This window comes from Triturus cristatus, chromosome 5_2 (assembly GCF_964204655.1).
Source record: "Triturus cristatus chromosome 5_2, aTriCri1.1, whole genome shotgun sequence".
Lineage (NCBI taxonomy): Eukaryota > Metazoa > Chordata > Amphibia > Caudata > Salamandridae > Triturus > Triturus cristatus.
The window spans coordinates 725,599,400-725,671,488 of NC_140588.1; the positions used below are offsets into that span (position 1 = coordinate 725,599,400).

The following is a 72,089-nucleotide window of genomic DNA, read 5'->3' on the forward strand; positions in this document are numbered from 1 at the left end:
CCAAGATTTTATAGTGGATAGAAAAGAGCAAATACATTGGGTGGAAAAGAGGTCAGTGCAGTTAAGGAAGATGAAGTTGGGGTAGATGAATTTATAATAAAAAAATTAAAAAGATTTACCTGCCGCTCTGCTCTTGCTGACTCTACTGGCCTCCTTGCTGCTCCTCTCGTTGGGCCCGGAAGAGGGTGGGCCCTCAAGGCACAAGCTCCACACCCAATCCAGACGCTGCTCTCATGCTATGAGAGCAGCACCAGGATTGGTCTGAGCAGTCTTGTTTGCCGCACAGACAGTGCATTGTAGTCTGAGGCATTGCTATGCAACACTGCAGGGTTGGAGAAACATACGTGCACATGTTTGTTTGGCTGGCCTAGGACGGCTGGCCAAACCGACATGAGCAGTTATAAGTGCACACTACTAGATAGATGGATAGATGGATAGATGGATAGATAGATAGATAGATAGATAGATAGATAGACAGACAGACAGACAGACAGACAGACAGACAGACAGACAGACAGACAGACAGACAGACAGACAGACAGACAGACAGACAGACAGACAGACAGACAGACAGACAGACAGACAGACAGACAGACAGACAGACAGACAGACAGACAGACAGACAGACAGACAGACAGACAGACAGACAGACAGACAGACAGACAGACAGACAGACAGACAGACAGACAGACAGACAGACAGACAGACAGACAGACAGACAGACAGACAGACAGATAGATAGATAGATAGATAGAATACCTAATAAACATAGATAGATGCCAGGGTTCAGAAAATACTGAGTAACAAAAAAATGTCTGAATGCATGAGTGGAGATCCAAAGGTTTATTCATTTGAGCAGAGAATTAGTTACGGGGTGGAGAAGAGCTGGCTGGTTTGAGTAAGTGGATTAAGTGATTGAGGGACATAGTCGAGAAGAATGGAAATTTTGAAGAAAGGGCGTCTCAGATTTTTAGACAGAACGCGATTGTATTTTTTTCATTCCTAGTATTTAAGCTGACAGTGCACTAGTGTGAACGAGTATAACTTGAGATTGCACAGGTTAAAATACAAAGTGGATTAGAATATAGCATTTATAACCTAAAAAGTGCAGATTCGAAGTGTATGATCAAAAATGTCTTGTGTGAGTCAACAAGCATCAACCACATTTCAGACTATGTATTATGCCTGCCACATATTTTCTCCAAATGTGTCCCATCTTTTATAGTCCATGTTCAAATCCATTTACATCCTTTCCTCCAACGCCTATCTGCGAGCATCATAGTACTGAATCTAGCTAGTACTTGCACTATGTGCCTAGGTACATGTAGAACATATGAATCACTTGACATGAAGCGGCAAAATATACTCCAGTACAATTTGCCGACATGTACAAGCCTCACGGTGCTAGACAGTGTTCAAGGGCACGCCCCTTGCCTACACAAAGATCATCGCTTCGGTGAGTCTAGGAAAAGGCTTCTAATTCAGACTACGTTCCTTCACTTAAAACGGTGTGTTCTGACTATATTATGACGTATGCAGATTGCCAAGAATGTTGCACACATAGAACATAACACGTAGCTTAGCAACCAGCATATGTTCCTGCATCCTACAAAGGGAAGTACAAAGCGGATTTCTCGTCCATCGCTGCACTTTGGTTCAGTTTCAGGTTGACTTAGTGTATTTTGCTGGACCTGGGCAGACTGAAGCGCAGCCCCCGGTAAAGCAGAAGTGTCGAAATAGAACTGTCATCTGCCATGTCTCCAAACAACCCCACGGCCATTAAGGTTTACTATACCAGCGTCTCTGGCTCCAGGGAGGTAGGTAAAGCCTACATAAAATCAATTCATTAGTAGTGTAACCTTTTGAAACAATGTATTACTCAAGTATGTCATGATTATATTGTTCCTATGGGAAATAGTATAAACAATTGTGTATATGTTCGCAAATTGAAATAATTATTCTTATGCAAAGTGGTTGTAAAACATCATCCAAACATTTTATGATGATGTGAAACTGGAGTTCTCCAGTCCTCTAAAAAGAGCTTCTTCAACACAGTCATTCAGAAATGTGTTTATGAAATTGAGGTTAGAGCAGCTATCTAACACAGAAAGGTCCATTGCCCAGCTTGGTCAGATCCATGTCGTGATATTCTGATGTCCACACAAAAGAAATGGGAAAAATACAAATCTAAATGGATCTCAGTTGCGTAGTCAGTGGCTGCCCTAAAAGTCCAGAATGGATCCGCCTCCAAGACTTATGCTGTGCATACCCGATGACACATGATGACTAACGCAAGGACTTTCTTTTGCTTGATTCACCAAGGTGAAGAAGAGACAGTTCGAAGTAACTCACCTTCTAGATGCTAATCAAGTAAAATATGAGCTAATAGATATATCGATCAGTGAAAACCTTCTTCAAGAGATGCGGCAGAAGAGCGGCAATCCAGGTGCAGTACCACCGCAGATATTCAATGGCGATGACTACTGTGGGGTAAGAGAAAATACCTAAATATGTTAAATGTTTCCCTTTTTGGCCATGGGGCTTTGCCTTTCACAGTGTATTAGCTAGTTGAGCAAGAACGTGCATGTCAATCAGTGACACATAAGTGATGCAGGAATTAGTCAAATCGTGCAGTACAAACCCGATCATAGCGAGCACTGTGTCCAAGTGGGGCAATATACAGTAACTGTACTGTACCTTGCTGGCAGCAGCACTCAGGTAGAAGAGGGGAACATTCAGTGGATGCAGATGTCTGGCTTTTCCACTTACCCTCCAAAAAAGAAGCGAGGTTCTAGGTAAGTAAATTCCTTCTTTAATTGTATATATTAACAGGACAAGAAGGGAGAAACCACCCGCAACCACTCCAGATCCAGCTGTTCCCTTCCACTGCCCCTTCACATTCTAAATTCCATTGCTTCACAGAACCTTCCCCATAGCCCTGTATTCCAACAGCAGCACTAACAAACTATAAATAATCAAAAGAAGAAGACCCAACACACCTCCCCCTTCTACACATTCCCAATAATAAAACAAAAGTATAACAAAATGCTAAATACCATGGATGACCATAACAATAAATGCCACTTAATGATATTTAACATTCATCACCAAACCTTTGAAATTTGGAAGGCAAATTGTTCTTCTCATGAGAGACTCACAGATCACTGACCTCTTTCGATAATTTTCTAAATTTCCCTCTCCCTCCATCCATACTTTGGGCCAGATCTATGTAGCTAGCATTTTGCGATTTCCTAATTGCAAATTGAAAGGATTCGCAATTAAGAAATCGCAAAATGCAATGTATGAAGGTGCATAGCACACCTTTTGTGATTCCTAAGGCAAATGACCTAACTCATGAATATTAATGAGGAAGGTCGCAATTTGCGACCCCCTAGGAATCGTAAAAATCACGGGGATGGTGGTCTGCTGAGATCAGCAGACCACCATGTCCGTGTTTGCTTTTCAATAAAGCAATCTTTTTTTTTTTGTTAAGCATCCCGTTTTCCTTAAAGTTTTCTTTTCATTTTTTAAGAGCAGGCAGTGGTCCGTGTGACTACTGCCTGCTCCTAAAAATTGTTTTACAAACATTCACAAAGGGGAAGAGGTCCCTTAGGGACCCCTTCCTATTTGCAAATGGGTTACCACCTACTTGAAGTTATTGGTAAAATGCGAATGTTTTGCGACCGCAATTACAGTCACAAAACCTTCATTCATACCGATGCGATTCGGTATTAGGAAGGGACGCCCTAAACACGCCCCTTCCTAATACCGAATCGCAAACCCATTTTGCGATTCGGTAACAGGTTTCTGAATCGCAAACTTAGGTTTGCTGCACCGGAAAAGCAATTTTTGTGTTCGCAAATGGTCAGATTCTGAGAATCTGCCCTTTTGCGAACTCAAAAATGCTTGATACATCTGCCCCTTTGCCCTTTGGCTCTATTCAATTGTTCCTTTGCTTTTTCTCCCACTCCATCGGTACTCTGTTCGCACCAGTAATCCCATGATCAAGAGAAATGTTATCTTTGTTGCACCATTTCCCATCATCCAATTTAACCATATTATTTCTCACCTCCATCATTCTTTTGAGAGAAAAAATTTGGACTCACCGTTAGGTAGAACTCATGATATTTTTACCCTCATGTAATCACCAACAGACACCTTAACACTTCTGCTTTTGCCAACATACTTGGCTTGAGCATGCAATCACTTATCACCCACATTTTATAGGTTACTTTTTGGAACAGAAAAGTCTCCTGTCCAAGCTCTAAACAATTTGGAAGAAAGAACCCTACCTCTAAGTGACGCAAAGGTAATACCTGGGAGTAGTCTTTATAGCCCTAAGAAGTTTTATTAACTCCAGAATACAACCTAACCCATTAGCCTTAGTAAGTTGCAGATTGTATTTGAGGACTCTAATAAACCTCTCAACCAGACCATTACTCATGGGATGGTATAACAAGGTTTTGGAATGTTTCAAGCCCAAGTGGTTCAAAAAATGTTTAAACTGCGAGGGCATGAACTGACTACCATTGTTAGTCAAAATTGCATCTGGAATTCCTTCTCCAGCAAAAATTGGCTTGCCTGTCTGCCTCGAGGAGAGTAGACCATCAAGGAGGAGGAGGACATCGTGCTCACAGGAGACTTTCCCCCATGATCATTGAGCCACATGCCGATTCTGAGAGGGAATGCGTGTCCTGCCTGTGGGGTCTGCCAGGAGACTGAAGATTGAGGTGGCGCATTGCTGGGTCTCGATGAGTGTCCCAGATCAAGTGGTATGCTGATTCCAGTCGAGCCCTTGGTGAAGAGCTGCATGACCCTACTGGTGTGTGGAAGGGACGAGCTTCAGTTGACGGGCGTCGGAGATGGTCGTGCCTGAGGGGAGACGCCTGCACTTGTGGCTCACCTTCTGAGGCTGTGTGCATCTCTGCCCCCCTGTGTGTGTGGGCGCGTTTTGCACCAACACTGCTTCCCTGGTGAGCAAGGGGGCTGGGACTGGTGCTGGGCTGGGGCCGTGGGAGGCACAATCTCAGGCCCCGGCTGCTGTTTGAGAGGCCTGCGGCATTAAGCGTTTTGAAGCTCTGCGCAGCGTCATCTTGCTGAGGTGTGGGGCCTATGGGCCTAGGGCAGTTACATTTTGCTGTCTTTGATCCTCCAAGAGGAACAGACAAGTCTTTGGGGTGATTAATGATACAGACCTTCGTCTGCTTATGTGTTGCTGTGAATTTTGTTTGTAACCAGGACTTTGGGAACAGCAGAGGAGTAAGGGGAAACATGGTTTGTACTACCCCCAGCCCCTTACATCTTTGGTACCTTTCCATTTGTCCCAATAATATAATGGGGGAGAAAAAGGTAGGAGTCCTTTGAATATACAACCCCCTTCTTCAACTTCAACATCAATTGATAGAATGGTACTGAGGTGGTAAAGGTTGTCAGCAATGAAATTGACCTCATGGTGAGAAGGCTCTCCCTTAGTTCAATCAACATGGCGTCACCGCTCAGCCACTCACCTGGAGTTCCAGCCCTGGATCCACTTGCTACAGGGCCATTAGATTCCATGGCCCAAACACTCCCTGTGGTTAAGAAGAAGACTGCCTTAAGTTCCACGTCAGTCCTCAAACAGTAAACACATTTGGCCAAAACTGGATAAAATGGAATTTCTACAAGACGGACGAGCCGCTGCCAATCCATGCACCAATTTTTTATTCTGACCACCCCTATTTCCCCGATGGGGAAGGAGGCTCAATGGACTTGTTGACTAAATTACCTGTGGGGTGATGTCATTGAAGGACAGCCTAATGAAGACCAAGTTCTTAATTCAGGTGGCATTTTGACCGGTTTTTGCAGGGTTGGATAACTGTTCTGCTCGATTTTCCCGGCCTTCTTGTGAGGCACAATGATTGAATGTGACTTCAGTCTCTTACCATTCAAGCCTAAGGGTTAGAGTAGTGAATGGAGCCTATTTACTAGGCACTTCGACATGATTCTGTGCTCTTCCCCATAGATCAGGGCTTGCACACATAGCCTAGGGGATAGATTCGTTAGTATTAGGGATAACCTGTCCTGTAGTGAGGGTATTTCATGGAGCTGTGCTGAATTCAGGCCTGGTAGGCCTCAAACGGGAGAGACTCCATCTTTCTTTCTGCTCCGGCAGCTTGGGATGCTTCTAGGTCAAAAGTAATGTTTTAGTTATGAGGTGTTATTCGCTTGGAGAGAACCGGTTCAGGCCGGCCCTTATCGAAGGATTGTATTTTTCTTCATGCCGAAGACACTACATCAGGCCGGCCGGCTGGGAACGTGTCCTTGGTACGGGGAGGTACAAGAATTTGGTGGGCGGCAGGTTACGGGCCGGAATTTTCCATGAGGAAATGCACCTCTATATTAGTGAAAGTCTGAGGCAGTTACATGTTCAGTCCGTAGGCGGCATCTAGCCGTTAGCAGTAAAGCTACTACTTATTCCAGGGAAGACAGACGCCATCTTGAAGGCGGAGAAGAACCGAGAGACAGATGCTTTCCTAACAGAATAGCCAGAGAGGAGAGAGTAGCCGATAAGGAAGAGGTCCCAGTGACTCGGAGAAGGGTGATTCCAGGCGAGCCGAGGCACAGACGAGAAGGGAGCCTAGATGACCACTGAGTGCAGGCTACATACTACTAAGGTGATGTCGACCCTTTCTTATTAGAGTGTACAACTTAATCTTTCACTTTTCTTTGCAGGTTATGTGTTATATCGTAATGTTATGTGATTGTGTATGTAATGAGTAATAAAGTATCCAGTTTGTAGTGAACCAACATGTGCTGCGTGTTCTTGTATAAGAGGGTAGCCTATTCTTCTAGTCAGCTGCGGCTACATGAACAGATGTTAACCCTGATCAGGTAAGTGGTAACTGAATAAGGGAAAGAGGAGCCCCTCGAACCTGAGAACAGGCTATGCCCGAACTGGCAATCCTTGTGTGATCTGATGAATAGTGAGACTGATTCCCTTTTTGTATGTTATGGTGATCATAGGATGAACTGTCGTATGAGACTGCCGTCTAGGTAGAGAGGTCTGGATTCGTAGGGGATCGCGAGGCCGCCGATTGTGCTGAGACTGCCGTCTGGGTAGAGAGGTCTGGGTTCGTATGGGACCGCGAGGCCGCCATTTGTGATACTGTCATATGGGCAGAGAGGTCTGGATTCGGATGGGATCGCGAGGCCGCCACTTATGATCTGAGACTGCCGTCTGGGTAGAGAGGTCTGGGTTCGCATGGGACCGCGAGGCCGCCACTTGTGATACTGTCGTATGGGCAGAGAGGTCTGGATTCGGATGGGATCGCGAGGCCGCCACTTGTGATTTGTGATACTGTCGTATGGGCAGAGAGGTCTGGATTCGGATGGGATCGCGAGGCCGCCACTTGTGATCCGTGATACTGTCGTATGGGCAGAGAGGTCTGGGTTCGTATGGGACCGCGAGGCCGCCACTTGTGATACTGTCGTAGGGGCAGAGAGGTCTGGATCCGTATGGGATCGCGAGGCCGCCGATTGTAAGAGGTCTTGGTATGCATAGTAGGAATCCCCTGTCCTTAGGTGATAGATATATATGTGGTTGCAGGATTGTAAATAGGTTCTAGGGAGGGGGTAACGTTCTGGCTGGGTTAGTGAGGCCCTGATGAGCGGGTTCTATCTGATCCGAAAACCCAAGCAGAACATTTGGCATCACGAACCGTTTACGAAACCTGTGTGCGTTGTGGTTGTATCGTGTTTGCTTTCGGTGCGTGCGTGGTTTCGTTTGTATATTATTTCTATATAATTGTGAGTGTAGTTTTCTTTTCTCTTTCTTCTTTTTCTTTTTCTCTTTTTCTTTCTTTTCAAACATGTTTTCTAGAAAGTCGAAATCTACTTTTAAGTTACCCGTTGATATTCCCGGCTGGGATTCAACGCCTTATGAAGCCTTAGCCCGTGAGTGGGCTGATTCTACTGGTTTGAGTGAGAATTGGAATTCTTTTTTGGAGCTGGCGGAGCCGTCTAATGTGATTACTTGCTTACAGAAGGCGCCGGTATCTAAGGGTGATGAGCTTCCCGTTTTGGGACGCAGAGGTTGGATTGTTCTGTCTGCATACAGAATTCTGCATGAGAGGTTGTTGAAGTTACAGAACTTGCATAAGGATTTGGAAGCGAACTTTGTTGAGATTCAGAATGCTCATACTTTGTTGCGGTGTCAAAATAAGTTGCTTGCTGATAAACTTGAGACGTACCAAACTATTGCCGAGAGGGCGGCTGTGCGAATTGCTCGTTATAAATACAAGAATCGGCGTGGTCGGGTTTCGACGCGAAAGGTGCGTCTGGTCGTGGCGAAAGCCGGACTGGATTGGAATCCTGATGAATGGGATGGTAATATCTGGAACTCGAGTGATTCTCCTTCCTCAGGTGAGGAGTCTGCCAAGCGCGAGTCCTCTCGCTCCGGCCGTGCTTGTAAATCTGCTTCTTGCGCCTCTGATGGTGCACCCCGTGATTGCGCTCGTCCTTCGAGCGGGGTCGATGCTTCTTCCACTGATTGTTCCTCTACGTGTACTGGTCGAGCTCCTTGTGATGCTCGTCCCGCGGTCTCGGTGCAGCTAGTTTTTCGGCGGAAGGTGCAGCAGGCTCCCGGTGCTCCGAATGGTATTGCTTTAGACTCTTTGGAGGATTTTACTCAACAAGAAATTAGTGATATTTTGCAGCGATTTCGGCAGCGAGTTGGTGAGCCCTTACTCACATGGATGGTGCGCCTTTATGAACTGGGCGCTGCTGGCATTATGTTGGATGCTGGCGATTGTTTGAAGTTTTGTTCCTTGAGTTCGGATTCTACTGTACAGGATCATTTTCGTAACTTTAATGGTGGTGGTCAAATTTCTTTGCTTCAATTGGCGACTGAGGGTTGTAATCAAAAATATCCTACTGAGTCTGACTGGCCTATGAATGACAAACCGTGGTATACTTTGCGCGATGCTGCGCAACGTCTCAAAGAGGAGGTGATGAAAACGGCAATTTTTCTAAATACTGCCGACAGGTTTCTTGATGGTTTCTTGACATCTTCTGTGCGGAATCGTATTATTCGTTCTTCCCCTGTTGCTTATAAGCAGGTCATGATGACTTTATTGATTAATCAGACTGGTAACATGTTATCTGTGGTGCTGGAATCGGTACGCCAACTCGGTGAGTTGGGTGAGTGGTTTAAACCTGAACGGCAGTCCCGGCCTGACACTCGTACTCCTGGTGACAATAAACTTACTAGACGTGATATGTTTTTTGGTCTTATGGCCGATGGTGTGCGGAAGGAGGACATTGATGGTGAGACTACTTCTCGTTTGTGGGAAATGTTTCGCAAACGTGGCTTGGATCGAAAGGAGGGTGCCCGGCGTGTTCGGACGACTGAGTGTGATCGTGGTTTTTCTGACGGTAGCGGTGATGACGACCGCCGTGGGCGCTCTGATCGTCGTGATGATCGACGTTATGTGCGTGATTTGTCCCCCCGTCGTGAGAGAGACAGGGAGAGAGAGGGGGAAAGAGAGAGGGGGAGAGATGATTATGTTAACAGCAGACGTAGAGATGATAGGGATCAATCCCCTGAGTTGAGAAGGAGAGAGGATCGACACATATTGGCCGATCGAAACCCGCAGTACAATGCAGGGAACAGTAATCCATTTCGTAATGGAGATGGATATGAACAGGAGGTATCGATACCTAGGAAACGTGAGAGTCTTTATCCTGATTTATCCTGGTACACAGAACACAGTAAAAAGGACTAGGAAATAGGTCAAGCTCCAGTACACAGATGGGCTCACAGAGATAATAGACCCTATGTAGATATTGATATTTATTGGAGACATCGTAATATCCAAAGGGCCCGAGCATTGGTAGATACAGGAGCGGAGGCCACTCTTATTCATGGAAAATCAAAGAAGTTTAAAGGTCAGCCTTTTACAATTACCGGATTAGGTGGAAAGGAAACTCCCGCAGTTCAAACCTTACTTGAAATGAGAATAGGTAGAATTCCTAGAAAAGAATACTCTGTATTAGTGGTGCCACTCTTAGAATTCATAATTGGAATTGATATTTTGAAAGGAATGACTTTGTACTTAGATGATGGATGTTACCAATTTGGAACTAAACATTATATATCGTCCAGGCCTGTACGGGTTGGTCGTTTAAGAATGCCCCCCATAAAAGTTCCCCAGGCGACAAAAGTGGTTCGTCAGAAGCAGTATCGTATTCCAGGTGGTCATGAAGAGATTAGTACCACTATTCAGGAGTTGGTGGATGCAGGAGTTATAACCCCAGTTACTTCTGCTTGGAATAATCCTGTTTGGCCTGTACGTAAGAGTGATAATTCTTGGCGCATGACTGTTGATTATCGAGAATTGAATAGACACACACCCTCTTTGACTGTTGCAGTACCGGATGTTATTACCCTAATTGAAAGAATCCAAAAACATCCAGGTACATGGTATGCGTCCATTGATATTGCTAATGCTTTCTTTTCGATTCCGATTGCCCCTGAGTGTCAGGAACAATTCAGTTTTACGTGGAACGGGCGTCAGATGACGTTTAGAAGTCTTCCTCAGGGCTATGTGCATAGTCCTACGATATGTCACCGGCTGGTGGCAGAGCATCTGGCTGAGGTACCGGTTCATCCACAAATTCAGATATGTCACTATATTGATGATATTTTGATCCAAGGCGAATCACAAGAGGAAGTTCAGACCCAATTGGATAGAGTCATTGAGTGCTTGCGTGAGAAAGGTTGGGAAATCAACCCGGATAAATTACAAGGTCCGTCCCAGGCTGTGAAATTTTTGGGTATTAATTGGCATGAAGGGCACCGAGAAGTGATCCCTCAGGTTAAACAGAAAATTCTTGATTTTGCAGTTCCGAGAAATAGGAAAGAAGCCCAAAGCTTCATTGGTTTGTTTGGATTTTGGCGCCAGCATATTCCTCATTTGAGTCAAATATTGGCCCCTTTGTACCAGGTCACTCGTAAAAAGAATGCATTTGAATGGGGTAAACCACAGCAAGATGCGTTCAGTCTGGCAAAAGAAGCAATTAAGCATGCTCTGGATTTATGGCCTGTATGTGATGGTGAGGTGGATTTGAATGTGTCTGTACAAGGCCTTTATGCGAATTGGAGTTTGTGGCAGAAACAAGGCAGGAGTAGAGTACCGTTAGGTTTCTGGACCAAAAAGTTACCTGATGCTGGTGAGCGTTATACACCTTTTGAGAAACAGTTACTTGCATGTTATTGGGCTCTGGTGGATACCGAGCAATTGACTTTGGGACATGATATAGTTTTGCGACCTGAGATTCCTATCATGCAGTGGGTTATGAGTTCGCCGAAAACTCACCGAATTGGACACGCTCAAGAGGCGAGTGTGATTAAATGGAAATGGTATATACAAGACAGGGCACGTGTGGGACAAAAAGGAGTTGCGTCTTTGCATGAGCAGGTGGCACGGGCGCCATCAACTGAGACTGAGAGTGAATGTTCCGTACCTTTAGTACAGGAGTCTCCTGTTAAGTGGGGTAAACCTTTTGATGATTTGTCCGCAGAGGACAGAAACCATGTCTGGTTTACGGATGGTTCAGCAAGGTTCATAGGGACAAAACGACATTGGAAGGCAGTGTCCTATAATCCGATCACACAAAAATTGCTGAGTACAACTGGTGAGGGTAAGAGCAGTCAATTTGCTGAACTCTATGCTGTTTATCAAGTTCTGAAACAAGAGTTACCTGGCACATGTCATATTTTTACCGATTCTTGGTCTACTGCCAATGGACTGGCAGTTTGGTTACCGACTTGGCATTCCCATAGTTGGAAAATCCATTCAAAAGAACTGTGGGGAAAAGAATTATGGCAGGAGATTTGGGAAATGCTCCCACAGAGTACTGTTACAATCTTCCATGTGGATGCTCATACCCCGATAGACTCTCTTGACAAATTCTTTCATAACATTGCAGATGAGAAATCTAAAATTGCTGAGGCAGTGGTGGACACGCAAGATTCTGATATTGCGGGATTGGCAAAATGGGCCCACCAGAAAGCAGGACACTTTGGAGAGAAAGCCACTAGCAGGTGGGCTGCTGATCGAGGAATTTATATTCCCCTAGATTTAATCAAAAATGTTATTCTACATTGTCCCATTTGTCAGCATATCAGGCAGCGCAAAGTGCCCCAAATTGTTAAAGGTCATTTACATCGCGGGAAATTGCCCGCTCGAATTTGGCAGATTGATTACATTGGTCCACTCCCTATGAGTAGGAATTGTCAATATGTTTGCACCATTGTTGATACATACAGTGGCCTGTTGGTGGCCCTTCCCTGTAAGCAAGCTACCCAATTGAATACTATTAAAACATTGGAATTGATTATGATGTATTATGGTGTGCCATTCCAAATTCAATCTGATAATGCATCCCATTTTCGTGGAAGATTGGTACAGGAATTCTGTGTGGAAAACAATATTGAATGGGTGTTTCATATACCATATTATCCACAGGCCTCGGGTCTTGTGGAGAGGTTGAATGGCCTGCTGAAAGACCAATTGCGCAAATTAACGGATGACAAGTATAAGAATTGGCGAGATTTTTTGCCTCAAGCGCTATTGATTTTGAATAACCGTCCTTTTCTAAATGCTGAATCCCCACTTATGCGTTTGTTTCCTCCGAATGTTGATGCTAAGCCCAATGAGATCAGAGAGACTGTGATGTACTGGGAGATTACTCCCGGAGCTTTGGCTCCATGTAGAGCGACCCCAGGGTCGGCAGGTTTAGACTTGCATGCCATGGATGACACCATTATAAAAAGTAAAGATCGAGTCATCATTGAAACCGGTGTTGGTGTTCATATACCACCTGGAAATTTCGGATTAATTGCCCCTAGATCGGGGCTGGCTGTAAAAGGCATTCAGGTGCTTGGAGGAATCATTGATAGTGATTATCAGGGAGAGATTAAGGTGCTCCTGCTGAATAGCAGTGAGGTTGACTTACTGATACATAAAACTGACCGAGTGGCTCAATTGCTAATAATGCCTGTCTTCAGTGGTGAGATGACAAAAGGCACCGCCCCAACGTTGCTAACTGTACGAGGCCAGAAAGGTTTTGGCTCCACAGATAATCCTGGGGCCAGAGTTTGGGTGCAGTCGCCTAAGAATCCCCCTGAACAAGCAGAAGTGATTGCAACCGGTCAAGACAACACCATTTTAGTTATGAGACCAGGGAAAGATAGCTGGGAAGCAGTCCCGGCTGACAAATGTTACTTACGAGAATGAATAATGCCTGTATTTGATTCTTTTTTCAGATCATTCTTTGGACTGTTGCTGCAGGATGTGTCGGCGTTGGACTCCTTTTGGGCTGGTACGACGAGAGAGGAGGGATCCCATCAACCCGGGCTGAGTTGAGAACCCGAGTGTCGCGTTCCTTCGCTGCGTGGGATTCGTCGCCGAACTTTTGGGTTACATTGGCCAAGCAAGTGACTAAGGCCCCTCATTTCTGCTTGACACCGATGAGATCGGTGACGGATATACTGGCAACTTGTTTGGTTGCTGTCCCTGCTTCATTGGAGACTTTGACTCATATTTTTAATATTTCAAATGCTCGCCCCAATGTTCTTCTGGGCGATTTTGCTGCCCATGAGTATTGCCCCTTGTGTACTGTACTGTCAGACCCGATACCGCCCGTCCAGTCCCAAATAGTTACCTATAATATCACACAAGGTGATTTATATTTTTTTCCTTACTTGTGATCCTAGTGCGATTTCTGAATGTATGCGTTTAAAATTGAAAGGTGCCACTTCATTCACCGCTCATGAACGAACTTTGTGCCTTCAAAGGACACCGAAAACATGTACTTCTGTTCAGAATAACATGACTTGCAAGAGTATGGTAGTTACCCCCAGTCACTATCGCACGATGTTACTACCTGCCGGATGGCTTTTCTCATGTGGTAATACTTCCTGGCCATATATCCCCGCAAATATTTCTGGAGGCCCTTGTGCCATTACTAGACTGAGCTTATTAATGTTCTCATCACATCCGAATGTCAACTCTCGTGTGATTCGAGATACAGTGAGGTTACAGGAGGATTGTGACTCATCTTTGCATTTATATTCCAAGTCTGAATACCTTAGCCTGGCTGTTTCAATTGTTGGTGTTCCTGCTTTGGCAGTTTATAATGCCAAATCTATTGGGAAAATGGCCTGCTGGATGGTAAAATCCATCAATCATACTTCTACAATCCTGTCTGACATGCTATTAGACGCCCAGGGTGAACGAAGGGCTATCTTGCAAAATCGAGCGGCCATTGATTATCTTTTGCTTAAACATGGACACGATTGTTCTGATTTTGAGGGTCTTTGTTGTTTTAACTTGTCGGATCATACAAAATCCATTCAGGTTCACATTGATAAATTACATGACTTGACAGAAGAAGTTAGAAAACACATTGACCAGGGCTGGTTTGACTGGCTCTTTAATTGGTTACCTGATTTGCATTTGTTACGTCAAATATTAGGAGGTATTCTGATTGCTATCGGCATTTTGATTTCTATCTGTTGCTTTATTCAGTGTATTCCTTCACTACTTCAATTCTGCACACCTGGTACTAGACATAGATCAGTTAGTCTTGTTTCATATTATTCTTCCACAGATATTAGTTCTGTTTAATGAATGTATAATAGACTGAAGTCAAGGGTGAAATCTTCTGCTCGATTTTCCCGGCCTTCTTGTGAGGCACAATGATTGAATGTGACTTCAGTCTCTTACCATTCAAGCCTAAGGGTTAGAGTAGTGAATGGAGCCTATTTACTAGGCACTTCAACATGATTCTGTGCTCTTCCCCATAGATCAGGGCTTGCACACATAGCCTAGGGAATAGATTCGTTAGTATTAGGGATAACCTGTCCTATAGTGAGGGTATTTCATGGAGCTGTGCTGAATTCAGGCCTGGTAGGCCTCAAACGGGAGAGACTCCATCTTTCTTTCTGCTCCGGCAGCTTGGGATGCTTCTAGGTCAAAAGTAATGTTTTAGTTATGAGGTGTTATTCGCTTGGAGAGAACCGGTTCAGGCCGGCCCTTATCGAAGGATTGTATTTTTCTTCATGCCGAAGACACTACATCAGGCCGGCCGGCTGGGAACGTGTCCTTGGTACGGGGAGGTACAAGAATTTGGTGGGCGGCAGGTTACGGGCCGGAATTTTCCATGAGGAAATGCACCTCTATATTAGTGAAAGTCTGAGGCAGTTACATGTTCAGTCCGTAGGCGGCATCTAGCCGTTAGCAGTAAAGCTACTACTTATTCCAGGGAAGACAGACGCCATCTTGAAGGCGGAAAAGAACCGAGAGACAGATGCTTTCCTAACAGAATAGCCAGAGAGGAGAGAGTAGCCGATAAGGAAGAGGTCCCAGTGACTCGGAGAAGGGTGATTCCAGGCGAGCCGAGGCACAGACGAGAAGGGAGCCTAGATGACCACTGAGTGCAGGCTACATACTACTAAGGTGATGTCGACCCTTTCTTATTAGAGTGTACAACTTAATCTTTCACTTTTCTTTGCAGGTTATGTGTTATATCGTAATGTTATGTGATTGTGTATGTAATGAGTAATAAAGTATCCAGTTTGTAGTGAACCAACATGTGCTGCGTGTTCTTGTATAAGAGGGTAGCCTATTCTTCTAGTCAGCTGCGGCTACATGAACAGATGTTAACCCTGATCAGGTAAGTGGTAACTGAATAAGGGAAAGAGGAGCCCCTCGAACCTGAGAACAGGCTATGCCCGAACTGGCAATCCTTGTGTGATCTAATGAATAGTGAGACTGATTCCCTTTTTGTATGTTATGGTGATCATAGGATGAACTGTCGTATGAGACTGCCGTCTAGGTAGAGAGGTCTGGATTCGTAGGGGATCGCGAGGCCGCCGATTGTGCTGAGACTGCCGTCTGGGTAGAGAGGTCTGGGTTCGTATGGGACCGCGAGGCCGCCATTTGTGATACTGTCGTATGGGCAGAGAGGTCTGGATTCGGATGGGATCGCGAGGCCGCCACTTATGATCTGAGACTGCCGTCTGGGTAGAGAGGTCTGGGTTCGCATGGGACCGCGAGGCCGCCACTTGTGATACTGTCGTATGGGCAGAGAGGTCTGGATTCGGATGGGATCGCGAGGCCGCCACTTGTGATTTGTGATACTGTCGTATGGGCAGAGAGGTCTGGATTCGGATGGGATCGCGAGGCCGCCACTTGTGATCCGTGATACTGTCGTATGGGCAGAGAGGTCTGGGTTCGTATGGGACCGCGAGGCCGCCACTTGTGATACTGTCGTAGGGGCAGAGAGGTCTGGATCCATATGGGATCGCGAGGCCGCCGATTGTAAGAGGTCTTGGTATGCATAGTAGGAATCCCCTGTCCTTAGGTGATAGATATATATGTGGTTGCAGGATTGTAAATAGGTTCTAGGGAGGGGGTAACGTTCTGGCTGGGTTAGTGAGGCCCTGATGAGCGGGTTCTATCTGATCCGAAAACCCAAGCAGAACAATAACATAGAACGTATTTTTTTGGCACCCAATCATCTAGAGGTGCTCGATAATTTGAACTCTACTGTAGTACTGGCTCTTAAACCCATCAAGGCAGTGTGCACAAGTATGGTTGATAATACCCACTGTTCATTTGCACCGGCACCAGTTTGTTTAACTGCCAAGGCCTCATATCTTACCAATAACTCTGTGGACTCACTAGTAATGAGTGACTGTTGTACTTATATCCTAAGTAGACAATGTCAAAAGCAGCCGTTTCAGATCCACCACAAGGCCCTATGAAGAGCCCAGCCCAAACAATCGAGCAGCTGTGATTAATCTTACTCCACATGCCTGCTCATATGGGGTAGTGTTATCGGGAGTTTCTCGATTACGAAGAGAGCAGCGGGAAACTCATGGGTATTTACTCAACAAGACTTTGCACAGGTTGACCCGGTATAGAAACTTCCACCTTAACTTGAAAAGTAATATTCTATTGACAAGAAGAGTGGGCTTGATTGGTTCCGGGCCTGCGGATCGGCAAGGTGACTGTATACTTGTAAATTTCAAGTCCCCCCGTGTGGTTAAGTATATCATTTTTGGGCAAGTAGGAAGATGTTCGGTTGCCAGCAATATTCTTCCACTTTCTCTGGGCTATTATTATAAACTAACTTGGTCCACACCTGGGTTTGTACGTGATCCTGCTGCTGTCTTTAACCCTCCACCTCTTACACCTTTTGGCATTCCAGTACATAATTGCTATGATGTGCTAGCGGATATAGACTGACATGAAGATACAGGGAAGGAGAACTTAAGATCTGCAGCTGTCCAGGATTCTGCGAATTGGACTTTCATCCCCTCTGCCACTTTCCTTAAACTGATCTCTTAGAACATTGCTGGTCATCAGTCCAAACTTTCCAATACAGAGTGGTGTAATTTCATTGACTCTAATGATAAATGTCTGTTCCCAGAGAAATGGTCCACCACTCCGCGTTATCGTCTAGGGTTCGCATGTTATAGCGAGGTGGGTATATCTTCAGGAAGAGACAGGCCCTTGGAGGTGTCACAATATGGGTTAAAAAACACTCTCCATGCTACTAATAAAGAAGTTAAGTTGGGTTCACCAGATATAATGGGCATCAACTTAGTATCTTTAGATCGCATATCCTGTCATGTTTATAATATCTATTGTAGACTGAAGAGTGGTAAAACGGAGTCAGTGTGGTTAGTTTGTTAGCTGCACACATAGCTGCAGTTCCCTCTCAATTTGTGAAAACAGTAAATGGAGACTTTAATTGTCAATTTGAACCGTTGGATGCACATCTCAATCTCTATTCTTTTGAAGAGGACCAACCATGGTCCATACCCCAACTGACAATCACTACAACAGTTAGATGGTACCCACTGGCAGTCTAGCTAAATGCTTTCAACTTAAATTTATACCTTAGGTCCTGTAATGGTCGGACCGCTTTAGATAGGGAGGGATGCCAAACATTTAACCGGGTCCAGGTTAGTCTTTTGGACTAATTCCTTCTGGATGTCTGGCTCTGGCCGGCCCTTATAGACATGACAGTGTTATCTTGCACTGATAAAGACCATAATCCGTAATCGCTAGAGCTGAAATTGACAATGCCGATAGTTCTACCCGACCATGACAATTACTTCAATAGAAGATTGGCCCTATCTACTAACAGGTGTGGGGTTAAAAGGAGTGCTTTTTCTTGGTCTGAAGAGTTAATTGATAGTATATATAACTGTGTTGTCGGAGGAATAGATGACATTTTTCTATTGTTAGAGCAGTCCCAGCATGTGCTGTGTGACTGGGCTACACTTGTTAATGTCCATTAGCAGCTGTTATCCAATCAGGAGTTCTTTTATGTAGAATATTGTCGCTTGGGCAAGAGGCAGAAACCCCCTACTTGGTATAATCAGCTGTGCAGAACAGCTAGGTTAGCGTTGTCATATGCCATCAAGCAGCAAAAACAATTGAAGATTCAGGAGGCTCAAAAGGTATACAAATCTAGTATCTGAGAGGCATGGAGAGACTGGGAAACTAAAAAGTGGGAATCCCTGCTGGTATCTGTAAAAAGACGTGACTCTTGTTAGTTTTGGAATATAGTTGCTACTGGTAGCTCGGTGGGTCAGCCCCGATTGAAAACCATATACAGATGGATGATTGGGCTGTGCATTTTTCCAATTTGTATTCCCCTTATGAACCCAGTGTATCCCCTGGCATTCATTCTTCCATACTTGATAGCAGTGCCACTATAGAGACTATCACTGAGGCATATCCACATATTATTCTGAGTGAGCCTCCTGATTACCAAGTTATCACTACCAAGGAAGTTTTACCGGCAATCAGCAAGATTGTTCCTCATAAGGCCCTAGGATTGGACAAGGTCCCAGGAGATCTTTTTTTAGAAGGTCTGAGGTGTGGGGTCCCTACTTTTCCCTCGTCTTTAGTGCTATAATGAGGGGTGCTCCTATTCCTCCTATGTGGGCTGAGATTATTCCTATTGATAAGAAGGGAGTTCGGGACCTTCCAGCCAATTACAGACCTATAAGTTTAATTGATTGTACCTAAAAATTGATTGCAAGAGTCGTCCTGGATCGGCTTCAAGAGTGGATGTCATCTACACAGATTCTCCCTGTGCTGCAGGCTGGGTTAAGAGACTGGAGAAGTACTATAGACCAAGTCTTTCAGTTTCAGCTTCTTTACTGGAAATATGTCTTATTGGGGTGGGGACGGTTATATGTGGTGTTCGTTGATCTCAGATCAGCTTTTGATTTGATTTACCACTCTAAGTTATGGCAGGTTTTTGATGACCTTGGGATGCCGCACTACGTAATGAATATAGTTAAGCGACTGCACAAAGGTAACTTCACCCAAGTAAGATGTGGCCAGATGAGAGAATGAACAGAGTCCTTCCCTGTCAATAGAGGGGTTAGACAAGGGTGTGCCCTTGTGCCAACCCTTTTCTCACTCTTCAATAATGATTTTGCAACTTTTGTAGATCATCGTGGACCTGATGCTCCGACTCTTGCAAACATCATGACTTTGAACCGATATTTGCAGCTGTCACACTCCTTATCTCAAAATCCCCCATGGGGCTCCAAAGTATCCTTGATAGATTTGACACCTTTTGTAGCCTTAGTGGGTTGGATATTAATGTTGCTAAAACCAAATATATGCTAAGCATATTTTATCTAAACTAAAAGACTGGATAGAGGGAAACAATATCTTATCACAGTACCAGGCTGTGTTTAGAGCCAGAACCAGTACAATAGATCAGGCCTTCAGACTCCTTTACATGGGATGGAAATATACGATTTTAAAGAAAGGCCACTTGTATATAGCTTTTATAGATTTGAAGGCCGCTTTCGACCTTATCCCTAGAGATTTGCTTTAAAGTTCCCTAAAAAACCAAGATGTACCTGAGGATCTCATACAGATAATGAGATTACACGAAGACAATTACGCGATAGATAGATGGAGACCCAGTGGAGAACTTACCGAGGCAATCCCCATAAGGAGGGGTGTAAGACAGGGCTGCGTACTGGCACCCACCCTTTCACTATACGTAAATGATGCCCCAAAACATCTTTTGGGGTGTAGACATGATTCACCGAAGTTAGGTGGGGTGTGAGTACCAACTCTTTTATTTGCGGATGACACTATTTTATTATCTCAAACCCCAAAGGGACTCCTAAAATCTATTAGACTCATTCAGTGATTATTGCGACTCAAAGGGCCTTGAAATAAATTCTAGTAAAACAAAATACATGGCAGTTAATCCACACAAATTCTTTAAGAAGAACATTACTGTCCAAAAGCAGAAGCTAGAATATGTGTCTAATTTTAACTATTCAGGTATCACACTTGATACTAAATTGACTTGGTACCCGCATCTGCAAAAAAGTAAGACCATTCTGTTGCAAAATTCCTCACAAATACTAAAAGAACATCAGAATAGTATTACTAAGGCAGTGTCCCCTGCACTAGAAGTGTACAAATACAGGGCACAATCAGCAACCCTTTATGGTGCAGAACTTTGGGTCTACTTGTAGGAACATGTTTGCGGGGGAAGAAAATACAGGATGCTGCTACATCTTCCTGAACGCACACCCGTAATCCCCACTGTCATAGATTTGAATATAAAATGCATTGACCATCAGGCTACACTGAGACCGCTGTTGTTTTGGGTGCCAATGTGGCCACTGCAGAACTTGCAAGTTACAAAACTGGCTTGAAGAGATTTTAAGGTTTGATCAGTGTGCTAGCCTTTAGTGGGTTAAACATGTGCATACATGGTTCTGTAAACTTGGGTTGAGTCATTATTGGGAAGCGCCCACTTTATTGACATGGTTTTCAACAAAAATGATGAAAAACTACATTTTGGGCATATATGCAAAATAGCATCTCCCATAGTTCAGATATTGGTAGATTGTCGTCTCAGTTTCTTCTCATAAAACCTCTTCTGTCCTTTGAGCAATATCTGGACGAAGTCCAACCACAGTTGGCAAAATCTTTGTACATGAAGTTTCGCTATGGTGTTTAGCAAGTCAATTCTAATACAGCGAAATGGTGATAATAATGATGACTACTGTTTCTTATGTCAACTTGACGTACAAGAAAACGATTTCCATATATTATTTTTCTGTCCAGCATGCGCCATCCCAAGGCGGAAATGGATTAAACCCATTTGTCGGAACTTGGGAATTAGGTCTTGCTCTGATGCAAACAAGAATACTAAAAATAGATACTTCACAGAGAATTGTTTTTAGTGTTAGCACATACTTGTTTGCGGTCAATCTATTAAGGAAAAAAAAGACTTGAAATTTTAATGTTACAAATCTCTATGTGCTGCTTTAAATACTCATATGCACTTTTCAGCACTTGCAGTTTATATTTGCCTATAAATCACGCAGAAAGCCCCAGATACCTATATGCACCTTTTTGCACATGCTACGTGCTGCCTCAAGTACCTATATGCACTTTTATAGCATTTGCACTTTATTGTTGTCTAGAATCTATGAAGAAAGTGTTTACACTTCCCCCTATGTTTTAAATGTACTGAATAGTAAGCTTAGCATTGTTATCGCATTTTATTTGATTTATCGATTAGCCAGTATTTTATAGTAAATATAAAATTGTATTAATTGTAATTGTCCAAAGATGTAATAAGGGAACGATTCCTATCTAAATTGTGCTCATCAACATGCATGAACTGTTTTTATTTTGTATCTTTTATGGGTTTTTTTAAATGGAATAAAGATTAATGAATGAATGAACACTTTAATTAAAAACCCCATTGTAAAATCATCCAAATTGGATAAACTGGTACAGGTTGAGAAGAAAGTATTGTAAGTTTATTGTTGAGGAAATAAGATCCCATCCATCAAGTTCAATCTGTCAGGTGCAACTGACCAAACTCAACACCACAGTATTCCATCACTATGGAACTGCTTCAATAAGCAACAACCTTTCCAATACCTAATTCTTAAAGGAGAGCTACTACTATGTACAAGATAAATATATAAATAACATGCACATTACTACTCATTTTCCTCCCACATAAAGGAAGAACAAGATTGGGAGAAAAGACGCAAGATATTACAAAGATTATTCTCTAACATAGTCATTGAATTTTGCTGGAGGTTTTGTAATCCTTTTACTTCTCTCTCTCACCGAACTTGAAATACACTCGTTACCAGACTTGACAGTGGTTTCATGCAATTCACTGTTTGGCAATGATTTATTAACAACAACAACCCTATTAAGATTCCAAATCCTAGAATCTTTAGTTTTGATTGCATTAGTAAAAACCTTTTTGACTTTATGAATCATTTTGAATAACTCTGAAGACTTCCGTCCTGGTGGAGCCCTAATCATAACTAAATCTCCTACATTAACAAGTGTTTTCTTTACAGCTTTCCTTTTGTCAAATCTCAGTTTGCGATCAACAACTTTGTCTGCCTCTCTTTTCCTCCATGACCCAAGGAAAGATTTATCACTATTTTTCTTGACCACTTTTTGATTAACCAAGGAAGGCGTGATAAAAGTATTGGGATGTCAGTTTTTGAGAAGAAGAAATGGTGTGCAACCAGTGGTTGCATGGGGCGTAACTCTATACATTTCTACGGTTTTATTAACCCCCTCCTTCCAATTCCACGTTATTTTGTTTGGAAAGTGAAATTGATTCTTTAAGAACTCTGACAAACCTTTCTACCATTTCATTACTTTCCAGGTGGTATAAAGAACAACGTTTATGCTTAATAGAGCATCTTTCTAAAAACTCCTCCATTTCTTTAGAAACAAATTGCACTCCATTATCCGTAAGCAGATAGCCAGGGAGACCTTCTCTAGTGAAAACATCCATGAGAAATGAAATAACATGTTTAGAGTCAATACATTTTGTGATCTTAATTTCGGGCCACCTTAAATACAAATCTATAAGAACAAACAAAAAAAACCTCACCATCTTTACATTTAACAGGGCCCAAAATATCAAGAGCTAATTCCTCCCAAGGTGTATTCGGTCTGTCTCTAATGACCATTGGTTGGACTCTTGGTTTAAAACATTTCTCACTTAGCGTGCAAGGAATACGCTCACGCACCAATCTTTCCATGTCTAAATCCATCCCAGCCCATCAATAGTTAAGTCTAACGCTTTCTTTGGTTTTAGAAATACCTTGATGTGCTAAGGTGATCGACTCTTCACGAAGACACCTAGGGGGAATTAATCTGGTACCACGAAACATCAAACCATCAGACATGGATAACTCACCCCTCACATTCCAATATTTCTCAGAAACACCTTCCCTTTTTCTAACCCATCCATTTTTGACAAGAGAAGATAACTCTACAAGTTCCTCATCAGTTATACACTCTTCTCTCCATCTCTCCTCCTTAATACCACCACACTCAATAGCGCACACCCATTCAAACTCCTCCTCTTCTTCTTGGTCAAAGCAACCATCATCTTGTGTGACCAATCTGGACAAAGTATCAGCTGTATAATTACGTACACCAGGTAAGTATTCCACATTGAAATTGTATCATTGTAGGTCAACAACCCATCTTGAAATTCTGCTCGAGATGGCATCAGTACCTTTCCTATTAAAAACTTCAACTAATGGTTTGTGATCAGTTCGAACCACAAATTTGGTACCCCACAATAATTTTTTTAACTTCTTCGTATCCCAATGGACGGCTAAACCCTCCTTTTCTATCACTGAGCAATGAGATTCAGCTCCCCTAAGACTCCTAGACAGGAAAAGAATGACATCTGTTTTTCCTTTACTCTCCTGTTGTAATACAGCACCCAATCCTTTCATACTCGCACCAGTAACTAAAACCGACTTAGCAGCAGGGTCAAAACTCCCTAATCTAGGTGTCTCTTTTAGATACTCTTTAATCTTGATAAATTCTGCCTGACATTCCTTGCTCCATATAAACTCTACACCTTTTCAAAGAAGGGTACGCATGTGAACACATTTTTCAGCAAAACCTTTAACAAACTTGCTGTAATATTCAGCCATTCCCAAAAATTTCATGAGGTCTTCTTTGCTGTTAGGAGACGCCAAATTTTCTATTGATTTAACTAAGTCACCTTTTGGTTCAATTCCCTTACCAGATATTGTGTGTCCTAAGTAATCAATAGAAGATTTCCTAAACTTGCATTTATGAATCCTGACCGTGAGATTGTGTAAACTGCACCTCTCCAAAACTTCCTTAACTCTTAAATCATACTCAGACTCATCTTTTCCATAAATCAAGACATCATCCTGGTAAATCTTTACGCCCTTCTGACCTTTTAAAACACTCTCAAGAGCCCTCTATAAAACCGAAGCTGCAGAAACAAGCCCAAATGGTAGACGCTTAAATCTAAATGTACCAAAAGGAGTAATGAACGCGGTGTAATCCTTAGATCCCTCTTCTAATTTGATCTGGTGGTAAGCTGATTTGAGGTCAACCGTGGAAAATACTTTTGCTCCTTTAAGAAGCATGAGCATGTCTGAAATTTTTGGGAGGGGATATTTGTCAACTACAACCTGTTTGTTAAGTTCTCTGAGATCAATGCATAGACGGACACTTCCGTCCGCTTTTCGGGCAGCTACAACCGGAGCCAACCATTGGTTTCCTTCTACTTCCTCTATTATTCCTTCTAATTTGAGTTTCTCCAATTGATCTTTCATCTCCTTTCTAACAGACAAAGGGACTCCCCATACTTTGCTGGAAAAAGGAACAGCTCCAGATTTAGGTTTTATCTTATGAACATAATCGTTCAGGCAGCCTAATTCATCTTTAAAAACATTTGGAAAGGAATTCTTCAACTTCAAGGTGTATTCATCACCACAGGACTGTAATTCAATTTTATTTATGTTGAAATTCTCTTTTAACAAAATGGGTGGGTCACTATTGGGGTCTAACATCACCCCTAGATCTTTTTGATGTAACCAGCTTAATAAACTATCTCCTTTATAGGAAACATAAACCTTGCTGGAGGTGTACCTAACTTTATACTCAATTAGACCTTGAAAATAACCCATTAACTTTATCGGCTCCCCACCATAAGAATAAGGATTTATATCTGCCTTCAATAAATTGATTTTGTCCATTAAATATTGCTCATAGAACTTCTTTGAAACGATAGAAATCTTTGCACCAGAGTCAAAAAGAACACTTGTTCCGCAATGCTCCACCATCACTTCATCTATGGGGCCTTTCTTTTTTTCATTAGAGACTTGAGAGACAATCTGTCCACAATCGATGTCAGAGTTGGACGCACTGTCACTCTCATCGTTCTTGCATATCATGTTGACCTTGGAATTAACCTTTTTAAAGCTACAAGAGGAGGAGTAATGCCCAATTGTTTTGCAATTATTGCATTTTGCTTTGAGTGCAGGACATTTCCTATCATTGGCTAGGTGACTGGAGCCCCCACACCTGTAGCATTTGAAATTGGAACTCTGGTCTTTAGATGCAAACGAAGGCTTCTTTTAAGACCCGAAATTCTTAGACTTATTTTCATTTTTATCTTTGATGCTAACATTTTCTTTTCCGTGCACCTTTACCACTTGAACATTTTCACTTTTACTCTCATTCTTGGTAATCACTTCTACACACTTAACCCCTTCGCTGCTAGGCCTTTTCCCCTCCTGTGCTAAGCCTTTTTTGGGCTATTTGGGGTAGTGCGCGCTTAGGCCCCTGTAACTTTTTGACCACATTAGGTATCCACGCCAAATTTGCGTCCTTCTCTTCCAACATCATGGGGATTCTAAAGGTATCCAGGGTTTGTGGATTCTCCTAGAGGGTTCCCAGAAATTAGTCAAAATACAGCAAAATTTTGTTTTTTTTGTGAAAAATGGGAAAAACGGGCTGTAAATGAAAGATTCTGGGTTTTTCTCTGCAAATAGTATCAAAAAAGGGTTTGTGGGGCTGAAATCACCATTTCTCCAGCTTTTAGGGTATGACAGAATTTTGTCAGAAAACCAACATTTTTTACACAGTTTTGGCATTTTTCTGGGACATACCCTCTTTTTGCTATTTTTTGTGCTTTCAACCTCCTTCCAGTTAATGGTAGAAATGGGTACAGAAACAATAATGGACCCTGGAAAGCTATACATTTTTGAAAAGTAGACAAAATTCTGAATTCAGCAAGGGGTCATTTGTGTAGATCCATCAAGGTTTCTTTATAGAAACTAACAGTTAAATATAGGAAAAATTAAAAATTAGTTGAAAAAAGCAGCCTTTTGAGTCAACGTTTTCACCTGTAACTTCTTCTAATTATCACATCTCTTAGAAAGCAATGTACCGTTACATCCACTGGACCTTCCTGGTTGTGGGGATATATAGGACTTGTAGGTTCACCAAGAGGCCAACGAACCCAGAGTAAAAAACTGAGCAGCATTTTGTAATGGTTTTTTTTTTTGTTCCGGGTCTATAGCAATTATTGTGGGAAAATGTATACATGGAAAAATCGGTATGAAAGACATCTATGTATTTCTGAAATGGGAACAAACTACAGAGTTTAGAAACAGGGCATATTTGCACATTTTCGAAATTGGGAATACTCATACTTGCATGACAATTATTGGTCATTTTTCAAAATGACTTTTTTTTCACACAATGTCTTTCATTTGGAAGGGAGAAATGCATCCAAAATCAATAGGTAATAACAGTTGCTTTACAAATCTGAACTACCCTAAGTCTCCCGATAAAAATGGTACCTCACTTGTGTGGGTAGGCATAGTGCCCACGACAGGACAGGAAGTGGCTCAAAACCTAAGCTGAACACACCACATTTTCACACTGAAATTTTACACTTTTTTTGCGAAGAGTCTAGCTGTAGTTTTTGAACCCTAGCCCTGCCGGCACCTAGGGAAACCTAGCAAACCTATACATTTTTGAAAACTAGACACCCAGGGGAATCCAGGATGGGGTGACTTGACTGCCTCCCACCATGGTCTGTTACCCAGAATCCCTTGTAAACGTAAAAAAAGGACAAAAAAAACACATTTTCCCCACATTTCTGGGATGGAAAGTTCTGGAATCTGTGTGGATCCACAAATTTCCACCCACCCCGCGTTCCCCAAAGTCCTACGAGAAAAATGGTACCTCACTTGTGCAGGTCGGCCTAGTGCCCGCGACAGGAAACGGCGCAAAACGCAACATCGTCACACCTCAATTTTGCAGTGAAAAATGACCCCTTTTTTGCGAAGAGTCTAGCTGTAGTTTTTTAACCCTAGCCCTGCCGGCACCTAGGGAAACCTAGCAAACCTATACATTTTTGAAAACTAGACACCCAGGGGAATCCAGGATGGGGTGACTTGACTGCCTCCCACCATGGTCTGTTACCCAGAATCCCTTGCAAACGTAAAAAAATGACAAAAAAAACCACATTTTCCCCACATTTCTGGGATGGAAAGTTCTGGAATCTGCGTGGATCCACAAATTTCCACCCACCCCGCGTTCCCCAAAGTCCTACGAGAAAAATGGTACCACACTTGTGCGGGTCGGCCTAGTGCCCGCGACAGGAAATGGCGCAAAACGCAACATGGTCACACCTCAATTTTGCAGTGAAAAATGACCCTTTTTTGGCAAAGTGACTAGCTGTAGTTTTTGAACCCTAGCCCTGCCGGCACCTAGGGAAACCTTGCAAACCTATACATTTTTGAAAACTAGACACCCAGGGGAATCCAGGATGGGGTGACTTGACTGCATACCACCATGGTCTGTTACCCAGAATCCCTTGCAAACGTAAAAAAATGACAAAAAAAACACATTTTCCCCACATTTCTGGGATGGAAAGTTCTGGAATCTGCGTGGATCCACAAATTTTCACCCACCCCGCGTTCCCCAAAGTCCTACGAGAAAAATGGTACCTCACTTGTGCGGGTCGGCCTAGTGCCCGCGACAGGAAACGGCGCAAAACGCAACGTGGTCACACCTCAATTTTGCAGTGAAAAATGACCCTTTTTTGGCAAAGTGACTAGCTGTAGTTTTTGAACCCTAGCCCTGCCGGCACCTAGGGAAACCTACCAAACCTATACATTTTTGAAAACTAGACACCCAGGGGAATCCAGGATGGGGTGACTTGACTGCCTCCCACCATGGTCTGTTACCCAGAATCCCTTGCAAACCTAAAAAAATGACAAAAAAAACACATTTTCCCCACATTTCTGGGATGGAAAGTTCTGGAATCTGCGTGGATCCACAAATTTCCACCCACCCCGCGTTCCCCAAAGTCCTACAAGAAAAATGGTACCTCACTTGTGCGGGTCGGCCTAGTGCCCGCGACAGGAAACGGCACAAAACACAACGTGGTCACACCTCAATTTTGCAGTGAAAAATGACCCTTTTTTGGCAAAGTGACTAGCTGTAGTTTTTTACCCTAGCCCTGCCGGCACTTAGGGAAACCTAGCAAACCTATACATTTTTGAAAACTAGACACCCAGGGGAATCCAGGATGGGATGACTTGACTGCCTCCCACCATGGTCTGTTACCCAGAATCCCTTGCAAACGTAAAAAAATGACAAAAAAACACATTTTCCCCACATTTCTGGGATGGAAAGTTCTGGAATCTGCGTGGATCCACAAATTTCCACCCACCCCGCATTCCCCAAAGTCCTACGAGAAAAATGGTACCTCACTTGTGCGGGTCGGCCTAGTGCCCGCGACAGGAAATGGCGCAAAACGCAACGTGGTCACACCTCAATTTTGCAGTGAAAAATGACCCTTTTTTGGCAAAGTGACTAGCTGTAGTTTTTGAACCCTAGCCCTGCCGGCACCTAGGGAAACCGAGCAAACCTATACATTTTTAAAAACTAGACACCCAGGGGAATCCAGGATGGGGTGACTTGACTGCCTCCCACCATGGTCTGTTACCCAGAATCCATTGCAAACCTAAACAAATGAAAAAAAAACACATTTTCCCCACATTTCTGGGATGGAAAGTTCTGGAATCTGCGTGGACCCACAAATTTCCACCCACCCCGCGTTCCCCAAAGTCCTACGAGAAAAATGGTACCTCACTTGTGCAGGTCGGCCTAGTGCCCGCGACAGGAAACGGCGCAAAACGCAACGTGGTCACACCTCAATTTTGCAGTGAAAAATGACCCTTTTTTGGCAAAGTGACTAGCTGTAGTTTTTGAACCCTAGCCCTGCCACACCTAAGGAAACCTAGCAAACCTATACATTTTTGAAAACTAGACACCCGGGGGAATCCAGGATGGGGTGACTTGACTGCCTCCCACCATGGTCTGTTACCCAGAATCCCTTGCAAACGTAAAAAAATGACCAAAAAAAACACATTTTCCCCACATTTCTGGGATGGAAAGATCTGGAATCTGCGTGGATCCACAAATTTCCACCCACCCCGCGTTCCCCAAAGTCCTACGAGAAAAATGGTACCTCACTTGTGTGGGTCGGCCTAATGCCCGCGACAGGAAACGGCGCAAAACGCAACGTGGTCACACCTCAATTTTGCAGTGAAAAATGACCCTTTTTTGGCAAAGTGACTAGCTGTAGTTTTTGAACCCTAGCCCTGCCGGCACCTAGGGAAACCTACCAAACCCAGACATTTCTGAAAACTAGACACCCGGCAGCTTCCAAGGAAGTATGGCTTGCGTGGATCCCCCAACGTTTCCTTACCCAGAATCCCCTGCAAACCTCAATTTTTGCTGAAAAAATCACTTTTTTCACACATTTTGGGGTGGGAAAGTAGTGGCATCACCGGGCTCACACAAATTTACCACCACCCAGCGTTCCCCCAGGTCTCCCGGTAAAAATGGTGCCTCACTTGTGTGGGAGGCCCAAGTACCCGCGGCAGGCAAGGGCCCAAAACGTAGTGAGGCGACATCAAAATGGCCTACGGCAAAACCACCTGGTTTTGCAAGGGGGGTCACTTTGGTTTTTGGCCCGGTGCTCGGCGGCCATCTAGGGAAACCTACCAAACCCACACATTTCTGAAAACTAGACACCCGGCGGCTTCCAGGGAGGTATGGCTTGCGTGGATCCCCCAACGTTTCCTTACCCAGAATCCCCTGCAAACCTCAATTTTTGCTGAAAAAATCACTTTTTTCACACATTTTGGGGTGGGAAAGTAGTGGCATCACCGGGCTCACACAAATTTACCACCACCCAGCGTTCCCCCAGGTCTCCCGGTAAAAATGGTGTCTCACTTGTGTGGGAGGCCCAAGTACCCGCGGCAGGCAAGGGCCCAAAACGTAGTGAGGCGACATCAAAATGGCCTATGGCAAAACCACCTGGTTTTGCAAGGGGGGTCACTTTGGTTTTTGGCCCGGTGCTCGGCGGCCATCTAGGGAAACCTACCAAACCCATGCATTTCTGAAAACTAGACACCCGGCGGCTTCCAGGGAGGTATGGCTTGCGTGGATCCCCCAACGTTTCCTTACCCAGAATCCCCTGCAAACCTCAATTTTAGCTGAAAAAATTACTTTTTTCACACATTTTGGGGTGGGAAAGTAGTGGCATCACCGGGCTCACACAAATTTACCACCACCCAGCGTTCCCCCAGGTCTCCCGGTAAAAATGGTGCCTCACTTGTGTGGGAGGCCCAAGTACCCGCGGCAGGCAAGGGCCCAAAACGTAGTGAGGCGACATCAAAATGGCCTATTGCAAAACCACCTGGTTTTGCAAGGGGGGTCACTTTGGTTTTTGGCCCGGTGCTCGGCGGCCATCTAGGGAAACCTACCAAACCCATGCATTTCTGAAAACTAGACACCCGGCGGCTTCCAGGGAGGTATGGCTTGCGTGGATCCCCCAATGTTTCCTTACCCAGAATCCCCTGCAAACCTCAATTTGTGCTGAAAAAATCACTTTTTTCACACATTTTGGGGTGGGAAAGTAGTGGCATCACCGGGCTCACACAAATTTACCATCACCCAGCGTTCCCCCAGGTCTCCCAGTAAAAATGGTGCCTCACTTGTGAGGGAGGCCCAAGTACCCGCGCCAGGCAAGGGCCCAAAACGTAGTGAGGCGACATCAAAATGGCCTATCGCAAAACCACGTGGTTTTGCAAGGGGGGTCACTTTGGTTTTTGGCCCGGTGCTCGGCGGCCATCTAGGGAAACCTACCAAACCCATGCATTTCTGAAAACTAGACACCCAGCGGCTTCCAGGGAGGTATGGCTTGCGCGGGTCCCCCAACGTTTTCTTACCCAGAATCCCCTGCAAACCTCAATTTTAGCTGAAAAAATCACTATTTTCACACATTTTCGGGTGGGAAAGTAGTGGCATCACCGGGCTCACACAAATTTACCATCACCCAGCGTTCCCCCAGGTCTCCCGGTTAAAATGGTGCCTCACTTGTGTGGGAGGCCCAAGTACCCGCGGCAGGCAAGGGCCCAAAATGTAGTGATGGGACATTTGGGATAGGCAATGTTGATGTCGCCTCACTACGTTTTGGGCCCTTGCCTGCCGCGAGTACTTGGGCCTCCCACACAAGTGAGGCACCATTTTTACCGGGAGACCTGGGGGAATGCTGGGTGGTGGTAAATTTGTGTGAGCCCGGTGATGCCACTACTTTCCCACCCCAAAATGTGCGAAAAAAGTGATTTTTTCAGCAAAAATTGAGGTTTGCAGGGGATTCTGGGTAAGGAAACATTAGGGGATCCACGCAAGCCATACCTCCCTGGAAGCCGCCGGGTGTCTAGTTTTCAGAAATGCATGGGTTTGGTAGGTTTCCCTAGATGGCCGCCAAGCACCGGGCCAAAAACCAAAGTGACCCCCCTTGCAAAACCAGGTGGTTTTGCGATAGGCCATTTTGATGTCGCCTCACTACGTTTTGGGCCCTTGCCTGCCGCGGGTACTTGGGCCTCCCACACAAGTGAGGCACCATTTTTACCGGGAGACCTGGGGGAACGCTGGGTGGTGGTAAATTTGTGTGAGCCCGGTGATGCCACTACTTTCCCACCCCAAAATGTGTGAAAAAAGTGATTTTTTCAGCAAAAATTGAGGTTTGCAGGGGATTCTGGGTAAGGAAACGTTGGGGGATCCACGCAAGCCATACCTCCCTGGAAGCCGCCGGGTGTCTAGTTTTCAGAAATGCGTGGGTTTGGTAGGTTTCCCTTGATGGCCGCGGAGCACCGGGCCAAAAACCAAAGTGACCCCCCTTGCAAAACCAAGTGGTTTTGCCATAGGCCATTTTGATGTCGCCTCACTACGTTTTGGGCCCTTGCCTGCCGCGGGTACTTGGGCCTCCCACACAAGTGAGGCACCATTTTTACCGGGAGACCTGGGGGAACGCTGGGTGGTGGTAAATTTGTGTGAGCCCGGTGATGCCACTACTTTCCCACCCCAAACTGTGTGAAAAAGGTGATTTTTTCAGCAAAAATTGAGGTTTGCAGGGGATTCTGGGTAAGGAAACGTTGGGGGATCCACGCAAGCCATACCTCCCTGGAAGCCGCCGGGTGTCTAGTTTTCAGAAATGCATGGGTTTGGTAGGTTTCCCTAGATGGCCGCCGAGCACCGGGCCAAAAACCAAATTGACTCCCCTTGCTAAACCAGGTAGTTTTGCTATAGGCCATTTTGATGTCGCCTCACTACGTTTTGGGCCCTTGCCTGCCGCGGGTACTTGGGCCTCCCACACAAGTGAGGCACCATTTTTACAGGGAGACCTGGGGGAACGCTGGGTGGTGGTAAATTTGTGTGAGCCCGGTGATGCCACTACTTTCCCACCCCAAAATGTGTGAAAATAGTGATTTTTTCAGCTAAAATTGTGGTTTGCAGGGGATTCTGGGTAAGGAAACGTTGGGGGATCCACGCAAGCCATACCTCCCTGGAAGCCGCCGGGTGTCTAGTTTTCAGAAATGTGTGGGTTTGGTAGGTTTCCATAGATGGCCGCCGAGCACCGGGCCAAAAACCAAAGTGACCCCCCTTTCAAAACCAGGTGGTTTTGCCATAGGCCATTTTGATGTCGCCTCACTACGTTTTGGGCCCTTGCCTGCCGCGGGTACTTGGGCCTCCCACACAAGTGAGGCACCATTTTTACCGGGAGACCTGGGGGAACGCTGGGTGGTGGTAAATTTGTGTGAGCCCGGTGATGCCACTACTTTCCCACCCCAAAATGTGTGAAAAAAGTTATTTTTTCAGCAAAAAATGAGGTTTGCAGGGGATTCTGGGGAAGGAAACGTTGGGGGATCCACGCAAGCCATACCTCCCTGGAAGCCGCCGGGTGTCTAGTTTTCAGAAATGCGTGGGTTTGGTAGGTTTCCCTTGATGGCCGCCGAGCACCGGGCCAAAAACCAAAGTGACCCCCCTTCCAAAACCAGGTGGTTTTGCCATAGGCCATTTTGATGTCGCCTCACTACGTTTTGGGCCCTTGCCTGCCGCGGGTACTTGGGCCTCCCACACAAGTGAGGCACCATTTTTACCGGGAGACCTGGGGGAATGCTGGGTGGTGGTAAATTTGTGTGAGCCCGGTGATGCCTCTACTTTCCCACCCCAAAATGTGTGAAAAAAGTGATTTTTTCAGCAAAAATGGAGGTTTGCAGGGGATTCTGGGTAAGGAAACGTTGGGGGATCCACGCAAGCCATACCTCCCTGGAAGCCGCCGGGTGTCTAGTTTTCAGAAATGTGTGGGTTTGGTAGGTTTCCCTAGATGGCCGCCGAGCACCGGGCCAAAAACCAAAGTGACCCCCCTTGCAAAACCAGGTGGTTTTGCCATAGGCCATTTTGATGTCGCCTCACTACGTTTTGGGCCCTTGCCTGCCGCGGGTACTTGGGCCTCCCACACAAGTGAGGCACCATTTTTACCGGGAGACCTGGGGGAATGCTGGGTGGTGGTAAATTTGTGTGAGCCCGGTGATGCCACTACTTTCCACCCCAAAATGTGTGAAAAAAGTGATTTTTTGAGCAAAAATTGAGGTTTGCAGGGGATTCTGGGTAAGGAAACGTTGGGGGATCCACGCAAGCCATACCTCCCTGGAAGCCGCCGGGTGTCTAGTTTTCAGAAATGCATGGGTTTGGTAGGTTTCCCTAGATGGCCGCCGAGCACCGCGCCAAAAACCAAAGTGACCCCCCTTGCAAAACCAGGTGGTTTTGCGATAGGCCATTTTGATGTCGCCTCACTACGTTTTGGGCCCTTGCCTGCCGCGGGTACTTGGGCCTCCCACACAAGTGAGGCACCATTTTTACCGGGAGACCTGGGGGAACGCTGGGTGGTGGTAAATTTGTGTGAGCCCGGTGATGCCTCTACTTTCCCACCCCAAAATGTGTGAAAAAAGTGATTTTTTCAGCAAAAATTGAGGTTTGCAGGGGATTCTGGGTAAGGAAACGTTAGGGGATCCACGCAAGCCATACTTCCTTGGAAGCCGCCAGGTGTCTAGTTTTCAGAAATGTGTGGGTTTGGTAGGTTTCCCTAGATGGCCGCTGAGCACCGGGCCAAAAACCAAAGTGACCCCCCTTGCAAAACCAGATTATCTATTGTTCCTACAGCGTGAGAATTTTGAAATAATATTGCAAAGAAAATGTGGCAGACATTTTGAGGTTTGCAGGACATTGGGGATAAAATTTTTTTGGTAATTCACAATAGAGACATCACCATGAACTCCCTTGGGTTTCCGACAATATCTACAGTTGGTAGGTTATTCTTGCATGGAAAGTGTAACTTGGCAGAGAAACTAAAGACAAAGATTCCTGCACAACCATCTATTCCTCAAACACACACACATACTGGTTGGATTTGGCACGAGGGCGAGTCATGGTTCAGTGTATTACATTTTATTAACAAGAGATTTCACAAAAATGAAATGCACTGTCAATAATTAAATTCACAAAAAACCAAACCAATGACTCGCAGCTCGTGAGCTGTAAAGCCACGTCAAGGCACCAACCACTTTACTGGCCATTCACACACCTTTCATACGTGATACAAACAAGACCATTCGCACCACCAGGCACAAAAGCAACACATTGCAAAATTCACCAAAAAGGGACAAGGTACACCCTGCTTCAGAAAGACAAATATTACTGCACAGCCATCTAATCCGCAAGCACACACACATACTGGTTGGATTTGGCACGAGGGTGAGTGATGGTTCAGTAGATACAATTGTATTAGCAAGTGATTTCACAGAAATGAAATGCACTGGTAATAATTGAAAGGGCGAGAAACTGAACCATTGACTCACAGCTCGTGAGCTGTAAAGCCACGACAAGGCACCAACCTCTTTACAGGCCATTCATACACCTTTCATACGTGTGAGACATACAAAACCATTCACACCGCCAGCCGCGGGCCCATCACATAACAAAACTCACACCAGCACACAGCGCCATTCGAGGGCCCATCACTTTCACACGCCCACAATCCAGACACAGCAACTACACAGGCTGATGGATTGCGTGGAGTGGCACTCAGCTAGCAGTGTGTGTAGTGACCAGCAGAAATTCACTACTCACACACAGCCAGCAGAGCACCAGTCCACACACACCGCTAGCCAAACACCAGTCCACGCACACCGCTAGCCAAGCGCCAGTCCACGGACACCACCAGCCAAGCACCAGTCCGCACACACCACCAGTCCACGCACACCGCCAGCCAAGTACCAGTCCACGCACACCGCCTGCCAAGCACCATTCCACGCACACTGCCAGCCAAGCTCCAGTCCACGCACACCACCAGCCACGCACCAGTCCACGCACACCGCCAGTCCATGCACACCGCCAGCCAAGCACCATTCCACGCACACCACCAACCAACTGCCAGTCCACACACACCAACAGCCAAGCGCAAGCCTACACACACCGCCATCACATTTAGGATTTTTTTTAGAAAAAAATAAAAACACAAACAAATTGCAAATAGATACAAATCTTCTAACAGAAAATCAGCAACTAAATACATTGCACTAACACCAACCTTGAAACAGAATCAAATTATCCAAAGAATACAGACCAGGCAGTTCACTTTACCACTCAAGAATCCTCCCAAAAATTCTTTCATGTGTGGTACGCTCTAAAACAAGCAGAGAGACACAGTGCAGGATGAGAAGGACAGTCGGGGCAGTACATACGACTCTCCTTCCGCAAACCTTTTCGCCAACAGACTCTACATCTCCTACTGGGAAAATCTTTTGCGGGTGTGGGAGGAATGTGATCTGGAAAGTGGCGTTCTTTCAATCTAGCAACATCCTCCACCAGTCCAACTCTAGGAACACTTGCCTGTTCCACTACAACAAGGCTGCCTATTACAGACTCCTGAAACTTAGCAAAAGTCATCTTTGACTCAGGGCAAGAATCCTGTAACACAACAAAAGCATTAAACATTGCCATGTGGAAAAGATGTATAGCCAACTTCTTGTACCAAATGTAAGCCTTACGAAGAGCAGTGTAAGGTTCCAACCTCTGATCTACTCTGTCAACACCACCCATGTGCCTATTATAGTCTAAAATGCACACAGGTTTGCGCGCTTCAGCGACCTGACCCCAAACAGTCACAGGTGCAGTGCTTTCATCATGGATGGTAGTCAGCATGTAGACATTTCTCCTGTCTGTAAACTTCACAGCAAGAAGCTCCTGGCAACGCAACGCACTGCACTGTCCCCGCACAAGCTTTTGACAAACAAGTTCTTTCGGGAAACCTTTACGGTTAGAGCGGATTGTGCCACAAGCAAGAGTGTCCACTTTGGCCAATTCCCTGAACAACCGCACACCAGTGTAGAAGTTATCTACATATAAATGGTGGCCTTTGTTAAAAAATCCTCTTCCAATTCCCAAACAATTTTATCAGTCACTCCAAAAGTGGACGGACAACCAGGGAGGTTAAACCTAGATTCCTTACCGGTGTACACCCTGAAATTAGAGACATATCCAGTCCTACTGTCACACAGCATATACAGCTTTATTCCATAGCGTGCCCTCTTACTAGGAATGTATTGCCTAAAAACCAAGCGGCCCTTGAACAACACCAAAGACTCATCCACTGCAATTTGTTTCCCAGGAGCATAGATCTCAGGAAATCGATCAACAAAGTGATCAAGGACAGGCCTAATCTTAAAAAGATGGTCACAGTCAGGGTGATCTTGTGGCAACGCTAAACCATTATCAACAAAATGCATCATCCGAAGCAGTAGCAAATACCTGTCACGACTCATGACTGCCGGAAAAATAGACATTGCCATCAAGGGACTGCTAGACCAATATGAAGACATTGATGGCTTCCGTAGCAAGCCCGTCAAAAAAGTTAAACCCAAGAACTTCTTCATCTCTTCAACATTTGTGGGAGTCCACCGGGTAGCTCTAGAGTGTGGCTTAAGACTGGCACTGTTGTCCCTCAAAAACTGTTCGGCATACAAATTAGTCTGCTCAACAATCTCTGCAAAAAACACATCGTCCATAAACAACTGAAAAAAATTGACCGGCAAAAAGTTTTCAGTATTCACTCTAGACCCTGGAACACCAGTAAACTCTGGCAATGCCGGCTGCACCATGCCAGGGGCAACCCAGAGGTCATCACTTTCAAAGGGAAGCCTTGCAGCCCCAGCCTGCAGCCCAGAAGCCTCTTGCCGCACTACACCAACGGGAAGCCTTGCAGCCCCAGCCTGCAACCCAGATGCCTCTTGCCGCACTATCGGCACATCAGTCTCCTCCTCTAACACAGGCACTTCGTCCGCACTAAGAGTATCTTCATCATCCGATGACTCCATACGGAGAGACAACTCACTGCCAGAATCGTCCCCTGCCTCCTCTCCCTCAGATGCAGAGTCAGTCTCTGAACCAGTATCAGAGGAAGACTCAAACAGCAAACCAACAACCTGCTGAGCAGTCATCCTGCGGCTAGCCATTATACTTACTAAGATAGAAGACTGCACAAACAAGTCAACAACAACCAACAATGTGCAAACCAAGTAAGTAAAGAAATGTGTACCTTTATCACAAAGATCAATGTACTCAAAAACTATACAATCCAATTACAAGAGACAGCTGCACTCACCAGAAACCAACTCTGCAGTGACACAGCAAAAACCAACGATATCAAACTAGAAAGAAGAAAAAAAAACAAATTACTCACAAGACAACAAAATACACATCGAGCACCAATGCAAAAAGTTTTTGACACTCAAAAAACAAACATACTGCTATTATTACACCATTTGCAAAAAAAATTCATGCAGAGAAATCAAACACATTTACATTGTACAAAAAAGAGTCTCTTACCAAACTACACAAACAGCAGAACTGCCAGAAACAACACGGCAGACTGAAAAGAGCAAAAGCCTTCACCTAGAACAAAAAAGTAAAAAAAAAAAAAACATTACTATTGCGACTTACAAAAAATAAAACAATAAACATTACAACATGCTACATTACTACCCAAATGGTCAATCGGGTTATGTTCCAGGTGGGGCAGAAAACAGCAGGGAAAAAACAGAAGGGAAAAAAAAGGCTACTCTGTCCCGGGGCGGGTGGGCCAAATACATATTATAAAAATTGCCCCCTGGAAGCGACACAAAGGGGTTTTCTGCCCCCCCCTGGGGCCAGAAAAGTCTGTGGAGTAATTATCCCCCAGGGAAGCGACCCTTGCCCAAGGGGTCGCTTCCCATAACAATATTACAAAATTCCCTGGTGTCTAGTGGGCTTTTCTGCCCCCCCCTGGGGGCAGAAACGGACCGAAAGTGGACCGATCTGCCCCCAGGGGGGGCAGAAAAGTCTGTGCACAAATTCTCCCCAGGGAAGCGACCCTTGCCCAAGGGGTCGCTTCCCATAACAAAATGACGAAATTCCCTGGTGTCTAGTGGGCTATTCTGCCCCCCCAGGGGGCAGAAACGGACCTAAAGTGGACCGATCTGCCCCCAGGGGGGACAGAAAAGTCTGTGCTCAAATTCTCCCCCAGGGAAGCGACCCTTGCCCAAGGGGTCGCTTCCCATAACGATATTACAAAATTCCTGGTGTCTAGTGGGCTTTTCTGCCCCCCCTGGGGGCAGAAACGGACCGAAAGTGGACCGATCTGCCCCCAGGGGGGGCAGAAAAGTCTGTGCTGAAATTCTCCCCCAGGGAAGCGACCCTTGCCCAAGGGGTCACTTCCCATAATGATATAACAAAATTCCCTGGTGTCTAGTGGGCTTTTCTGCCCCCCCTGGGGGCAGAAACGGACCGAAAGTGGGGGGCAGAAAAGTCTGCCACAAAATCACCCCCAGGGAAGCGACCCTTGCCCAAGGGGTCGCTTCCAAAATTGCCAAAAACAACATCCCTGGGGTCTAGTGGGGGCATTCCTGTCCCACGATCGCGACGCTGTGCACGATCGTGGGACAGGAATGCCCAGCATTGAGACATCAGGGGAGAGGGAATACTCTTTCCTCTCCCCCGATGCCTCAAGGCCCTGGAATTCCGCCCCCCCCCCCCGAAACACAGCACCAAAACACTTACCCTTCCCGTTGGACGCGCTGGAAGAAATGAATTCCAGCGCGTCCAACGCTTCCTGATGACGCCGGCGCGCGCTGTGCGCGCTGATGTCATCAGGAAGCGCGGGGGGGCTCGGGGGTGGCAGCGGAAACTCTTCCGCTGCCATCCCCCTCTGTGGGGGCACGATCGATGCCCCAGGGGGGGAGCGCCAGCGCTTCCCCCAGGGGCTGTGCTCATGATGGAGCGGTTCCGTCATGAGCACAGCTCAACCGATGCTCATGACGGAACCGTTCCGTCATGAGCATCGAAGGGGTTAAGTGAATGTTCAATTTGTTTTGCAATAACTAGGACTTCTTCAAGAGTAGGGTCATCTTTCTGCCATATGTCATCTCTGACTTTTTGTACACTACACCCTAGCATAAATTCATCTCTTATTCTTTCTTCTAATAGACCTCCGAATTTGCAAGAGGAACCAAGTTTTCTGAGAGCCTTGACGTAATTCTCCACAGATTCTCCTACATTTTGAGTAAGGGTGGGCGTAGTGGGCATAGTGGGGCTACGTGAAGCAGCACGTAGTGTGCCCAAATCTACACACACTACGTGCTCCGTGTAGCCCCACTACGCGCCACCCACCTCCGCCCGCCCTCCTTTTAAAACATACCCTAATTGTAAATTAAATAATTTTAAAGACACTTACCTGAAGCGCGGCGTCTCCGGGGCTCCCTCTTCCTGGTTTCCAACTTCTTCTGACAAATGCGCATGCGCGGACGCCTGCGCATTTCTTGCAAGTGCCGTAACCTGTCTGGCTACAGCGTTGCCTTGCATCGGAGCTGAGTCGTCATCGGAAGCGCCCAGGAGGACGTCCGATGAGTGGGGAGAGAGAGAGAGCGAGGCAGCGCATCCCCCAGGTTAGACTTGGCCTCCGGTTGGGAGCCACAAGCGTGTGTGGCCTGGGGAGGTGTGCAGGAGGAGTACTGGAGTGCTGCCATCTTTCTCCCGCTCATCGAGCGCCCCGGACCTGCCCAGCAGTCCCGGTCCACACTCGGAAGTTCAGGACTGTTATCTGTGGTTGGGGCCCAGTGGTGCCCGCGCTAATCACATCGATCGGCCTGGTATTATTCTTGCATTACGAACTCCCTTGTTACTTGCACTAGGGATTGTATTATTCCTGCATTACGAACTGCCTGATTACGTGCATTGAGGATTGAATTATTCTCGCATTACGACCTGCCTTATTACTTACATTAAGGAGTGCGTTATACGGGCATTGAGGATTGCATTATTCTTGCATTACGAACTGCCTGATTGCGTACATTGAGGATTGCATTATTTTTTCACTACAAACTGCCTCATCACTTGCATTAAGGAGTGCGTTATACTTGCATGACGAACTGTCTGACTACGTGCATTGAGGATTGCATTATTCTTGCATTACGAACTGCCTGATTATGTGCATTGAAGATTGCTTTATTCTTGCATTACGAACTGCCTGATTACTTGCATTGAGAATTGCATTATTCTTGCATTACGAACTGCATTAGTCTGACAATACGAACTGCATAACATTGCATTAGGACTGCATTTGAACATCGTGAACTGCTCATTAATACAGCAAGAACCTACAGTGTTTTTAGGCCTAATAACCGGCAAAGTGAAATATTACGAATAGGCATATGTTGGATTCTTATTGTGTGGTCTTACCGTATTTTCCTTCTTGATAAAAATACCGCTATTTTCATACATCAGTGTGGTGTCCATTTGTGATGTTATCACTGTGTCACTGGGAGCGTGGGTTGCACATGCTTTACACATTGCCGTGGAGATAAGCCTGGCAAATCGTGCCAATCTACCAGAGGGTGAGCAGGAGTTGTCAAAAAGTGTGTCCCTCCTTTCCCTGACTAGAAGCAAGGGTCCCTATTTGGACTAAGGCAACTGCCTCAGCCAACCAGAGACCCCCAATTCTAACAGATATATGTATGTCTTAATGAGTTTGTTGTTGTGTCTTGACACAAAAAATACAAATATTTTAGACTACTAGCTGTTTTTACAACTTAACTTCTGGCCATCAACTGAAAAAAATCCATGACTATAATACCATTCTCTTAAATATTTCCACATTCATTTATTCATAGCACACATCCCTATGTGCCACTTGTGAGCCAAAGACAAAACTTAGTTTTTTATCCAAAGAGGAACAAAAAACACACATCTGAAGGAAAAAGGAGATTATTAATAATGGACATTTCTTCAAACATATGCTTGTACTTGTTATCTGACCCCTCACACAGCGTCCAGCGAGGCCTTCTTGAAGAATATCATCCCTAACCTCCACCAAATCCTTATCCTGATTAAATGCAGTCAACTATTCATCCTGTGACATGGCACCCTCCATTGTTCACACAGACACTAAGTAATCTAAAGTATGATCTTCCCAAGCCTGTTGGGTTCGGTCCCCAGGAAGATAAAAAAGACAATCAGCCATCAACTATATGGCTCCAGGAATATATTCCACTCTACAATTTTACTCAAGTAATCTATATTGCCACCTGGCAATCCTCAGAGTGGCCCTTCTTCCTTCTTAGTGGTGAAAAGATTTATAAGGGGTTTACAATCTATCGAAACAGTGAAACGTGTGCCCCATAAGTACAGCTTAAAGTGGGAGATGCCAAACCAACAAGCCAGAACTTCCTGTTCCACTACTGAATAAGATGACTCAGCTTCTATCAGACTCCTAGAAGCAAGAGCAAGAACTGCTCTCTTCCATTACGCTTCTGAAACAACACTACCCCTCTGACTGGCATCCGTCATGACAATTCTCTCATCATGAGTATCCAAAGGTTTTTTCACCAAGTCAAATTCTAGACTACAGGTGTCACTCCATAAAAATCTATCAATTTTTCAGAAGTCTTCTCATATTAAAAGTCTTTTTTCTGTACAACTAAAACAAAATCTGCTAAAAAAAAATCTGCAGAAGAGAAAAATCTTCAATGGCCTTAACAAGACTACATTTGGGCTTGCCACCAATGGCTGACAATTTACATCCCAGACAATCGATACTTGTAGTACAAATCTTGCATTTTTCAACACTTAGCATGACTTCCTTTGTCCTCAAAATATATCGCATAGGATGCACAGTGCTTAAAAGGATCCTTTTTAAAATTCTCTTATTCACTTTCAGAGTCTATAGATCGATTGGGCCAAATATATAATTTCCAGATTCATCCACTACACTACCAAATAGACTCTGAGCTCTTCTCATGCCAATCTTCTGAAGCCACCTACTTTCAGACTCAAAACTTGAACAGGTAAATCATTTGCTGCTCTGGGCACTAAGACTTCGAATCAACTCAGTCACTTGAGATTCATTGAATCGGAAACCACTTTTAGATAGCAGTTGAAGACTTGGCTTTTTGCTTTCCATGATTCTCAGTGTTACTCTGTCATTCTCTGATTTAGTTCCTTTCTTGTCTCTTCTGTGTTATGAAGTTATTCTTGTTGCCACTCAGCATCAGGTTGTTCACTTGGGCATGGCAGTGCACCTTATAAACACAATATTAATTTATTCATCACGCTGTTGTTAATTACACCCATGAATCAACACATCATCCTTGAAGGCAGTAACCCCTTCAATATGTTTGAACATACTCTCACCAACCCTCTGAAACACAGATGAGGCTTAAGCTAAGCCAAAAGGCATACACTTAAAACAATAAGCCCTATCAGGTGTGGTCAAAGATGTTAGATATCTTAATTCATTATGTAGATTCATTTGGTGATAAGCCGAGGTCATGTCCAATAGAACGAAAATCTTTCCCTCTTTCAAAGTGGTCAAAATTTCCTTAATATGGAAAGGGAATGTCTGCCCATCCAAATTTGGGAATTTAAATCACGCAAATCCACACACATATACAAAGAGACATTGGCTTTTCAGGCTAAAACAATTTGGCCAAACCAACCAGATCTCTCTATTTGTTTTATAACATCCTGCTCACACAATTTGTCTCGTTCATTTGTGAGCTCAGTTCTGAAAGCTATTAGCACGCTGCGAAGTTTGTACTCAACTGGTTGAGCATTGTCCATCAAATGATTCTTGTGCACAAAGCTTTTAAAAATACACAGTTTCTCTTTAAGCATTTCAGGATATGCAGGTCGGATCCTTCTAGCATGGTCACTGCACTTAAAACCTATAAGTCACCCCTCCGGCAGGCGATTTTCCAGGCTTTATAAGTGCGGTCAGCTATTTTAATATGTATAGTGGACATCAGTCATTATGAGATGTCTAACTATATAGTGGCATAAGTAACGTCTCACTTATGGTTTCAGAGGCATTTTCTGTTTAGCTATTATCTAATTGATTCCAACCTCTGTATACCTGAACTGAATCACTCCCCCACTTTTGTACTCCTAACTATATAGTGGCTGCACCGAACTCGGTCATGATGTATAGTATCAAACATGTTGGAATCATACTCCAACACCGATTCTAGTGTTGGGGGCTCCCTTTGGATACCCCCTGTCCTCCTAGTTACAGCCTTTTAGGGTCTGACAGCAAGCAGTGCTGCTGCCGGCCACAGAAAAGTCTGACCTCTTGCTGCTGAGACAAGCTTGAGCAGGGGGAGGTAGAACAATAGGTTTCCTGTCGCAGGGAGGTGTGACCACCTCCCAGACAGCACTTGCCAGCACCACCAGACTGCTTTGAAGGGCACATTTGGTGCCCTCCTTGCATACTCCAGTTGGAACCAGTTATGGGAGTCCTTGGCTCCCGCTGTGGCACTAAACTAAACAAAGGAAATCCCTTCTTCTGGGAGGGACCCGTGAGTTGTCCCAAACCTTTCCCTAGGGTACTTAAGGGCTTACCTGTGGGTGATTCTTCAGATTTGTCGTGAGACAAGACTCAAGCCTGAAACCACATAACTCTTTGACCGTCTGGACACTTGGACTTCGCTGGACCTCCCCTGGACCAGAGATTGCATCAAGGAAGACTGCTGCTCCTCATCTCACTGTTCTGCAAGTCATCTTTATCATCTGTATCTGTGCTTCTTACAAGATCTTCAACAGGCCTGTGGGCATCAAGGCCACCCAAAGTAATCTCCTTTGGAGTGAAGGAGTCACTCACCCGCATCTGCACGCACTTCAACAAAGCTTACCGATCTGCTGCTCTTGGTGTCCCATGGACATGTGGTGATTCTGCAACTCCCTCAAGTCCTGATCGGTTATCTCTGCAATTTTGAGGCCAGTATCGCTCCTCTGAACCGCTGGGACAAAACCCCTGTGCACTGTGTTGACTTGCCATTGCCAAGGCTTGTTGGCTCTACACTCCAGAGATCTTCAGGCTACAAGAAGCTCCAACCTCCAGCATCTCTTCCTGCCAAGTACAGCGTCTTCACTGCATCCTCTACACCGTGGGCCTTCCCTTTTGGTGAGCTGCTTGAGGTCCTCTTGCGACTCCTGTGCTTTCGGCCTGTGGGTCCTCTTGAGGGTCTTCTCTTGCTTCAGTGGACTCCCCTGCATGCTCCTACTCTCCTGCTTGTGGTGAGTTCCTTGAACCTTGTTGGTCCCAACATTCTCCTTCTTTGCTTTCTACGCCTGTTGCAGCTGCAAAGGCTTGTTGGTGCTCCCGCCAGACACCGACCCCTTGGTTCTCGACTTCCAAAGTAGGACAGCTCGTGCATGGCTCCTGGTCTTCTTCAGCATCGTCTGGTCCTCACAGCTGCAGCGACAAGGTCACCGTCAGCTCTTCTGAATCGTCCGTCATCGCTGGGCATTGCTGTTCCGTGCCTCCTGGTCACCTCCGAGTGGCATAGACACTTTTCTCTCTGCTTACAGGTTCTTCATTTCAAGAATCCACCCTTGGATTCCACCGGACTCTTGCACAGTCTTCTCCAGCAGCATCTTTCATGAGGTCCTCCATTGTGGTCTACAGCAGTCAACGTTTTTTTCCGATGTTACTTCGCACCTGTGCATCCTTCTTCCCTTGTGTAGGTATCCTGTTTCCTTGCATATTCACAGTTGGGGTGACTCTCCAACTTTTTGTCTTCCACGGGGTTTCTTCAGGGTCCACTGGGAAGGAACCTCTTTCTTTAAAACTGCAACCGCAACTTTTTCCGTTGACTTTATTGGACACGCAGCTGTGATTTCACTCTGCACGTAGCCTCTGTGGAGTTCCTGGGTACTTACCTTAGGTGGTTCCTTGTGTCCCCAGCTCCTCTGAGTCTCCTTGTCAAAGTCCCAACTTTGGTTATAGTTCGTATTCCATTTTCTTAATATATGGATTGGTCTCCCCCTGTACACCACTGTATTTTGTGCTTACTTACCTATTGCAATTGAAGTATTATTGTGTATTTGTGTTGATATCTCCTGGTAGGAGATATACCAATGTGTTAGTGATGGTTTTGTAATAAACAGACATATATAAATACTGTGTGGTTCTTTTTCATTTAACCTACACTACATGATAATAACTGGTAAAACAAGCTGCTTAACATTCCTTCAAGATAAGCCTGATTGCTGCTCCCCACAGCTACCACTCAGAAAGCTTTCTATGGTTGTCTAAGACCACTAAAATCACCATAAGGGTTGTCTAGATTAGTGCAAGGTGCTTCACTTAATTAAGTGTGCACCATATGCTAAGCCAGCCTCTTACAGTAACCCATACATCACAGTTGACATAACAGACCATACAATACTCCTTTCTCAATACAATGTGCCCAAGATCGTTAGAGTCTAACAATATTCCAAGATTACTTTGATCGAGCAAACCCGATAAACAGATGTCATCATTGGCCACATACACCATGCCGTTCATCAAACTATCCTTGAATTTGAGGCCAACATCAAATTCTACAACCACTTCAATAGGTTTGCCCCACATCTTATAAGATGAAATAAAGGGTTTCTGAGAGAAGACCACTTAAATGATTCTTCCCTATTTGTATCACTAATTAGACTGAATGGCTGTAAGAAATTGGGTTGTTGGTTGACTGGGGTGTTAACCCTGGTCAGGCAACATCCACGATCACCATCAGGGTGATCCAAAATATTCAATAAATTAATCTATGCTTAACCCTATGGTAGCTTGGCAAAACTGCAGTCAGGCTTAACTTGGAGGCAATGTGTAAAGTACTTAACACACACAAACGGAAATGAAGTTAAAACACAGCACAAGGAAAATCCCACACCAATTTAGAAAAATAGAGTACATTATAACAACCAAAATACAATCAGTAGAACTGGAGTTAGGAATTTTTTAAGTTTGAGGTAAAAAATGGCACTGAATAGATCAAATCGCCAACTGCGGGCATCTAGTCGTGCGAGACCGGGTCAAAGAAGAAAGAAAAGGCTAACCGTGATGGAGAATGGCTGGCTTACATGCAGTGGATTGGGCCCTGTCGGCTCTTAGATTCGGACTTAGAAGAAATTAGAAGAACAACATTTTTTAGACTGTTAAGCGGGGCAAGGCTGCAGGTGGTGTCCTGGGAGGAGGCTGCAGCTTCAGCGAGACGGTGGACAAGTTGTGGTGAATATTTCTTCATTCAGACTTAGCCTCTTTTTTGGAAGTCAAAAATCTACAGTGGGAAGAATCTGGAGGGTGTACCTGATGAGAATTCCACAAAGCTGGATACCCGAGTGGTAAAGAACCGCTGAACGGGATTTGTTGCTGCAGAGAAGAACGTAGCGGGAGCTACCACTATGTCAGGCTGATCAGCAATGCACAATTGGTGGCTAGACGAGCAAGTCCGTCCCAGTCTCTTCTCAGTCCTCTGAGCAGATTTTAGCCAAAAATGTCAAAGTCAAGATTTTGGTTATCTGGGCACCTTTAGAAGTACCACCAGGGGCCCAGGACTTGGGGGGCACCAGTGGTGGGGGAGGCCAGGGGTAGGACTCACTCAGTCTGGGCCAAGTTGTGGGTTCAGGATGGTTGGAGCATTTTCTGTCCCTGAGGATCTGATCAGGAGGCCAATCAACTAGCCCATGGAGTCACTCTGTAGTCCTGGGTTCAAGTGATGAGACAGGGTTCAAGTAGACAACAGGGCAGGCCTCTGAGGGTTCAAGGCAGGCTCCAGGCAGCAAAGTAGTCCTTCCAGGTACGGCAAAGCAGTCTTGTGGAGTACACAGAAGGCCACAACAGCAGGCCGTCCTCTGGAAGCCCTTCTGCAGGTCCAGAAAGGGAACTGAAGAGTTTGTTGTTCTATCCCGCAAAATAACGGAAGAACATGCGGAGACGGGATGTGGGAGTAGTTTTCTTTATTTCCTTGCCTCCTCCGAACCTCTCTACTACTTTCGCTTTTCCCCGCGGCTCCTCCCTTTCCTCCCTCCCGCTATGCCTGATCCGGAACAACCGGAAGACAGGCATAACAATATGACATCTCCCCTTTTTGTATTTTAAATGTTCAATGTTTCTCTCAGAGTTCTTCAATGAGTCGGATGGGCCTTTGAATATTCCGTCGCGGTCGGCTGGGTCGTAATTGACTGTGTGGATGCTCGCTTCTCAGATCACGGGTCTCTGATACCCGTATGGGTTCTTCGTGATTGTTCTCTTCTTGACTTGACACGTCCATGTCCCAGTCAGGCTTCCAAGTCCTAGTGTTGGCTGTCGGGTTGCATCTTTTGAAATGCGACACGTTTCTGGTCGTTCTTTTGCTTCCAGACTCAGCTGTAATCATAGTTCCTATCCTTTTTGTTACTTGTGGCGGGTGATCATGGTAACGGCTATCTGCTTTGGATTTCCTTTCTCGTCTCACCAGCACCCAGTCTCCTTCTTGGATATCAGATGTATTGGCGTGTCTGCGGTGGTCTGCATATTCCTTCATTTTCGCCTTCATGGTCCGATCCAAATCGACCAAATTCTCGTGGTCCGACGTTGTGATTCTGGATTGAGTGATGGCATCTGTCATTGGTATCCGGGTGCGAGGGGTCCGGCCGAGCATCAGAGTGGCGGGACATTGGTTCGTGGTGCTGTGTGACGTGGTCCTGTATGCACGCAGTACTTCATTTAGTGCTGGTTGAATATCACGGTGGGTCAGTTCAGCTTGTTGGACTGTCTTTTCGATGGTGACCATGAATCGCTCCACCATCCCGTTTGCCTGGGGCCACAGGGGAGCAATTTTCCGATGCTTGAAGTTTAGGTGTCTCGCGAATTCTGCAAATTCTTGTCCATTAAAAGGTGGTCCATTATCAGACTTCACTACAGTGGGGATTCCCCATGCGGCGAATGCTTCATCAATCACCGGTATGACAGTGGTCGCTTTGGTGGAAGAAATCTGGTGAGCAATGTGGAATCGGGAATATTCATTCATAATGACGAGGATGTACTTTCCTGACTTTAGTGGGCCAAAGAAGTCGATGGTCACATGTTGCCAGACACTATCTGGTAAGCCCGACATCTGCAGGGGGGGGTGTGGCTCTTCTTGCCCTACAAGTTGACAGTGTGGGCAGTCTTGTAGTGTGGTCTCCACCATTTGATCAAGGGAGGGGAACCAGACACGCTCTCCCAGCGCTTTCTTTGTGGCTACTACTCCTCGATGTCCTTCATGTGTTTAATTTACAATTCCTTGTCGCAGCTTGCTGGGAATGACGATTCTCCGACCTCTTAGTAATAGTCTATTGCCACTGATGGAGAGTTCGTCTTTGACGTGTTTGAATGCCCCGAGTTCCTGTGTGTTGATGGCGTCACTTATATTCGGTTCTTCTATGTGCCGCCAGGAGTCCGTGCGAACACGATGCATGATGTCTTGTATAATGACATCGTTTGTAGACGCGTCAATGATGGCTTCTAATGAAACAGCCGGTGGGCAAGCTCGATCAATGACAAAATGGAGATATTCTTCCGCTACCGAGTGCCGCGCTCGTGTCAGAGCTTGGGGATGCCGTGAGATGTAGTCTGCCAGATTCTCCGCCTTCCCCGGTTTGTGAATAATGGTGTACGTGTAGTCTTACAGGCGGATGCCCCATCGTTCGTGCGCGGAGGCATCTTCGCCCTGGGGTTCCCAAAAATGGTTATCAGCGTTTGGTGGTCGGTGATGAGTGTGAAGTGCTTGCCATACACGAAGAGGTGAAAATCTTCACACGCCCATACGATTGCCAGGTTTTCCTTTTCCAGTTGGGAGTATGCCTTTTCGGTGTCGGTAAGACTGCGGCTGGTGTATGCAACAATGTGGCGTTGGTCTGCTTCGTCATCATATTGCGCTAGAATCGCTCCTAACCCAACAGGGCTGGCATCTACAGTGATTTCTGTCTTTCGCTTGGGGTTGAAATACGCCAAGTTGATGGCTGAGCTCACCGCTGCCTTGATTTTGTTGAAAGCTCGATCACACGTGATTGACCATTGAAACCTTTGTCCTTGTCGAGTTAGTTCCCTCAGGGGGTAACTGATGGTGGCGTAGTCTTTGATGTAGCAGGCACAGTAACTGGCCATACCCAAGAATGAGCGGATGTTGCTAACATCTTGCGGCTGCGGAGTGTCCCATAGGGCTGACACTTTTTCGGGGTCTGGTTTCATGCCCTCTTTTGAGAATATGTGGCCGTAGAATTTGAGAGTCAATTTGTGGAACTCACATTTGTCCTGCTTGACTGTGAGGTTTGCGTTGAGAAGGGCGTGACACACTCGGTCCAGCGCTTTGTCGTGATCTTTCTGGGTTTCTCCAAACACCAAGATGTCGTCGCTGTAGTTGAAAGCATTGGGGATGTCTTGTATGACCCGCCGAACAGCCTCTTGGAAAATCTCAGCAGCTGATGAGATCCTGAAATTGAGGCATTTGTACCTGAAAAGTCCTTGGTGTGTGGTGAAGGTGGTGATGTATCGTGATCGTTCATGTAGTTCGAGCTGGTGGTACCCCTTGTTGAGGTCTAATTTTGAGAAAACTGTTGCCCCGTTCAGGCGTGTGATCATGTCGCTGATGTGCGGGCCTGGGTGTCTCTCTCTTTCGATGGCTGTGTTCGGGCTCGCATGTCTACGCACAGGCGTACTTTGTTGTCCTGGCCTTTTTGGGCACAACCACGACTGGCGACACCCATGGGGTGGGTCCCGTTGATCTTTCTATGATGTCTGCCTTTAGTAGATCTTGGAGTTCATCATCTACCACTTGTTGTAAGTGAAATGGCAGTTTACTGTGATGCTATGCCACTGGCGTCACTTGCTCATTGATGTGCAACTTGACCTTGAAATGAGCTAGCTTTCCGAAACCGTTAAACAGCTTCGGCAACTTGTTGACAATGTCTGGCGAGTCGTCCACTTTGTACATGATCTCGACCAGCTTTAGGTGTTTTGCTGTTGGTAGGCTGAGAAGACAGTCTGCCGCTTCAGGTCCTTCAATCCAGTGAATTTGTGCTTGAATTTTCCTGTCCTTGTAGGTCAGTGTAGTACGAAATTGTCCTAGACAAGGTAATGGTTCTCTGGACATCCACGTGTATACCCGTACTGCGGCTGGCTCTAATTTCGGTTTCGGGTTCATGCTTTGGTATTCAGTGGCGCAAATGTAGTTGAGTGATGCGCCTGTGTCGAGAACAAACTTGGCAGAGTGACTTCCTATTCGGATATTTAGTCGCGGGTACTTCTTCAGTCTATCTGGGTCCGCCACCATGCAGACGTATTCATCGCTGTCTTGTGAAATGGGTGTAAGAGAGGATGATTCTCTGCATGTTGACCGTTGAGATCGATATGAGCTGTGTGACTGTGTACTGGATTTTGATGAGCTTGTCGAGTGGTATCTCCGTCCCTGTACAGCCCTTGCGTGATTGCGTGCTCCTGTGTTTTGTTTGGTCTGTCTCGTCTCTGTGCACCTGGCTAGGCAAGCGGCTTCAAAGTGGTTGTCTATCCCACATCCGTGGCATTGTTGACCAATGGCTGGACATTGACTCGTGTGCGGGTAGTCTTGGCCGCACCGGTAACACTGTGAGGGGTGCCTACGGGAGTGACTGTTCTTTGTCCCTCGGCGGGGTGACTTCGTACGAGGTGATCTCGCGAATCTTCCCGAGGTGCAACGGTCTGGACGTGCCTCGGTTCTGTGTGAGATTGCACACGCAGAGTTTGTTCTTTTTTTCCGGTTGTGCTGGCCTCCATTTTCTTCACGTGTTCTTCCGCTTGATCATTAATGCGAGTAAGTTCCTCTATTTCGTCTAGAGTGTAGTGCTTCTTCAGTTGTCGGCGGCGTAGTGATTCAGATTGACATCCGTCAATGATTCTTAGACATAGTGCATCTTCTGTAGTGAAGTTGTTGAATTCCCAATAACGAGCTAGACGTTTTAGACGGGAGATGAAGTCGCCCATGGGTTTGTCTCGCTCTTGGGACGCGAGGTTGAATGTGTACCGCTCATAGTCTAGATTCCGCTTGGGAAGAACCTTCTTGTTCAACGCTTCTCTCACGTCCTCATATGATGCAACGTTGGCTGGAGATAGGTCTTTGATGATTTGTCCGACAGCTTTGCCTACAAGATTACGTAGGGCTATAAGTTGTTGGTTGGAGTCATGGGCTTGTGACCCCTTCATGAAGTCCTCGAAGTCCTCAGGCCAACTCTTCCATGCAGGGCCCATGCTGCTACCAGACGTCAGTGGTAGTGGTTCAGGGGGGCGAAGGTATGATACTCCCATGGGTATCGGTCCAGGAGGCGGGGCACCATGTGCTGTACTGGGTGCAGCTTGCTGCATTGAGTCAGGGTCCAACATGGTGGGGCGAAACGGGACTCTAGTGGGCCTTAGAGACGTTCGCAAAAGTTCATTCTCACTTTGGCAGGCTCCAGGGATCTTTTTAGTAAACTGCCTGACCTTAAGATGGCCGCCACGTCAGGACTAAGCTTGTCTAATGCAGAGTGCCTGACTTTAAGATGGCCGCCAGAGGGGACTCATGCAGGTGCTTCAATTCCACGTTTCATTGGGCATTGTGAGCTTACCCCTGTTTGCAGGCTGCCTCTCTTGATCTCAGTTTGCCAATTAGGCCCTCCGCTGCTTTAATTATGGGCCGCCGACGCCTGCTGTCCTCATTCGTGTTGCTTTGATTTTGGCGCTCCGCTCTCTTTGGCGGCAGCGCTCGCTTCCTCAGGTTTGTAGGGATATCGAAGGGGGGTGCCTTTGATCCCACCCTGTCGTTGCCAGTGTTCTATCCCGCAAAATAATGGAAGAACATGCGGAGACGGGATGCAGAAGTAGTTTTCTTTATTTCCTCGCCTCCTCCGAACCTCTCTACTACTTTCGCTTTTCCCCGCGGCTCCTCCCTTTCCTCCCTCCCGCTATGCCTGACTCCGGAACAACCGGAAGACAGGCATAACGATATTACATTTGTCTGAGAATCTTATTAGGTTTTGCCTGCACAGTGCTTGCGCTGTGCTTGCGCAGTGCTTGTGAAATCTACTGTATTAAATATATCTTAAAAGGGACTTACATCCTGCCTTCTCTTCTTATTGGTCATTGTGCTTGTCACTTTATTTTTTCTCGTTTCTATTAGTTGTTGGTGTTCTATTTCCTGTTCTTCCATGGGTGTTTCTCTTATCAGTTTCCTATTGGCAAAGTACTTTGTTCATCTGCTTTGGTGGAACTTCTTTCAAGCATCTTCGCAAGGATCAGGAAAACAAAATAAAAACACAAGCTACAACCTTGCTTTAAAGTTACAGTGCTTCCTGAGTGCCTTGGACTCAGCATGCTGTTATTATATCCGTGGAGATCCTTGACTGTGCCTTTATTTCTTCTCTGTGCTCCGTATGAAAAACGCACTACCTAGTGCCCCTGGGGCACAAGCAGGGACTTACTTGAGTGTATTCGGCATTGCGTGCTCTCCACTGTCCCTCCAGGGCACCAGCAACCATCCACTTCAGTAATTGTTTGTTTTCTTTCCGCGAATGAGGTGCTAAGCGCACTTGCTGAAGGGTGACACATTACTGAGTAGGAGTGCTTGGGTGGAAGAGTTCATGTCTTTAATGTGACCTGTGTGTGTAGTATTTGCATGTGAAGAGTGAAGACGACAGTTATCTCATTGTATTTTTTTCACAGCGCATTGGCATGCAGTGAAATGAAACGTAGCAAGCTATGTAATTAGAAACTGGTCACTTCAGTGTCACCTAAACCCTTATGACAGCTATTTCCCGCTAACACAGCTCCTCACCGCTCATTCACTTTCATGTAATGAAAACATTACATCGTGATCAGGGATAGCGTCAGCAAGAACCTTACTGCTCAAGCAACAGGGGCTCTAAACAATGAAGAAAGGATAGACATTAATCTCAGCAGCGCTGCTCTCATAGCAGACAGCAAAGAAGGCAAACACCAGAGCATTAGGTTTCAGCAGAGATGGACCTATGTGGGCTAAATGTATCTAGCTCGAAAGCACGCATAGAAAAGCGCAGGACCAGTATACATGAAAATACACATCGAGGAGCATGAGAAATGCCCAAAGTCACCAGCACAGAGAAGCAAGGAGGCTGAAGTGAGGATAAACCAACAGGAACAATGGGGTTGACTCACTGCATTGCTCTTCTAGGCTACAATAGAATTAGTGCCAATGTCAGCAACACTCCCCATCCCCCCCTCAGCAATATCCTAGAGAAATAATCACACAGGACACCTTCTTTGTGGAGAAAATTGCTGCAGGTTTATTTGCATAACAAATATGCCAACATGGTGGGTTATCTTACGGGCGATCCCAGGGCAGGCAGCCCCTCGCCACCTGCCCACCTGATGAGCCAAATTACACCGTGGCCATAGCCAATCGGTGTTTGACAGATTTGGGGGAGGGGATTACCCCTCCCACCGGAGGACCGCCACCACACCCCATTACTCATGCCCCCAGGAGGAGGCGGAGCGGTCCAGGCAACCCCCGGTTGCTCAGGTTCACAACCGCCCGTATGACTAACGGGGAGCCGTCGCTCCTCTGTGTTTAATCTAGTTTTGCAGATTTTAAAACTCCATCTGTGGAGCTGATTTCAACAGTTCCTGACATTTGTTTATTAGCCCCACAATGGTCAGGGTAAAGCTTTGCACTCAAAGTTAAGCTGTAGGAAGGTGTGAATCTGGGTGTTCCCTCATAGCAGTCTGGGACAATGGCACAACAAATGGAGATGTCTTCCCACTCAGTTGTTAAACATATGTCTGCAACAACAGTTCTGTAGAAATACTAAGATGGAAGGGGCTAGAAACAGGTCCTACTCTTCCAAGATGCCCTTGTCTCTTTTCTTCCTTTCCCAGGGGCCTGGACCTTAACAGGACCCAAAAATGTTCTCTATAAACTATGTCTTTGTTCAGGTCATCCTTTATCATGAGCACCATCCACGCACTAAAGCTCTGAAATGGGTTACTGTTCCAAATAGTAAAGCACAACAGACATACTCAATTTTCACCTTAATTCACACATGCAACAAGCACAATATATAAGCACTCTGTAGACATGTCCCCTGCATCTCACAGAGAAGCCCTTACCCTAGCTTTTTATTTACCAAACAACTATCTATCCAGATGTGCGGTAAATGTTTTGAGTGTGTGTGGAGGAGGAGGGGGTATTTTCACAGTAAACAAGTGAAAAAGCCTATCTAGGACAGCATGTGGAGGTCAAGATAGTAATCTCCCTGCAGGTTGTCTTTGGTCAGGAAGCCTCCCCAAAACCGGTGGGTGGGAAAGGGGCAGCTAATCTCCTGCTTTGGTACAATGTAGGTCTCCCCTCGTAGTTTAAAACCTTCCTCACATCCCTCTTGCTATCTTGATGACTATAACATAGCAGGGGTGGCATTCCATCTGTCAACACCTTGACCGGTCCAAACTGGTCTGAATTTGAACAACCTGCTCCTGAAGCCCACAGAAATCATGCACAAAGAAAGAAGATGCACTTATTCCTGATCGGGAGAAGACTTTGAATCTTAAACATCGCTTGTCTTTGATTAGCATAGGCTTTGTATTCTGATCACCACAGATTAATAGGTCCTGGCACTCATAGGAGGAAATTGTGTATCTTGTAGATACACTCAATCAATCAAACTGGATTTGTATAGTGCAACTAATCACAAGTGAGGGTATTCAGGCGCTGAGAGTACTACTGCAGAGGGCTCAGTTGAACAGCCAGGTCTTGAGTCCTTTTCTGAATTCCAGCAGAGATGATAAGGTCCGTAGGTTAAGTGGGAGGTTGTTTAAGCATTTAGCTCTGAGGTAGTAGAAGGAGCGTTCCCCACTGTTGCTGTGGTGGATGCGGGGGGTGTGTGGGCAAGGTAGAGAGAGGCATAGTGCAGGTGCCTGGAGGGAAGGTCAGAGTTCAGTCGGTGGTTGATGTATGCTGCTCCCTGGTTGCGTAGGGCTTTGAAGGTGTGGATCAACATCTTGTATTGGCACCTCTTTTGAATGGGGAGCCAATCGAGGTTCTGAAGGTGGGGGTGATGTGAGTCCATTTTGGGAGGTCTGTGATGAGTCTGGGCACTGTGTTCAGTATTGTTTGCATTCTTCTGAGGAGGTGCAAGGTGATTCCTGCATAGAGTGTATTGCTGTAGTCCAGTAGGGTGGTGACCAGGGCTTGTGTGATGGTACGTCTAGTGTCGATGGGCAGCCACTTGAAGATGATGAGGAGCACGTGAAGGGTGAGAAAGACGGTGGATGAGAATGCGTTAATCTTTTATGGTGAGCTTACTGTCCAGGATGATGCCAATACTGCGGGCATGGTCTATCGGGGTGGGTGAGGGTCCAAGTTCAGGGGGCCACCAGGTGTCATTCCATGGGGAGGTGGTGTTCCTGAAGATAAGCACTTCTGTTTTGTCTGTTTTGAGTTGTAGGCAGTTGCCTTTCATCCAGTCAGCGATGTTCATCATGCACTTGTGGAAGTTGGTTAGCATGTCGAAGGGGTCTTTTGATAATAAGAGGATGAGCTGGGTTTTGTTGGTGTAGGATATGATGTTCAGTTTATGAGATCTGACGACGTTGGCCAAGGGAGTCATGTAGGTGCTGAACAGGGTAGGGCTGAGGGACGAACATTGAGGGATGCCGCAGATGGTATTCTTGGGTTCCGAGGTGAAAGGAGGATGAAGGATTCTCTGGGTTCTTTCGGTGAAGAAGGAGGCAATCCACTTGAGGGCGTCTCCTTGGAATCCTACGTTGTGAAGTATTTTTAGCAGAGTGTGGTGCGATACAGTGTTGAATGGTGCTGAGAGGTTGAGGAGGATCAGGGCCGACACTTTTCCTTAGTCAAGGAGGGATCTGATGTCGTCTGCAGCTGCAATCAGTGTTGCTTCGGTGCTGTGGTTGGTACAGAATCCGGACTAGGGAGTGTCTCCAGAAGATTATTGCTCTCCAGGTGTTCTGTGAGTTGGTGGTTGATGGCCCTCTTAAGGACTTTGGCAGGAAAGGGGAGCAGAGAGATGAGGCAATAGTTCTTCAGTTTGTTGGGCCGGTAGATGGGTTCTTGATTAGGGGCTTGACCTTGGTGTGTTTCTATACTTCGGAGAAGGTGGCCGTGGAGATGGATGTATTGAAGATGGCGGTGAGCTCACTGCTGATCGTCTTACTCCAGAAGATGAAGATGTGGTGGCGGCAGGGGTCGGTGGGTGCTCCTGAGTGGACATAGTTCATGATGGATGTGGCGTCTTTCGTGGTCCAAGTTGCCAACAAGCAGAGGTCTGTATAGCAGACACATTGCAAGACACAGAACCACTGCTTAGTGACTCTCTATCAATTAGGTTGGACACAAGCCTTAATTCCTGAAGGTTGTTGTGTTGTGGAACGAGGTAGAAGAGGAGTTAGACTAGCCCTTGATCAAAGCAGTTGCTCTGACCACTAGAAGATATGCACAGGTACTGCCTGTTGTAGCACCTATATGGAGGATGCCTCAATAAACTACGGGGCTTATTTACAAGCCCATTTGCCGCCGGTGCATCACTTTTATTGACACACCTGCAGTGCAATGGGCTTCCCCATATTTACAATGCCATTTAAAGTCACCCTGTGTGACTTTTCATGGCCTTGTAAATATTCACGTATAACTCTGCATTAAAGGGGCGTTCCATGGTTGTTGCTGTGGGTGTTCCCACCAACATCCATAGAACTTGATGCATTCCCAGGTTTACAACATTTTGTTAAACCTAGGAATGGGTCAGAATCCTACGCCTCCCAGGGGAGGCATAAGGAGGCGTAACGAAGAGAAATACTTCTATTTCTCCTCGTTTTGTCCTCTTTCTATGTGTGCTGCAGTCTGCAGCAGGCATAGAAAGATGAAAATGCCTTTAATGATTGGTTATGTGCAGGAAGGTGTCCCGTCCTGCAGAAAAACAATAATCCCCTCAACTCAGGCACCCTTGCAAAATGACGCAAGGGTGTCTGCGATGCGCCACACAGCTGCTATTTGTGCACCTGCATTGGGTAGAAGAACAGGAATGCGCCGTATCTTGTAGATACAGCACATTATTGCCCTTTTATTTTGACGCACAGCAGCGCATCAGGAAGACTTGCTTTGGGTACAAAAAAATTAATTAAATTAAAAAAAACGTACCTTAACGCTGCCGCCGCCACCTCCCGCACATCGGCTCTTCCTGCTTCTGGCTCTTGGGCTGGGCACAGGCTCCCAGCCTGCCCTGCAGCCAATTCTGAAGCTGCTTCAGGATACGCCTGCAGAAAACTCGGGCACCAACTGGCGCACCCTCCTGTCACACTGCTGTATGGGAAACTTCCCTCATATTAAACATTTGTTGTAAACTTATCCATTTTCAACATTTTTCAGACAAAACTGATTCTCTTCCACCTGCTACTATAACTGGAGCCTAGCTGTCAATAGGATGAATATGAAAAGCTCTACCTAGCGTCTGTAATCAAAAGAGGTAGTGCTAAAGCTATCCATTTTTCTGCCAGCTGTTCTTGCCCACTTCCAGAAAGGTAATCTCTGGTAAGTAATTACCAGTTAACATACATTTGCTCCGAGGCAAGCTATTGTCTATGAGTTGGTAACTTTTCCTGACAAGCATATATCAGTGTAGTGCATCTGAACTGCAGCGCAACCAGGGCATAGTTGTACTTCAGGCAGACATGAATTTCTGCCATACATGTCAGTGGTGTGAATGCACACTGCACCCTGTATATGACTTTTAACTTCCACTAGTTTCCGCTAGCCTATCTATTCATCCGAACAACCATTTGCAATAACTAAGAAGTCACTTATACTGCACTAATGATCACACCGAACTCCTGCTATTCTAACCTAATACAAACAAACTGGAGCAAACACGTGAAACTATTCCTTTCAGAGCATCGCACTAATGCAAATAGCCAACATGAATCAATAACCACTAGATTTGCAAATAACCTGGGGATCTGGAGAGGCATGCTGCTCACCATAAAGTACTTTAATGCCTATTCAGAGACAGTAAACACTATATAAATACATTTACAATATAATACATTGCACCATAAGTAAATTCAGCACCTTCTACAATGGTCTGATGGGACAGTTAAATAGACCAATTGGGTGACATCCATTTTATCACTACCATTTTAGAACCATAGCAGACGCAGTGGCACTGGTTCGCAGTGACACTGGGAATAGAGACCTAATACCAGCAAAAATAGGGTCTAGAAAGAGGCAGAAATCAGGGGTGACCATGCAGAAAAGGCAAATTTGCTCCACTAATACTCTGCTGTGCATATTAACATAGGTCGTAGGTTCATCATAAAGACTTCCAAGGGCATTCTAAGGAATACCCACCCTTCTAATATTTCCCTCAAGAATCATCCCCACACTCTATTAAAAGCCTTTCTAGTTACTAGAAATAAAACTGTAAATAGTTTCCACCTCTTAGGTAGAAAGCAAACTAATTCAACACAATATCACCCTCGTCTCATTTGACTTACCACAAGCTAGAGTCTTGTATTCTGCACCTTCAAAAGTTAGTCAAGTGGAACTTTGAGCAGGCCTCAATGACCAAAATTTTAGGCAGCGTAGACAGGAGTTACTAACATAGCAAACTGAAGTTCAGATGCAATCTACAAGAAAAAGTGTACTGGAACATCCATATATCTTCAACTAGTGTGCTAGAGACAACCAGAAATGCAACTCACGTAGCACTCCTGCACTTGCGGAACTCCGCAGAGTTTTTTTGTCACTTTGCAGAGTTCCACGTAGCAAAACTCTGCGAACTACGCCCAGTCCTGCACATGAGCAGCAAAAGATTTTGAGATCAAATTTGTTTTATGTGTTAAGTGTGTCCAAGAGCAATGAAGTAGTTTAACATCTCCGTTTTCTTTCTTGTCCTTTCTTTTAGGACTATCAGATGATGCATTATGCAAATGAAAATTGTACGTTTCTGAAGTTCTTGAAGTTGCCAGAAAGAATAAAAAACTAAATAATTTAACAAGTCAATCTCACATTTGGTAAATCAACAAAACAGAGCTTAAGGTTCCAGAAAACCCTGGAAAACATTTGAAATAAATGTATGTATTTTTTAAAGAAAATTTTTAAAAATATTTGTATTTTTACACATTCCTTTATGTTGTTTGTTTAGTTGAGTCCGAATATTGTGTGTTTTGCTCTGTGTTTTAGTGAATGAAAACAACAACATTAATTACACCAGTGAAATATTTTTGACTACTCTCCACACTTTTCGGAATAGGTTTTGTCGGCATTACCACTTTGAAGAAGTACACTGCCGTTCAGTGTCAAAGTGCGTATGCTCTGTCACTGTAAACATAATGTAAAACTTGCCACACCCAATCTGCTTATTTAACTTTCCAGTAAAAATGCAATTTGTCACATGATATGTGCCAGTAGCATGAAAGTTAACATGTGGGCTGCAATATATATTTCTTAATATGGTGCCAGATTGTGGCCTGAGTGGTTGTAGAGTGAAAACTGCAACAAACACGTCAGAGAAGAGTGCTATTCTATGTAGTCAAGAACACGTTATTTACCCTTCCTCCTTTCAGGTGGATACTCTACACAACCACAGACTCCTCATGTTCTAAATATCCCCAGGCACTAGACTGGACCCAGATTTTTCAAGCAATTGCTACCATTGCTACCATAAGCAACAAAAGCCCCGCACCTCTTCAGTGCAGGGTGGGACCCAAGCTTTGGGCACCCCCTCCAGCACTGGCAGGCCCCAGGCCTGAAAGCTTCAGACTGGGCCCTTAACATGGGGGGCCCCTGCACGTGCTTTGCAGGGGGGCCTCCTCAAGTTTCACTATGCCACTGCTTCCATGCGCTGGTAGGCGGTAGGTGGCACCATCAGACTCCTCAGCAGGCTTACACCGTCTCCTGAAGTGCTCCTGCACTATGACAGCAGTCTTTTCAAACTTTTCTTCTCTATCAGATGCAGATCAACCTTGAAAGATTGGAGATGACGGTGTGGAAAATCTGACTTGGGACTATTTTTAAGTTAAAAAAAAAAGTATATATTTATTCAGCTTAAGATGGCATCCATAGAATAATACAACGCAATCAAACAAGACATACAAAAAGAGAAAAGGAAAAGTAAGAAAAGAAAAGTCATATAATGCATAAAAAATTACAGACTGATTATTTATCAACTATACATATTAGAGGAGATATAAGCGAATACTTGATATAAATGGGTCTTAAAATCTTGAAAGGGAAGTCAGGGAGATTGTAGAACTTCCTGGAGATGAGTTCGGGGTGGGGGGCAAAAGTCATGATATCGAAATAATCAAGAATTTGAGTAACAGGTGTCCAAAGGGGGAAACAACCTTTACAACGCAGTCATTACAACGCACTACCTTTACAACACAGTCATTACAACGAACATCCTTTACATCACATGCCATTACAATGCAGCCATTACAAGGCATGTCACTACAACGCATGTCATTACAACGCATATTACTTTTAGGGCAACTGTAGGGTAAGTGTTGGATAGTGCAAGGGTTAAAATTACTATTCCCACTCCAGTGAGTGCAGCAGTAGGGTAAGTGTTGGATAGTGTAGGGGTAAAAATTAACATTCCCCATTGCTTACCTTATAAGAAGTTGTAATGGCATGCGTTGTAGGGACATGCATTGTAAATGTAGTTTCTAAAAATGCATTGTGATGGCATGCGTTGTGAAATCATGCATTGTAATGGATGTTGCAATGTAAAAACTGCGTTGTAAGGGCATGCATTGTAAATGTTTGCGTGGTAACATCATACATTTGTCCAAAGGGCCTTTCATTTTAAAACAAGAGATAAAGGGTGCATATATGCAGTATCCAGTCCGTGACTGTGACAAACTGCATACCACCCCACCTTAAAAGGCAATTGTGTAAAATCCTTCCAATTACAGGTTATTTGTTGGAAAGCAAGTGCTACTAACAGGTATAGTATCTGCATGTTAAAAGGAGCATTAACCCAAACTTTGGATACACTACCCAAAAATAAGGTGGAAATAGAGAAAGAAACATTACTCTGGAAAATACGATTAATTTGACGCCAAACTTGTAACCAGAATGTAGAGACTAGGGTACAGGGGCTGCCCTCATGGCTCGTGGGTGGGGAGCCGGCGCACAGTGGAAGGTGTGCAGCTGCGGGCTGCATTAAAAAAATAAGAATAAAAAATCTTACCTTGTCGCTGCCGGGTCCCGCGTCTGCTTTCCTGCTTACCTGTGTACGACTCCAGGTCGGAACAGGAAGCAGTCAGCCAGGCTCCCACAACTAAGCCAATCATAACGCTCCAATATAATCACAACACTCCAATAGTGCGTTGTGATTGGTCTGAACACCGTGACACAGCGCTTAGCCAGGGGCTGGAGGGGTGGGCATGTTCTGCATGGAGAACAGGGGAGTGCGCATGACTGTTTTTGGCGGCCCGAGAGGGCCGACCTAACATTCATTGCGCACTCAGGAGTAGGTAAACCACTTCTCCCCTGCCCTGCTTCATAAGCAGAGCAGCCCCGCCAGCCAGCAAAAAAATATAAAATTGTGATTGCTAAAAGTTATTACCATCTTTTGCTCTTGCTTCTCACACTGAGAGAAAGTAGTGTGGCGATGCTCCTCAAACGCTACTGCTAGGAGACAAGTGAAAAGTAAGTGTTACAAGTCAAACAAGTGTCTGGAATTTCTTGATTAATCCTATGAAGGGTGTCTAGTGTCATAAAAAGTATTGTTATAAATTAAGAAAAAACTGGCTGCAGGGGAGGACTTACTAATTTTAGTCCAGATTTGTTCCCAGGTGGGTAGCTGTAAAGTTATGGAGAGATCTTTCTCCCATGTAAATTCAGTATTAGACTTGGATCTCAAAGTGGGAGCTTCAAGTAAATGGGAATAAATAAGAGAAGCCTTAGGACACGTAGGTAAAATAACAGCCAATTGTGTGGATGATGAAGTACCAGGGAACAGAATAGAGTTGAAATCATTATATGCTTGAAATATAGCCCCCTGTAAAAGAAGAAATTTGGCTAGGGAAGTAGAAAAAGGCTAAAGAGATCTTGAACTTGAGGAAAAGAAAGAAATGAATCCCGATCAAATAATTGATGAAACCAAATCAACCCTTTACTTCTCCAGGAATGCCAATAAATAGAAAATTTCTTCACCTGAATAAATTAATTATTCCATATAGTAGAATTAAGAAATGAGCACAGATCCGTGGGAGAATAAGGAATTACAGAAGATAATAATTTGCAGTTATTATTGATAAAAGGAGTAGACATTTTTCTAGATTTTTGCATGAAGGTCAGGAATTCTAAAAAAGAGTAAGGAGATAAAAAAAGCTTGTTCCAAATAGACCCATAATGGAGTACATAGTGAGGAGGGTGCAATCCAATTAGAAGATTGTCACAAAAGGAGAGACTTATGGTATTTCGGTAAATCAGGAAAGTGTACTCCACCTTCAACTTTAGGCCGTTTCAGCTAGACATGAAAGGCTTTTTAAATTTCCAAAGAAATGCAGATAGTATTGAATTTAGTTTCTTGTAATGCTTGAGAGGGACATGTAGGGGAATATTAGAAAGAGTAAAAAGAATAATAGGAACCCACATCATCTTAATGATGTCAAGACAAGTAAAGAGGATGCCATTTACTAGTTAGAGAAGAGATTGTCTGAGTGCAATTTTCCATATCAATTGAAATAGAAGAGGTGAGGGAGGAAGAGAATTGAAGACTAAGATATTTAAGTTGTTTAGATTGCCATGTAACATGGGAAGAAGAAAAGTCACGGCTAAAAGTGAATTTATTAAGGGGCAAAATTACGCATTTGTTGGTATTCAGCTTATAACCTGAGACAGATGAATAAGAAGCAAATTTTTATGCTAAAGCAGGAGGCGAAGAATGAGGTTTAGATATAAATATTAAAATGTCATCAGCATACCCAGCCAATTTAACCTGTTGTGAATCATGGATGAAACCATGAAGGTTAATATTCTAGCAGATCCGAGATAGAAATGGTTCCAATGCTAAGTTAACAAGCATTTGCAATGCAATGGGTCTCGCATTTGCAAGAGTTTAAGCTATTGGCATTGTAAATGATAATGCCTTTTTTTTTATGTGTTTACAAAACCAGGTTTTGTAAACACATAAATATAAGGTATTGTAATTTACAGTGCCAATAGCTTAAATTTTTGCAAATGTGAGACCTTTGTGGCACCCGAGCTTTAACTTTCAACATCTTAAGCTACAACGCGGGTGCAACGATAGCTTCAAAAGTAAACAAATAGAAGAAGAAAATTAATTTTGAAGCAATCGCGGCACCCGCGCTTTACCGTGAGATGTTGAAAGCTAAAGCGCGGGTGCCGCAATTATAACAAAAGTAAATAAAAAAAAAAAAGTGCGCCTACAAGTTTCCCTATTTATTTACTTTTGTTACTATGCACGGGTGCCGCAATCGCTTCAAAAATAAACAAATAGAAAAAAAATTGCATTTTTTTCTATTTGTTTACTATAAAAGCAATTGCGACACCCCATTTTAGCTTAAGATGTTCAAAGCTAAAGTGCAGGTGTTGCCATGTTTTAAAAAAAAATAATTAAACAAAAAAGAAAGTCATGCGGTTGTGATCAGCCTGCAAATAAGAAAATCAAAGCGTTCCGCAATGATGCATGCTGCGCTGGATAAATTAAAACATAAGCATTTAGGGAGAGAGTGTCCTGCAGAAGCAGGCAGGACAAAGCTATTTAAGAAAATAGCGCTCGGAGGCTGTAATTAAAACCCACCGAGTAACAACACATACAACAGGGGGTGTCCTTATGGGAGGTTACAAGAAGAGAAAAGGTGGTACTAAGGAAGGACTACTAAACCTATTGACCAATGAAAAGCGATCATTTGGACAGGAGCTAATTAAAAAGATGGGTGGAAAGTAGGCGGGTGGGGCTTTATGCCCTTATCTCTGACTATGCGAGACGTAAAAAAACAACCAGCTACATTTCTTAAAAAATTTAAAATGTTATTCAGAGGAAATATGAGTCACAGCTCGAACTGTATTTACAGAGATACACAAAACTGCTAATCCTTTTAGTCCACTTGGTAACATAATTAAAAGCTAATATCTGCCTAGATCAAGGGAGGTCACCAGTGAAGTCTACAGCTTATTAGTGTGGTTATACACAGTTTAAGTCTGAAATTGTCTGTACCCCGTGATGTACATACAGAAAGGCAGGTTTCAGACAAAAAAGCAAAGAAGCTAAGAAGTGTATCTGATTATCATAAAGATTAAAGGATTCTGGACGTCATAATGGAAGTTGCTCGAAAAGACTAAAGAGGGCTGGAGAATGCTTTATGCATTTACAATTATTTTTAGTTCAAGTACAGAAGAGAAAAACAAATGACCTTGGAACAGAGTACAGCAGTAGCGCGAGGATTACTTTTTTTACGTAAACTTACGCCATGACATTCTCTTCTTTGCTAAGATGAGCTGTGAGTTCACTGACTACTTCCTGTGAAGACAGCAGAAGCTTGAAGCCACTGAGAGCTGCAACAGCATGGTAGATTTGTGATACGAAGAGTCCTCACTAACAGCCGCAAGAAGAAGGTCCCTCGTCTCATTGGAAATGTCAATCTGGGGAGCAAGAACATACAAGAGGATGAACCTAAAAGATTGAATCACCTAGATATGGCTCATAGAGAACATGACATCATATGGTAAAGTTTGTGGGCCTTCAGGTAGTGCTGGTTTCGAAGCACCTCAACTTAGCGAAGCATTTCAAGTTAACATATACCCCAGATCAGTATTATTTAGCTTTACAGCAAACAGTACAAGAAATCAATACAGTGTGTAGTAACAGTGATATTAGACAAAAAGAGCACTCAGGAAAATATACATAAACTTTAGCAATTGATATTCCTTTACTGAAACACAAATAAAACCACGTTCAATGAAAATTTGATGGAAATTAAATTTAAATATCTTTCGCCAATTTCAAGCTCTCCACCTGTGATTCTTCGGTTCGGGCCTCCAGCGTCCACAATGTGTGCAGAAAACGTTACCAATCCAGGGACTGCTCTACCATGGGTGCTAATAGTACAATGCACCGCTGTGGCGGGGCCCACAGGTGGGGGGGCCCTGTCTGTCCCGCACCAGCTGGTGTTACAGAGGCTGATGAGAATGAGTGAGGGGCAGAAGAGGGGGGGAAAGAAAATGGGGCAGAAATAACATTAAAGCAATCAAGCAGATGTGAGGGGGGCAGGGTGGAGGTAGGGATGAGGAGGAGAATGAGGAACCTGTAGAGACCTATAAATTACATTAGTGTAGCAGGTGCAGAGACACTGGAGTTTGGGGATGTGATGGGCGCACTGCACCCCTTTTATTACAGTCTTAATACCAAATGGGGGGCATAGTTTGATTGCTTGCACTAGGGCCCCATGACCCAGATCCACCACCACCCACATCAATATATCAAACTCCACTCAACGGCAGAAAGTAATTCACGCAAGATTCCTTGGTTTTACATCAATTCCCGAATCTAAAACATGTATACTTGAAATTCACAGCAAATTGGCATACAATCGAATAAACTTTGTAAAGAAAGCCATGCTTGTCTCCAAATACCCTCCCTTCCTTCCGGGTGACACGTCCTCTAACATACATATTTACATTCCAAGCTTTCTACTCACCACACATGCAGACAAGGCTTGGCTGGATTGCGCAGCTTAGACAAAGGAAGTCCACACTGTTTGGGTTGACATTTGCTTTGATAAATTCACAGGCAGCCTGTGTGGAAAGAGAACACAAAAAGTCTCAAAACACTGCGGAAAAATCTACTTTAACCTTGATAGTGTGTGACCCCCTAGGAGGTAGGTATACGGCAGGGGAAGTGTTAAATTTCTGATTTTATCGGGGGATTTGGATCCATGTGGTAACTGTAGACTCATTTCAATTCACATGTTCTTAACAAATTCACAGTGACATCTGGCTGATATCCCTCCACTATCTAATGAGAACATGTACTGCAGAATCCTTCAACTGACACCACGAAAGCAAATAAAGATTCCATAAGCAACAGTGTTGTAACCAATTGATCGTAACGCAATCACTGTTAATTGTTCAAACGATAGTCTGGCGTGCACACACTGTAAAGTGGTGGTGACAGTGCGCAGAAATGAAGAAAGGGTTCTTGAAGTTTATTCAAACACTTTAATAAAGAAAGTAGCGGACATCACTGGAGTGCATCTCTCCCCATCAATGTACAGAGTGCCACTGACTGTTACAAGCATTCGTACTTTGTGGAGGAGAGTACAAAGCACGAGCATTACCTTTTAAACAGATACATGTTTATTCCAGCGCGTGTCGCTCTGGAATCAAAGTACGTACATGCCCTGTGCAATAGAGCATGAACATAAATGAGATAGAAAGAGAATGACTTCAGAAGCACCATTACACATACATTTGTGCGGAGAAAAAAACCACGTGGGCGCTGTTTTCTGGGACGGAGCAACTTGTAAGTGACTAAAACCTTGTCAAATGGAAGAGTCCCCATCTAGAGGCAACTTTAAGAGATCCAACACAATACTCGAAGAGATGGCAACGTAAACAAGTATTGGCAATGCAATAGGACTCGCATTTACGCAAGACCTATTGCATTGAAAACTGAAGTGCGGGTGGGAAAGAAGGCACATACAGGAGTGCAGGAGTGGTCGCGGGGGGCGAGAAGTCACAGACTGTGGGAGGAGGAGGCAGGGGAAGAAAATAGTGTTGGAAGTAAAGGGGCCAGTAGCCATGGAAGGATACAAATGATGACATAGCCGTCTTGAGGAGGGACTAACAAGCCTCAAACCAATCGGAAGGCAGCATTTAAGGCAAAAGCCAATGAAAAAGATGGGCGGAGAAGGGGCAGAGCTTCCACACCATACTGAATACTGCATACCTCGCAAAGCGAGCAGAGCATGCGCTGCAATGCTGGGCTCGACCTAAAAAGGAAGGGGGAAAGGGGATAGCCTTGACGAGCCCCTCTGTGTAAGTTAAAATAAAAAGACGTCAGACCATTAACACAAATGTCTGCCTAAAAGTATAGAGGAGAGAAATGAAAGCCATACATTTTGGTACAAAACGAAACCAAATTAAAGTTCGGAATAAATAAGACCAAATAACACGAGCAAAAACCTTTTTGCCATCCAAGGCAATAGCCGCTAAAGAATCAGGCAAGCTTGCGGACCTAGAAATAATATAAAAAAACAAGCGAGTATTGTCTGAAAGATATCTGCCATTGATAAACATGGATAGTTCTTTTCCTAAGAGATCAGAAAAAGCACTTCTAGCTGTAAAGCTAATGCTTTAGAGAAAATTTTATAATCTAAGTTAAGAGATGGGTTGATAATGTTTTCAAAAGTGTGGATCTTTACCCACTTTTGGAATTAAACAAATAAAGGCATCAAGGAATGAGCAAGAAGAGGTAGCCGAATTGATAAAAGAATGAATTAACAGACAAAGTTTAGGAAGAAGCAATTTGGAAAAAACTTAGCTGTGAAACCATCTGGGCCTGGAGCCTTGTCTTTTTTAAGGGAAAGCAATATGAGCTGAAGTTCTGTTTCAGTTATATCTGTCTTTAGGGAATAGAAATCAACTTGAGAATGAGCCAGCTTTGAAATAGAGGATAAATAACTTTAAATTGCAGGATCTGAGGGTAAACAAGCTGGCGTGTATAGATTAGTGTAAAACTTTTGAAAGTGAACATACTGGTCCATGTGATGAGAAGAACCACTATCGTCGAATATTGAATCAATTGATAATTTATTTTGTTTAATTTTGAGATACTTAGCTAGCAACCTTCCAGATTTATTTTGGCCTCTGTTAGAAATGGGATTCTCCAGTTGGCAGAGGTCCAAATAGGGACCCTTGCTTCAAGTCATGCTAAGGGGTATACACACTTTAGATAACACCAGCTCACCCCCTGGGTAACTTGGCATGAGCAGACAGACTTATCCCAAAGGCAATGTGTTAGTATTTGTACTCAAAACACACAGTAATACAGTGATAACACCACAAATGGACACCACATGAGTTTAGAAAAATAAAGTATCTTTATCTAAACTCAACAAGACCAAAACGACAAAAATCCAACATACATGTAATAAGAACATGACTTCAAAAAGGTTTCAAACATATTGGTCCATAGAAAACTATGGATGCGTGGTTTCTCCCAAAGACCTGTAGATGCAACAAAGTTTACAAGGCCAAACAGCTGCAGAGATAGGAAGCATTGAAAACAAAGAGATGCATCAGTTCCTGAGACCTTGGGGGCGACCCTTGACCTTGGTTGAGGCCGGTCGCTCCCCACACCGTGCAGCTCCACCTGACTGCGCCTGTCCCCACTGCTGCTGAGAGTGTCAGTGTTCAAGGCCCCCCTGGGCTGCTGCTTGTCGCTCTTGGTATTGTTTGGACTGTGCTGTTGTGTAACTACTGTATCACATTTGTATTATTTTCACTGTGCCTGTTTTTTGTTTCTTTTTACTTCTCTGCCTAACCGTGTCCCCGCTCTTGCTGTCCCCCTCCTGCCGCCGCCCCCTGCGTCCCCGCCCCCTTCTCTTCCTTTCCCTTCGCCTTTCCCGCTGCTGCGTCCCCTGCGGCCCCGCCCCCCGCTCCCATTGGCTGTTTCCCACCCTCCTCCCAGCTGATCCTCCCTCCCACCTCTCTACTTATGGAGGCCAGTGCGCGGCAGTGAGTGCGACCCTTGACCTTGGTTGAGGCCGGTCGCTCCCCACACCGCGCAGCTCCACCTGACTGCGCCCGTCCCTGCTGCTGCTGAGAGTGTCAGTGCTCCAGTGTTCGAGGCCCCCCTGGGCTGCTGCTTGTCGCTCTTGGTATTGTTTGGACTGTGCTGTTGTGTAACTACTGTATCACCAGAGGCGCGCCAGAGGCAAGCCCGTCTGCGCCCGTCCACGCCTGGACCACAGCCAGCGCCAGAACCCCTGGACGACACTAGCACCCTCCACACACTCAACAACGGACGAAACCACAGCTGCTTCCAGGCCGCCCCGAAACGCACCCACTGACCTTTCTCCTGCCGCACCTGCAGCCTCACCTGCGACAGAGTCACAAAACCCCCGAAGACCGGACCCAACCACCTCCGCTGCATACTCCTGAACACCCACTCCGCACGCAAACACGCCGTCGAGCTCTGGGACCTGCTCGACACCTCCGCCCCAGATATTGCCTTCCTGACCGAGACCTGGTGGAACGACTCCTCGGCGCCCGACATCGCCATAGCCGTCCAAGACGGCTACAAGATTTCCCGCAAAGACCGCACCAACGGAATCGGAGGACGAATAGCTTTCGTCCACAAGTCCAGCCTCAAGGTCTCCACCCACTCAGATGACACCTCAGCACCGCCGAACACCTGCACTTCCGGATTCACACCGACCCCATCACCACCCTAAGAGGAATACTCGTCTACAGACCCCCCGAACCCTGGGCTCAGTTCAGCGACTCCATTGCTGACCTCGCTAGCACCCACGCACTCGCCTCCACGGACTACATCCTCCTCGGGGACCTGAACTTCCACCTCGAGAACAACAACGACGCCACCTCCGTCACCCTGATCGACAACCTCGCCAACCTCGGCCTCAAACAACTCATCACAGCACCCACCCACACTGCTGGCCACACGCTTGACCCCATCTTCACCACAAGCACCCATGTCTCCTTCGAACACACCACCGAATTCCACTGGACCGACCATCGCTGCGTCCAATTCATCTTCAAGAAACCCACCACACACCACTGCACCAAACAGCTGCCCTGCCGCTGCTGGAGCAAAGTCACCGAGAACCAGCTGACCACCACCCTCGCCCAGAACCCTCCCACCGACCCCACCGACCCAGATGACGCAGCATGCAACCTCAGGCAATGGATCACCAACTGCGCCAACACCCTTGCCCCGCTCAAGAAACCCCCAAACAGCCACACCAGCAAGAAAGCCTCCTGGTTCACCAAAGAGCTACTGACCTCCAAACGAGCATACCGGAAGCTGGAGAAGACATGGCTACAGGAACCAACACCGGACAGCCACGCAGCCCACAAGAACGCCACCCGCAGGCATCACCACCTCATCAGATTAGCCAAGAGATCTTCCTTCAAAACCCACCTGGACAACAACACACACAACAGCAAAGAGCTCTTCAGTATCGTGAAGGAACTCTCCAACCCCAGTGCCAACACCAACGACATCCCGCCCTCACAGGAACTGTGCGACTCGCTGGCTACCTTCTTCCACCGCAAGATCACTGACATCCACGGCAGCTTCAACATCTCGACCACCCCGACAAAACCAATCCCCACCCGCCCGACGAACTCCACCCGCATCAACGGCCTGACCTCCTGGACCAACGTCAACGACGACGAGACACGCAAGGTCATGAACGCCATCCACTCAGGATCACCATCAGACCCCTGCCCACACTACGTATTCAACAGAGCAGACGCAGCCATCGCACCCCAACTACGGAAGGTCATCAACATCTCCCTTGAGACTGCCACATTCCCGGAAAGCTGGAAGCACGCCGAGATCAACGCCCTTCTTAAGAAGCCCAAGGCGGACCCCAAGGACCTCAAGAACTTCCGGCCAATCTCCCTGCTCCCATTCACAGCGAAGGTCATCGAGAAAATCGTCAACACACAACTGACCCGCTCCCTTGAGGACAACAACATCTTAGACCCGTCCCAGTCCGGATTCAGAAGAAACCACAGCACCGAGACAGCCCTCATCGCCACCACAGACGACATCAGGCGCCAACTAGACAACGGCGAAACATCAGCCCTGATCCTCCTGGACCTGTCAGCTGCCTTCAACACGGTCTGCCATCGCACCCTAAAGACACGCCTCCAAGAAGCCAGAATCCAAGACAAGGCCCTCAACTGGACCGCATCATTCATCTCCGGAAGAACACAGAGCGTCCGCCTCCCACCCTTCCGATCCAAAACCACTGACATCATGTCGGCATACCCCAAGGCTCATCCCTCAGCCCGACACTGTTCAACGTCTACATGGCCCCCCTTATACAAGTTGCCCGCCAGCATGACCTCAACATCATCTCCTACGCCGACAACACCCAGCTCATCTTCTCCCTCACCAAGGACCTGCACACAGCCAAAACCAGCCTCCACGAGGGAATGAAGGCCGTCTTCGAATGGATGAGGAGCAGCCGAGCTGAACTCAGACAAGACGGAGATCCTCATCCTCGGTCCGACCCCCTCAGCCTGGGACAACTCCTGGTGGCCGACCGCGCTGGGAACAGCACCGACACCCACTGACCACGCACGCAACCTGGGAATCATCCTCGACTCCTCCCTCTCCATGTCGAGGCAGGTCAACGCCGTCTCCTCCTTCTGCTACAACACCCTCCGCAAGCTCCGCAGG

The 72,089-nt window shown here is 45.4% G+C and overlaps 1 pseudogene across 1 annotated transcript; it reads left to right on the top strand.

Annotated features, from left to right (window-relative positions):
- The first annotated feature begins 1,750 nt into the window (after window positions 1-1,750).
- LOC146829183 (SH3 domain-binding glutamic acid-rich-like protein 3) lies at window positions 1,751-59,695 on the top strand (annotated as a pseudogene). Its single transcript, XR_014961927.1, has 3 exons — window positions 1,751-1,817; window positions 2,323-2,490; window positions 59,583-59,695. The product of XR_014961927.1 is annotated as an SH3 domain-binding glutamic acid-rich-like protein 3 (transcript).
- Window positions 59,696-72,089: the final 12,394 nt, after the last annotated feature.